The 72,089-nt window shown below is 37.3% G+C and overlaps 1 long non-coding RNA gene and 1 pseudogene across 2 annotated transcripts; one reads left to right on the top strand and one right to left on the bottom strand.

Annotated features, from left to right (window-relative positions):
* Positions 1-5,504: 5,504 nt before the first annotated feature.
* Positions 5,505-7,964, top strand: LOC308626259 (nucleolin-like; annotated as a pseudogene). The gene is made up of 2 exons: positions 5,505-6,429; positions 6,916-7,964. The product of its transcript is annotated as a nucleolin-like (transcript).
* A 29,511-nt stretch (positions 7,965-37,475) lies between these two features.
* On the bottom strand, positions 37,476-57,437 carry LOC308625932. The gene is made up of 3 exons (XR_014017171.1): positions 57,022-57,437; positions 41,689-41,808; positions 37,476-39,052 (listed from the first exon to the last, which is right to left on the bottom strand). It is a non-coding gene; the product is annotated as an uncharacterized lncRNA (long non-coding RNA).
* Positions 57,438-72,089: the final 14,652 nt, after the last annotated feature.

Genomic DNA, 72,089 nt, shown 5'->3' with positions numbered 1-72,089 from the left:
TACTATTCTATGTTGAGAGTAGAATGTATGAAGTGCCATTGTTCTACAGTAGTAAATTTAGTTCACGGGGTAGAGATGAGGTTGAACGAATGCTACAGAAACAAAAGGGGGCATTTCAGTCAGACTTTATTGGTTAGAATTTTCTATGTAGGAAAAGGAGGAATTGGGAAGAGGGTAAATACTGGCATCCAGATGAAGAAAGCAACACAGGTGTTTGTTTGATCCATTATAGTGAGGTAAGGGGGGAAGTTGACACTTAGACTAATCAGAGGGCTTACCAAAGACAGTATTTGCTGTCAGAGCCAATATTCCCCTCCTCCTTTAAAAAAAATCTTGTTTTAGTGGTCTTTTCACTGAACTATGTCACTAAGGACTGGGAACCATCCAAGTCTCAAGAACCTTTTCTCTACTTGCTAAATTTTCTAGCCTTTTAAAAAAAATGTATTTTAAGGAAATACAGAGAAATAGATGGCATTTTATGGAGATATATTGGTCTTGTTAAGACGTTCAGTTTAAACAACAATTCAATAATTAATAAATACTATTGTTATTTTGATAAAATAAAAGCTTATTTTTGGAAATAACTTGCAATTGGGAAGCTGTAGATTACTTCATGTTGTTTAAAATTGTGCTTATACTAGAAAATACATAATGTGCTTAAAATCTTCATGTAGGCAAATAACTCTTTAAATTCCCTTTTCTGTATTACTTTCTATTCAATGAAATAATTTTATTTAGGTCTCTGTATCAACTGTATGAAAAGTTGATCTAGAACTGATTTTAGCAACAGATTCTACAATGAACTTATTGACAAGGAATAATATTTTGAATTTATTTTTTGACTTTTAAAAATTTACCCAGTGCTTTTTTGAAGTAGATTTGTTCTTTGAAGAAACAAAGACATCCATATACATGAGGTGAGAAAGAGAATTATGCAATAGAAATAATTACTCTTACAGAATTAGTTGTGGAATATTTGAAATGAAATGTATGTACTTTGGATAAGTATATTGTGAAGAGTGAGTTTTGTAGCTGATCTTTCAAAGGTATTTGGGTTTAAATCTCAGATTTATCACTCTATGTGAACCTGGATTAGCATTTAAAATTTCTAAACCTATTTCCTCATCCTTAATAAGAATTACATATGGTTATTTTGAGGATTTAAATCCATGCCTGGCACATAGTTAGAGCTTAAGAAAGATTAACGATCTGTTTCTCTTCTCCTTTGTTTTGTCTTCTGAAAGAAGGATCTGATATCAGTTTCTCTTACAACTTGTGGTTATGAAGGGAAAGGTATAGTAACGACTTTCTTCTGTGACCCACCAAGTTGGTATTCACAATCAGCTGCCAAAACTATCACTGTGTTTGTTTGCACCATTGGAAGTATTGCTAATGCACCAGTTTTAAAGATCTGTCAGCTCTGGGCACCAACAGCATGGCTACAGTTGTTAAGTCTTGGTCAAGTTCAAACATGTATTTAAAGCAATGTCTGAATGAGTGATTTAATACATCTCTTTATAAATACAACAGAATACATTCATTAGAAATGGCTGACTGAGAAAGGCAGATATTGCATGGTATCACTTATATGTGGAAACTAAAAAAGCTTAACTAGTAGATATGAGACTGGAATGTTGGTTACCAGGGTATGAAAGGTGGGGGAAAAGGGGTAATTGTTAGTCAGAATACAAACTTCCAGCTATAAGCTGAATAAGTTCTGGGGATCTAATGTACAGCATAGTAATTATAATTAATAATACTGTACTATGTTCTTGAAAGTTGTTAAGAGAGCAATTATTAATATAATTTAATATTCTCACCACAAAAGGGAACGGTAGTTATATGATGTGATGTAAACATTAACTAAGGCTATGGTGGTAATTATTTTGCAACATATGTGTGTATCAAGTCAACACGTGTACATCTTAAACTCACAATACTGTATGTCAATTATATCTCAATAAAGCTGGAAAAGAAAAAAAAAGAAAAAAGAAATGGCTAATCTACTTTGTAGATGAATAACTATATGTTAATTGTCATAATGTTTTAAGCATAATTACAAATAGCAAAACACATTTTAAAAACCTGATGCTGCGGTTCTGATATGAATTTATAATTCATCCTCTCTAGAAATTGGTAAAACTTCAATTTCAATATAAAGTTGAGGTGTTATGTTTTGTTTTATTTCCTGAAATGACTGCAACTTTGCTGCTTCTTTACTCTTCTTAGTTTGCATGATTCCCTGCTCTGTGTCTCACCCTATTTTTCCTCTTCCCCAGACTGTGCTAAAGTCACTTTCTTATACTCATTTATTCACTAAATTTTTACCAAGCCCCTATTATGTATCAAGTGTTATTCTAGGCATTGGAATGCAATGCAAAATGAATGACAAAACCCCTGTAGCCACAGGAATTTCTAGAGCAGGAGACAGAAAACAAAATCCATACACAGTTGTTTCAGTCAGTTCTCCGTGCTACATAGAGAAACAAGTACTGTAAGGAGTTGCGCAGAGAGAGTGATGTTGCTGTGGTTTAGTGGGATATTTGGAAGTCTCTGTGAGAGGACACTCCTTGACTAGACCTGCTATAAAGTCTGAGTGTTAAAGGAAAACTACAGAGAACTTTTATTCTCTATCTGCAATTGCCTTAGATTTCAAAGAGTCTTTAGCAAATATCAGACCAAAAAATTGCTTTCTAAAATATATTATGGGGGACTTCCCTGATGGCGCAGTGGTTAAGAATCCACCTGCCAATGCAGGGGACACAGGTTCAAGCCCTGGTCCAGGAAGATCCCACATGCCGTGGAGCAACGAAGTCCATGCATCACAAATACTGAGCCTGTGCTCTAGAGCCTGCGAGTTAAAACTGCTGAGCCCACATGCCACAACTACTGAAGCCCGCGCACCTAGATCCCATGCTCCACAACAAGAGAAGCCACCACAATGAGAAGCCCGCGCACCGCAACAAAGAGTAGCCCCCACTCGCCACACCTAGAGAAAGCCCGCACGCAGCAATGAAGACCCAACGCAGCCAAAACTAACTAACTAAATTAATTAATTAAAAATAAAATAAAATATATGTTGTAAAGCTTGATAGCAAGTACTTACTACTTACTACTACTTCACACTCTGTATCAATTTATAATTCATCCTCACCCCCCACCCCTTTTCTCACTCTGTCTCTTCCTCATCCTCTCTCTTCCCCTCTCTCCCTCCTTTCCCTCCCTTTTTTCCTTCCCTTTCTTTCCCTTCCCCTCTCCTTATATTTTTCTGGCTCCTGTAGACTTGGAATTCATTGATTACCCATTTCATGACTCTTGTTTATAGGATTCGCCATCAGTAAAGGAAGGATTTTAAAGGTGTGGTGGAAAAGACTGAAACATTTATTTCAGAAGTGACCAATATAGAAATAAATATAATTGGCATGATTATCTAATTATAAATCTTTTAACTGGTCATTGTTTTGAAACATTTTGGATTAAACTCAAATAAAATTTTAGTTTTGAAATTATAGGAAAGATCAAGGGAAAAGAAAAATAAAAGCAAATTTCTGCACAAAGTATAGTATTTTTAAAGGTTATCTACAGAAACTCTAGATATGTGTTTTCCTACAACATAAATAAAATAGATTTATCTTTTTTACCCACCATGACTATTTAATAAATATAGTGAAGAAAAAGCTTATATGTTAAAAAAATTATTTTTCTATACTGACTCTATCAAACCTATCCCAACTGTGTTTATTTGGAGGAAAAATAACTACATGAAATATGAAAAGTTCAGTAGGTAATTTAATATTACCCAAGGTAGAGAAATGTTAACATTTATTGTATATCTGACACACACACCATAACATTTCTGTAATATTTATTTATTAAAACAAACCTAAGAGGTTATCCATGCCACTACTTTACAGATGAGGAGTTTCACAGGGGAACTTTCGCAAGGTGAGTTACATATCAGCCCCCTCAAAAGTTGGGATTTTTAAGGTCTTTCTAGATTGTAAAAAGCATGCTCTATTCCTTGTAATATGTATCCTCCCTAGAAAAACAATCAGACATGGATGGGATGCTCAGAGGAGATAGGAGTAGACATGAAATATTGAATCAGCCAACTGCTATTTTTCCTAGAATTGACCCCAGATGTAGATAACGATTCAGTTTCCATCAAAGTAGTATTTTACACTTAGATGGTGAAACTTCATGCAAAATCAAGTCAGTTATATTGATTCCCATTTTCTACAAATTAACATAAAGGCATTTTTGTTTTTTAATACTCCTTTCATGACCTACTAAAGACATTAATAACACAATATTGAAATTTACTGTAGATTATTCCATTTTCACAATTCTTTAGCCTAATATTTAAATGCCAGATCAGTACCTAGTAATGGAATTGTTGGCTGATATAAGAAATTGCTTAATTAATTTTACTCAAATTACTTTTATTTTCCATTGCAATATAAGTTAATAAAACAAAAAGGATGACACATTTAAACTCACTGTTCATTATGCAGTTGATAATGATCTTATATATAGAAAATTCTAAAGACTCAACCAAAAAACTGTTGGAAGTAATCTATGAATTCAGTAAAGCTTCAGGTTATAAAATCAACATACAGAAATCAGTTGTGCTTTTATACATCAACAACTAAATATCTGAAAAAGGAATAAAGAAAACAATTCCATTCACAACGGTACCAAAAGCCATAAAACACTTAGGAATAAATTTAACTAAGGAAGTGAAAGATTTGTACAATGAAAACTACAAGACATTGATGAAAGAAACTGAATAAGATACAAATGGAAAGATATCCCTTGTTTAGGGATCAGAAGAATTTATATTAATAAAATGTTCATACTACACAAAGCCATCTACAGATTCAATGTAATCCCTATCAAAATTTCAATGGCATTTTTCACAGAAATAGAAAAAAAAAACCTTAAATTTGTGTGAAGCCACAAAAGATTTCAAATAGCCAAAGCAATCCTGAGAAAGAAGAATGATGCTGAAGGCATCACATTTCCTGATTTTAAATGTGCTACCAAGTTATAGTGAGCAAAGAGTATGGTACTGGCATAATAACAGATACATAGATCAATGAGACAGAATAGAGAATCCATAAAAACCCCTGCATATAAGGTCAGTTAATATTTAATAAGGGAGCCAAGAATACTCAATGGGGAAAAGATCGTCTCTTCATAAATGGTGTTGGGAAAACTGGACAACCACATACAGAAAAATGAAACTGGATCCCTATCTTATACCACTCACAAAAATTAACTCAAAATATTTTAAACACTTAAAAATAAGACCAGAAACCATAAGAGTTTCAGAAGAAAACATATGGGGAAAGTCTATTAATCTTGGTAATATTTTTGGGAGTATGACACCAAAAGCACAAGCAACAAAAAACAAAAAGCAACAAGTGGGATTACATCAAACTAAAAAGTTTCTGCACAGCAATAAAACCCCCAAAACAATCAGCAGTGTGAAAAGGCAACCTATGGAATGGAAGAACATATTTGCACACCATATATTGGATAAAGAGTTAATTTCCAAAATATATAAAGACTCATCAGATGATGAGGATGAAGATGACGATGAGGACAATGAGGATGATGAGAATGACGAAGATGAATCTGAAGAAGAAGCTATGGAGACTGCACCAGCCAAAGGAAAGAAAGCTCCAGCAAAAGCTGCTCCTGTGAAGGCAAACAGCACTGCTGAAGATGAAGAGGATGATGAGGAGGATGACGAGGAGGAGGAAGAGGAGGAAGAACCTGTCAAAGAAGCACCTGGAAAACGAAAGAAGGAAATGGCCAAACAAAAACAGCTCTTGAAGCCAAGAAACAGAAAGTGGAAGCCACAGAACCAACTACATCTTTCAATCTCTTTGTTGGAAACCTGAACTTCAGTAAATTTTCTCCTGAATTGAAAACGGGTATCAGTGACCTTTTTGCTAAAAATGATCTTGCAGTTGTTGATGTCAGAATTGGTGTGTCTAGGAAGTTTGGCTATGTGGGTTTTGAATCTGCTGAAGACCTGGAAAAAGCCTTGGAACTCACTGGTTTGAAAGTCTTTGTCAATAAAATTAAACTTGAAAAACCAAAGGGAAAAGGCAATAAGAAAGATCGATATGCGAGAACACTTTTGGTTAAAATCTGCCTTATAAAATTACTCAGGAAGAATTAAAAGAAGTGTTTGAAGATGCTGTGGAGATCAGATTAGTCAGCAAGCATGGGAAGAGTAAAGGGATTACTTATATTGAATTTAAGACTGAAGCTGATTCAGAGAAAAACTTGGAAGAAAAGCAAGGAACAGAGATAGATGGGCGATCCATTTCCTTGTACTATAGCAGAGAGAAAGGTCAAAGTCAAGACTCTAGAGGTGGAGAGAATAGCACTTGGAGTGGTGAATCAAAAACCCTGGTTTTGGGCCTCCCTGGTGGCGCAGTGGTTGAGAGTCCGCCTGCCGATGCAGGGGATACGGGTTCGTGCCCCGGTCTGGGAGGATCCCATATGCCGCGGAGCGGCTGGGCCCGTGAGCCATGGCCGCTGGGCCTGCGCGTCCGGAGCCTGTGCTCCGCAACGGGAGAGGCCACAACAGTGAGAGGCCCGCATACCGCAAAAAGAAAAAAAAATAAATAAAAAAAAAAAAAAAAAAAAAAAAAACCCTGGTTTTGTGGGCTTCCCTGGTGGCACAGTGGTTGAGAGTCCACCTGCCGATGCAGGGGACACGGGTTCGTGCCCCGGTCTGGGAGGATCCCACATGCCGTGGAGCGGCTGGGCCCATGAGCCATGGCCGCTGAGCCTGCGCATCCAGATCCTGTGCTCCACAACGGGAGAGGCCACAACAGTGAGAGGCCCACGTACTACAAAAAAATATATATATAAAAAATTTTTTTAAAAACCCTGGTTTTGAGCAACCTCTCCTATAGTGCAACGGAAGAAACTCTTCAGGAAGCATTTGAGAAGGCAATGTTTATCAAAGTGCCCCAGAACCAAAATGGCAAATCTAAAGGCTATGCATTTATAGAATTTGCTTCATTTGAAGATGCTAAAGAAGCTTTAAATTCATGTAATAAAATGGAAAATGAGGGCAGAGAAATCAGGCTGGAGTTGCAAGAACCCAGGGAATCACCTAATGCAAGAATCCAGCCATCCAAAACTCTGTTTGTCAAAGGTCTGTCTGAGGATACTACAGAAGAGACATTAAAGGAGTCATTTGATGGCTCTATTTGTGCAAGGAGAGCCACTGACCGGGAGACTGGATCCTCCAAGGGGTTTGGTTTTGTAGACTTCAACAACGAGGAAGATGCCAAAGCTGCCAAGGAGGCCATGGGAGATGGTGAAATTGATGGAAACAAAGTTAATCTGGATTGGGCCAAGGCTAAGTGTGAAGGTGGCTTTGGAGGCCAAGGTGGTGGCACAGGTGGCCCAGGTGGATTTGGTGGCAGAGGCCGGGGAGGCTTTGCAGGGTGAGGAGGCTTCAGAGGAGGTGGAGGAGACCACAAGCCACAAGGAAAGAAGACGAAGTTTGAATAGTGTCTTCTATCCCTGTCTTTCCCTCTTCCAGTTGAAAGAAAGGACTCAGGTGTTTACTCTGTTGCCTGCTCAGTGACGGAGCCTTCTGAGTACATTCCAAGACAGTATACAGCCCTGTGGTCTACTTGGAAATCGGTATAGGTAACATTTCAAGGGAGATAACCCTGTTGGTGTTGACTGGATATTCGTATAAACTTTTGAAAGAGAAGAGTGATAGAACTAACCCTTATCTGTAAGTTTTGAATTTATATTGTTTCCTCCCATGTACAAAACTATTTTTTTCTCCTACGGAATTTTTTGGTTTTGGTTTTATTGTTTGTTTGTTTGTTTGTTTTGCATTGGGGGTTATAATGGAAAGCAGAAGGTTTTATCATGATTTTTGCTTTAGCAACTTTGGGACAAATTAAAAGTTCCAAAACTCATACAACTCATACAGTAACAGAAGACCAATCTAACTAAAAAGTGGGCAGAGGAACTGAATAGGAAGTTCTTCGGATAAAACATGCAAATGGTCAACATGTACTTGAAAAGATGCTTGACATTACTAATTATCAGGGAAATGCAAATCAAAACCATAATGAGATATCACCTCACACCTGTTAGAATGGCTATTATGAAGAAGAGAAGAGATTAAAAAGTGTTGGCAAGGATGTAAAAACAAAACAAAACAAAACAAAAAACATAAAACAAACCCTTTTGTACTGTTGGTGGGAATGTAAATTGTTTTGACCACTCTGGAAAACAGTATGAAATTTACTCAAAAATTTAAAATAGAACTACCATATGATCCAGCAATTCCACTTCTGGCATATATCCAAAAAAATGAAAACAGGAAATCAAAAAAGATATCTGCACCCCCATGTTTATTGCAGCATTATTCACTATAGTCAAAATATGAAAGCAACATAAGTCAACAGATGAATGAATAAAGAAAACATGGTATACACACATATATGTGTGTGTGTGTATATATATACACACACACACACATATATGTGTGTATATATATATATACACACACACACACACATATGTACAATGGAATATTTTTCAGCCAGGAGAAAGAAGAAAAGCCTGTTATTTTTGACAACATGGATGGACCTTGAGGGCATTACATTAGGTAAGATAAGTCAGACAGAGAAAGAGTTGTATGAGGTCACTTATATGTAGAATATAAAAAAGCTGAATTTACAGAAACAGAGAGTAGAATGGAGGATACCAGGAGCTGGGGGTAGGAGGGCAGGAATTGGGAAGATGTTGGTCAGAGGGTACCAACTATATATTTTCATAGTTTGTTGTAATTAATTAACTATTGAAAATATTAATCTGTACTATACATTTTCTTCTGTTGTTAATAAATAAAAATCCAAGAGCCAGCCATTATTTTATTTTCAGATGTTATATAATGCAGGAAAAAAATAAGGAAAAATAATCATCCCATTAGAGGTTTTCCTCAAGATTATTTTTTATTAATGCACCTAATAGACATCATTAACTATGATTTCTGGCATTTTAAGGTTAACTAAAGATATGTGAGACTCTGGATATGATGATAACGAAAAAATTTTTTAAATTTAACTTTTTAGATAAACTACAACCAAACAAAATATCCCATCATTTTAATTAAAGTTTTGCCTGGCACCATCATCTGTTAATAATGCCACTATAAACAAGGATAGTTGCCTGGGCACCAAAAATAGGAGACCTGGTTTGGTTAGGATGACAGTCACTCATGGAAAGCATATGGTCACTGTGAAGAAATATTCGTCCCCCAAATAAACAAACTGGGGCAAGAAAATGAAAGAATGCTTTTAGGAAAATGAAAGTAATCTGGTAGTAAAGAGGATAAAGCTTCATTAAGTACAAGACATAACTGAAGTGTTAATCTAAAACATTAATATTGAGCAGACAGATGTGTATCTTGTGAAAAAGTTAGCTACCAATTATAAATGTTTACCTGTGTAAGTACTATTTTAAATACTTTACCTTTAAGCCTCATTACAATTCTATGAGCTAGCTACTATTATCTCCCCACTTTACAGACAAGGAAACTGAGGCACAAACGGTGAGTATCTTCCTCAGGCTTCCATGGCTAATAGATGGTAGAGCTGGGAGTTGAACCCATGTAAAGAGGTTCTGGAATCCATGCACTTAAACATTGTGAGATACTGAGGTTTGAGGGGAAATTAAGATTCAGTGATAGCATACCATTTCAATGATATTTCACACTAAATTGTGCTTGGGTTATGCCACATTTGCTGTGAAGCTAGGCCTCATTTCAATTTATTTAGCACAAGTTGTGGCCATCCATAGGACCACTGATGCTACACAATAAATACTCATTACTATTATCATTAAGAAAAAAATGTATTGGAAAACTTTTGGTCTCCACATCTTCAATTAAAAGATAAAAGAAGGACACAAGTAAGTTCCAATCATACATCTCATCCAGAAAGGACTGGCAAGCTTTTACCACCAAAATTAGAGTCCACCCAGAATTTATAAGACTGGCATTTTGAAGAAAATGCAAATGTTCCACTGTTTTATCCCATTCCCTTTGGCAAAATGCAACTTTTATTCTTGAAAATAATTATCTTTGCCAACACTTCTTGCAAAAGGCATGTAGAAGTTAATAGAAATGACAGACAACATAGTTCACATAACTGAAGTGATTGCGGGATAATAACAAATTATTATTAACAAGTATATTTTTAAAAAATTAGACAACATTCAAAGCAGCTAGATTTTTTTGGTTTATCCTTTCATGCCTTTAAATTTAAACCTCATTTCACAAAAATCTACAAAGCAGTAAAACTGAATTAGAAGTAGTTTATTAAAGGGAATTTAGTATCATCAAACTATATATATACTCTTTATATGTATTATGAATATAGTAAAGAAAGATTATTTTTAAAAGCAAATTTAAAAGCCCACTGGGTAAGAATTTATTTTTATAATATTTTTATTGTCGAAAAGTATACCTTGTATAATATTGACCATTTTAACCATTTATAAGTGTATAATTCAGTGGCATTAAATACATTCTCAAACTTGTATAACCATCACCACTACCTACGCCTAAAACTTTTTCATCACCCCCACCAAAACCTCTGTACCCATTAAACAATAACTTTCCCTTCCTATTCCCCCCAGTCCCTGGGACCTCTATTGTACTTTGTGTCTCTACGAATTTTACTGTTCTAGGTACTTCATATAAATGGAATAATATAATACTTGTCCTTTGTGTCTGGCTTATTTCACTAAGCATAATTTTTTTTAATTTTTTAGTTTACTTTCAATGTTATATTAGTTTCAGGTGTACAAAATAGTGATTCAATAATTTTTAGATTATACTCCCTTTAAAGTTATTATAAAATATTGGTAATATTTCCTGTGCTATACTTTACACCCTTGGTTCTTATTTATTTTATACCTAGTAGTTTGTACCTCTAATCCCTTCCTCTATCTTTCCCTCCCCCCATGACTTTCCTGTCTGGTAACCACTAGTTTGTTCTCTGTATCTATAAGTCTGCTTTGGCTTTATTACATTCATTCATTTGCTGTATTTTTTAGATTCCACATATAAGTGAAAACACACAGTATTTGTCTTTCTGTCTGATTTACTTACTTAGCATAACACACTCCAGGTCCATTCATGCTGTCACAAATAGCAAAAGTTCATTCTTTTTTATGGATGAGTAATATTCCACTATGTGTATATATACTTCCATATCTTAGCTATTGTAAATAATGAGGCTATGAACATTGGAATGTTAAGGTGCATATATCTTTTTGAACTAGTGTTTTTATATTCTTCACTCATATACCCAGGAGTGGAATTGCTGGATATGATAGTTCTATTTTTAATTTTTTGAGGAATCTTTATACTGTTTTCCAAAGTGACTATACCAATTTACATTTCCACCAACAGTGAACTATGGTTCCCTTTTACCCTCATCCTTTCCAAATTTATTATTTGCTGTATTTTTGATGATAACCATTCTGTCAGGTGTTAGGTGATATCTCACTTCAATTTTGATTCACATTTCCTTAATGATTAGTGATGTTGAGGATCATTTCATGTGCCTGTGTTTTCTTTGGAAAAATGTCTATTCAGGTTTTCTGCCCATTTTTTAATTGGATTCCTTGTATTTTTCATACTGAGTTGTTCATATGAGCTCTTTATATATTTTGGATATTAACTCTTTATCAGACATATCATTTACAAATATCTTCTCCTATTTAGTAGGTTGTCTTTTCATTTTATTGATGGTTTTCTTTGCTGTTCAAAAGCTTTTATACACAACATTGTAAATCAACTATACTATGTAAACTCAGACTATCCTGAGTAAATTGGAATGTAAATTCTCATTAAATATAATATCATTGAAAAATTTAAATACACAAAACAATACTATAAAAACACATATTTCACAAATATGTTGAAAAACAGTAAAAAAAATATTCTAGGAGTGAAGAGGGAGAGAGAGATGAGGGAATTGGTGTTTACCATATCTGATAGACAGAGTAATGCTCTAACCCCCAACCACGATGTCCACATCCTAATCCCTGGATCCTGTGAATACATCAGGTTATGCGGCAAATGGGGATTAAGTTTGCAAGTGGAATTAAGGTTGCTAATCGGCTGACTTAATGATAGGGAGATCATCTTGGATTTCTGAGTAGACCCAGTGTAATCATAAGCGTCCTTAAAGGAGGAAGAAAGAGGCAGAAGAGGAGGGCACGATGCTGTGATGTGAGAAGGACTAGACCCTCTGATATGTCTTTGAAGATAGAGGAAGGAGACTGTGAACCAAGGATGCAGGCAGCCTCTAGAAACTGGAAAAGGGAAAGGGGGAATTCTCTCCTAAAAACCTATGAAAGTAATTCATCCCTGCCAGCACCTTGATTTTAGCCCAGGAAGACCCACGTCAGATTTCTAATCTGTAGAATAATAAACAATATGTGTTGTTTCAGTCACTGTTTGTGGTAACTTATGATGATAGTGGTAGAAACTAATTCATGTTTTATTTCATTACATAAGGTGGAAATATAAAGCCTGTGTGGTTGGCACGTAAGTATCTATACTTTTATATATATTCAAATAATCCATACTTTAAAATTCAATAAAATATATAATATACATTATACATTTTGCATACATATAATCTAAATGTAATAGATATAATACAATCTTGGCTTAGTCTTCATGCAGTGTTGATTCAAAGAAACAGCATTTAGAGAGAAAAAAATGTATGTCTATATTTTAAAATATATCCATATGTAATTGATATATTCATTTTTTACAAACATTTAAAGTTGGAAGGATGTTTGTATGCATAGGTTGGAGGTTTGGGGGGAGCACTTTTGGGGTACACAAACAGCTTAAAGTTCCTCTTCCTCAGTCACTGTCTGACTCACTGTCCTTTACAGTGGCCACTTGCTAACACCTTTCTCACACATACTCTTAACTCTCAACCAGGAAGTTTTCCTTTCATTCATCCTATATGGGTTCTTGTCCTTAATCCTTATCCCTTTTCTTTCTATCTCAGTTATTCTTTTTCTTGGTGATTTCTGCTCCTAATTACCCAGTGTTGCCAGCTGTACACCTTAAAACTACATACGTAGCTGGAATTCTCCTTAAATTCGTCATACTTGTGGGTGTTTTAGTTTGCTAGGGATGTGGGAACAAAGACCCCAAACTGAGTGGCTTCAACAACAGAAATATATTGTCTCTCAGTCTGGAGGCTAGAAGCCTGAGATCAAGGTGTCAGCAGGAATGTTTTCTTCCGAGGGCTGTGAGGCAGAATCGTTCCGTGAGTTTTGCCTAGCTTTCTGTGGTTTGCTGCCCATCTTTGGCATTCCTTGGTTTATAGAAACATCACTTTAATTTCTTCCTTTATTTCTAAGTTATGTTCTTCCTGTGTGTGTGTGTCTGTGCCCAGAGTTTCCTTTTTTATATAGGTTCCAGACATATTGTATTAGGGGCCCAACTTTCTCCATTATGATCTCATCTTAATTAATTAATAAAGTATCTGCAAATACTCTGTTTCAAATTAGGTTACCTTCTGAGGTACTGGAGGTTAAAGACCTTAATATACAAATTTGTTTTTGAAAGGGACAGAATTCAACCTGTAACAGTAGCGGAGAAATGAGGAAGCCTGTGGAACTCACTCTTTGCCATTACTTTTTGAATTTAAATTTTTAAACAGATTATTTAGCAGATATTTTTCCAGGGAAAAATGCTTATCAAAAATATATTTTAAAATACTTTTATTGCACTCATTATATATTTGCAAAGAAAATAAAATTGAGTTGAACAATGATAGCTCTTTTTCTGGAACTCTTTGTCTGGAACTCAATATGGTGACAGTGATAGATGAAAGACCATTTTTAGTCATCTCCCATCGTTGGATAAAGTCTTTTGACAAAAATCTCTGTGATAAAGAGATTTACAGCCCATCAGAGGATCTTTCAATGCATTGTATGATAAGTGATTTGACTTCTCATCAAGTAGACCTACTAACTGAAATTTTTATTGAGTCCTTAAGAAACAAGCACTATCCTGTTCCTTTTGGCGCACATTTCTCTGGCAGTTTTTTTTTTTTTTTTTGTGGGAGGCGCATATTTGTTGTTCCAGTTGAGGAACAGTCAGATTGGAAATAATATTTCATATTATTTGTAGAACTTTAAGCAATTTTCTTAAAAACTACAAACATCAGTTTCCTCATCTAAAATATTATGGCACCAATAATTTCTATTCTGAACTGCTAATAGGCTTACTGGGAAATTCTAATAAAACAATGCTTGTCAAAGCATATTGAAATTATATATATTATAAAAATATAAAGTTTTGTTATGAAAATAATTAATATCTACCTACTTAATAGCAAGTAAATATAAGTTGACATAGAGGATAAGGCTTAGGGAAAAAGGGTCTGGGGTTACTCAGAGTAGAGGAGGAGGAGAGTGAATAACAACAAAAAGATTCATATAAATTATATAATGATAAATATTTTCTATGTAAGAACTTTTGTTTCTGCTACTTGGACGTACTTCATGGTTTAAAAGTTAAAGATATTTGTTTTCGATAGTCTAAGTGATGTGGTTCCTTTCCCCACAATAGATGGAATGTCCCTGTTATTATCTGTCAACAATCACTGAAGATGTTGAAGCCACTGTGTAGAGATGGTAGTGCAGAGAATTTGTTTCTTTAAGGTCTTACTGTGCTCACCCCAACTTTATAAATATTAGAACTTTTCAAAGTGATCCCCAAAGTGTTAGAAAGCATTAAAGACAAGAAGAATCAAGAAGCAATCAGTCACAAACAGCATATAATTCTAACCAGATGGATAAATTGGCTGGATATGTCATGGATTTATGGCTCTAGAAGAGTGAACTGCAGTTCCTCCCTCTCAACCAGCAAATTAAGCTTTTAGAAGAAATTTCTGATTACAGTTCATTCTTTTGCTAATTAAAAGATGCTAGAACCTCACCTTAACCCCACTTTGCAGGAATATTCTTGGGTAAATCTTGTATTCGTCCTTTGAGTCCTGACTTGTATTTATTAACTTCTGGACACAGGTATTGCTCTTGACTCATGAAAGAAAAGTCTAACTTCTTTCTAGGAACTTTGTTCTCCTTGACTCCAACCACTCTAAATAAATGCTATTTCCTCATGTGTGGTTCACAAATATTCAATCAGCCAACAATATTTTACTTTTAATTTTTTTCTAATTGCTGCTGACAAGTATTCTCTTCCCACAACAAAATTTATGCAAACAGTGGAGATGTTTGCAACATTGCAATCGTCTCAGTAATATTTTTAAATGTTAGCACCAAATACTAACAGCTTAAAATCATTTGTGTTGTTTGGCTAGGTTTTATTTTTCTCTAGTGTGTTTATTTTTTCCCCATAAGCAGTGTTTCTCTTCTTCATCATATTCAGTATAAAGAATGCTTTTTAGGTGTATATTACCTTTTAAGATGATTATTTTAATAGATAATATATGCACATAATCCATATTCAAAACTAATAAAATGGAATTCAGTGAGAGGTAAGTCTCTTGCCCACTCTGTACACTAGTTGATATTTAATCCTATCTCACAGGCAAACCGTACTACCAATTTCTTATGTACGCTCCCAGAGATATTGTATTTATTTATCAGTGTATATATGCACTTATAACTGCAGGCAATTGTATATCTCACATACTTTTATAAAACCTAGTTTTTTTCTTTTGATAATGTATCTCAGTGGGTATTCTATATAGGTCAAATTGGAGCTGCCTTTTGCTTTTTAACTCTGAATAGCTTTCCATTGTACTGACCTACCTTCATTTATTAAATAACCTTATGTTGGTGGACATTTGGGTTGTTTTCAATCTTCTGCTCTTACAGAGCAATGTTGCAGTTAATGTCTTTGTACATAAATCTCTGCAAAATTTTTGAAATACAGTTGCAGGATAAATTCCTAAAAATGAATTTCTCAGTAGAAGAATAGGTATATTTGTAAGAGATAGATGATAAATAGATCAATATTGCCAAATTGTACTCTGTAGTGATTGATGACATCAATTTTTAAAGAAAAATATTTTCTTTTAGGAGCCAAAGAGCTAAAGATTAATAATATATTCTGCTCAAGTATATCAGTTACCTCAATGACAAAAATGGGACTACCATATACTTTTAAAGTGACTATGTAATTGTAACCAAAAGAGTTTAATTCCAGAATCTTACTTTGGGGAGGAGAAGGCAGGGAGTTCCTTGTGGTATTTGGCTTAGGGATTTTTGGTTGGGTCATTTAAAAATGAAATCAAAATAAAGTTTGTAACCCAGGCATGAGGGTTTGGTTTGGCTTAAAAAAAACTAATTTATATAGAAGAGGGAGGAAAAAGGAGCTTGTGGCTAGATTTTTTCCATAGTAGTTTGCTTATGTTTCATTATAACTTGAAAGATATAGAGAACATCATCACAGTCTGACTCATACAGCAATTTGAACTTTAAGTCTATAAGAAGGTTATGTTTATTTTATTCACTTTCTAATAGTGAAAAAGAGGGAGTGGAAGACACATTCTTTCTTTTGTTTGGAAATTTGGTATTTTCAAGCTTTATGCCTCATGCATTTTTCTTGTATAGCTTTCTGGAAAAACAAATGCTCATATATTTCCTCAAGCTTTCCTTAATACCCCAAATGCCTTAGAGCATATTTAAATATTCACTGGAGTGGAAACACTCCTTGAAGAATATATTTATGCATTAAATAAAAATCTTAAACTCTGATTGCCTACAGCATAATATGGGTATTAACCACACTTTTAAAAGGAAGAATTCCTTAAGAATTCTAATAAGGAGATTTCTATAAAAATCCACAGTAATTTTCCATCTCATAAATGCCTTTTTAAGTACTTTAGAAACCTTTTTTTTTTCTTTTAGCTGCTCCCAGGGCCCTAGTCCATCCAATATATTTTCATCATTTTCCAATTTTCAATCAACCACAAAATACTGCAAAATTCTTGTACATCTTCAGAAAATAACCAACTCTCAAGTATGTATGAGGAAGTTAATAAGTCTAAATTCCAGAAAGGAACTATCAGACCCATTAGACCAAGTCATAAGAACTAATCAATTCTTGTTTGTTACTCATGCCGTGAAATAGCCAAAATTACTAATTGCAAAGGAATACACACACATACACACAGTTTTTGATTAACTCACTTTTTTTTGTTTTGTTTTGTCAAACACCTGGTGAATTAAACATTGCACATAGTTAAATCTCCCTTTCGATCAGTTTTGTTTACTGTAACAAGTCTCACATCTACCTTACACTAAATTTTTTAAAGTTCTAATGCATGTAAACATATATAAATGTAGCATATTTAATGTTTATGTCCATAATAGATACAAATGTTAATTGTATTTGTAGAACATTATACATTTTTTAGTGAAAATAGGAGAGTAGAAAGTCTGTCCCTCATTTGACTGATGGTGATCTATGAGGTGACCTGCCCAAAGTCAAACACTGAATTCTTTCATCTACCTTATATATGCAGCATCTGTAGAATGGGTTAGTAACACTGAGTTTATAATACTGAGAAGAATGAGTCTGTAGTAGTAATACTGGTGTAATATGAGGGCTAAGGTTTTTTTTTTTGATGCATAGATATTATCACAGCATCATTTGTTGAAAAGACATCTTTTCCTCCCATTGAATCCATTGAATTGTGTTTGCTCTTTTATTGAATATCAATTGTTCGTATATGTGTGGAATATTTCTGGACTTTTAATTCTTCTCCATTGATCTATGTCTGATCCTACACCAATACCACATTGTCTTGTTTATTCCAGTTCTATAATATAAAGTCTTGATGTCAGGTAATGGAAGTCTTTTGACTTCATTCTGCTTTGCCAAAATTGTTCCTGTTATTCTAGGCCCTTTGCATTTTCATAAAAACTCTTAGAATCAGCTTGTGTATGTCACAACAACAACAAAAAAAAAACCTAGGGTTTTTTTCTTTTTTTAGGCTTTTGATAAGGCTATAAATCAACTTGGGGAAACCTGACATTTCATAATTCTGAGTCTTCCCATTCATGAGCCTGGGATGTCTCTCAATTTAGTTAGGTCTTTAATTTCTCTCAGCAGTGTTTTGTCATTTCTAGGGTATAGACTTCCCAAGTATTTTATTAAACTTGTCCATAATCATCTCATATTTTTATGCTATTATAAATTATGTTTTTATTTTTAAACATCAATTTCTAATTTTTCATTATAAGTATATAGAAAGTGTTGAATTTTTTACATTGAAATTTTTTTTTTTTAAAGAAGATGTTGGGGGTAGGAGTTTATTAATTTATTAATTTATTTTTGCTGTGTTGAGTCTTCGTTTCTGTGTGAGGGCTTTCTCTAGTTGTGGCAAGCAGGAACCACTCTTCATTGCAGTGCATGGGCCTCTCACTACCGCGACCTCTCTTGTTGTGGAGCACAGGTTCCAGATGCGCAGGCTCAGTTGTGGCTCATGGGCCTAGTTGCCCCACGGCATGTGGGATCCTCCCAGACCAGGGCTCGAACCCGTGTCCTTTGCATTAGCAGGCAGATTCTCAACCACTGCGCCACCAGGGAAGCCCTACATTGAATTTTTAATTATGACTTTGCTAAAAATAATTATTTATTCTAAGACTGCATAGATGGCCACTCACTTGCCTGTGTGCAGAGCCAATTCTGGCCACAACATGTAAGAACAACAGTAAAGTGGAAGTGGAAACCTGCTTCAGTAGCTTCTATCAGTTGCTCCAGGTCACTATTCACCTTTGTGAATTTTGGAAAGTTTGATCTGCTTCCCATCTTGATTAGATGTGGAGGCCTTGGGAGTGTCTTGGCATATCCACACAGGTCCGCTATCTAGGTCTTTCACTGACAAGCCCCAGTGGACTTCGTGTGTGACTAGAACTGTGCTCTTTTAAACACAAGGCAAAGAGAAATGAACCACAAAGAGTGGAAGGCTCTAAAACAGTAAAATAAACATTTGTGAATACACAAAATAAATATACTATACATCTTTATAAGTTAGATACACACCCCGGGATGTAACACTGTTGTTTGGAAGGGGGTGTGAGGACATCTTTAAACATACAAATAACAAGCTGTAAAATTTCTGCCCACCACCATTACAAAAAAAAATGTGTTTCTATATACATATGTATATGTATGCATATCCTTCAGTAAAATCTATATAATGGACATTTTGGATATCAAGTATCTAGAAGTGGCACAAAAGCTGTTGAATGTGGGAAAGAGTGAAGAGTATTTTAAGTGTGTATGTTTCATATTTTGATCCCCAAAGATTTAAAGTTTGTTTTTCCCCACTGTGAAATCAAGTGGTAAGAGCCACACATTTGGGTTTTCCTTGTAGCTGAACAATACATTGGCTGGATCTGGGTTCGTTTGGGGATTCCCGGGGGCCTGAACAGCATCCCACATTCTCAAGCCCCCTGGAATTCAGTCTCTGTGAACACTGGCTGTGTAAATAGGAGGCTCAGCCAGAGTGGCATTTGTGGCCTTCTACCCACAGAGGGTCAGTGTTTAGCAAAAGTCTATAATTTCAGCTTTCAAAGCCCCAAGGCCCCAATTTTGTAAACTTTCTTAGCTTTTTACTGAAATTTCTTCCCTAAGGGAGGGAAGGAGAGAGAAGAGAGTTTGCTACTTCATTCTCAGGTTTTCAAGCATGTTATTAGCGTGACCAGCAAATCTCTGAAGGCCGCACAGAAGCCACGCGCTGCTGATTCAGAGAACTATGGGGGAATTCTTTTGGGGGATTTATTGTTTCTGAGAGGAACTTTTTTTGGATCTTAGTTCCCTGACCAGGGATGGAATCTGTGCCCCCATAGTGGTAGCCTGGAGTCTTAACCACCAGACCATTAGGGAAGTCCCAGAAGGAATTTTAATTTGTAAACACTTTGCATTTTGGGGCCCATTTTCCAGGATACCCTTTACAATCATATTTTCTAAGTGATTTGAGGGTATCTGGACTGAATTCTGTCTTGTCTCCTTCATTTCCTTTGGAATAAGCTTGCTGAGTGATTGCAGCATCCTGCAGTCTCAGTAGCTTTGTACTTATAACCGGAATTGGATAAGTCTGTCGCATATTATGTGCTTAATAAATGTTGGATGAACTTAATTACATTAAGAAATAGAATTGAATATTACCAGAGAAGGTTTTAACCTGATATAACCTTGGTTAAGATTCTTTATTCCTTTGGACCACCTTCTATCTCATAAATGATATGAGGAGTTTGAAACAAACAGTCTCTAAAATTCCTTCCATTTTTAAAACTATTTTATTATGCATTGGTAAATTGCAAAAGGTAATTTAAAAATACATAGACGTTACCTATAAGAAACATATTGCAATGCATCCTAAATTTTGACTGATTGTTAGCTTTTATTTATGCTATATAAATATAGCCTAGGATTTACGGGTTTTTTTCTTACATGATGCAAAAATTCATAGTTAAAAATGAAGACTCTATTACAACCATTTGTTTAGTCTACTTTTCCCAACTAGCTTGTTGTGCATTTTGCTATATTTAGAAATTGACTAGTTGCACTGAGGTCACATATATGAAGCAATATCCAAAGATTTAAAAAAGGAAGAATTCAAATAAAATATGATAACATAAAATGCCATGTTTTATTGAAAAATAGGTAATAAAATGAAAAAAGAAAGCTAAAACATGTACCCCTCTTAAGAAGGCACAACTTGCTGAGTATCTTTATTTTAATTTGTCTGAACAATTACACTCTTTTAAAAATCTTTGAGACCACTCCTTCTATTTTGTTTGTGAAGTTGTTTTCTTGATGAAAAACCATTTCCCCATAAAGTTATATTTTCAAATTTGTCTACCCAGTGTTTTCCAGAGCATGTTCCTTGTGGGATAATAGATGTTTTAAAATTTTTAAATGGAGTCTCTTGTGAAATAAGTTTGAGAAACACTGAATTAAATAAAATTGAACAGATCATGGCAGGTCTGTCTAAAGACTATGTAGTAATGTACATTATGAATATCCAATGGGGGTAAATAGCAAGTGGTGATTTACAGACTTCACCATGAGCCTCTTATTGGAGAGAATATACACAATGGAAAATGCTACTGAGAAAATGTTAAAAAAAACTTTTAATTTACAGAATTGTAAATGGTTAGGAAATCTCACTACTTAAAAATACACTATTTTCCCTTCCATAGCATGTGTATATTTGTGTAATATACACAGTGAACAGAATAATGGGTTTCTTGGTATCAGTGAAAATTAAGATGTTTCTCCCTTTTGATAGAAATTAGTTTTCAGGGAAATCTAAAATCTTCAGTATTTTGAAAAAAGCTATCTATCTATTGTATAAAACTTTTCCTTCTTTATATCTCCTACAATCATGTCATGAAGTTTGTTCCAGCTGTTAGATTTATGATTTTGGCACTTAAATAATTTCTGCCCAATAAATGTTGACTTAAAACCAGTTCTGAGTCTCCTTTTAAAGTTTGCTTTGACTGTAGTCTTGACATGTTTCTGTATGTGTGACTTCACACATCTGGACACCAACATATTTCAATTTACGTTATTCTGTTTCTGGTCCAAGCCTAAGTTAAATGAAAACATTTATGTTGCCTCCTTCATTAACAATTCTTCCAGGAAACTGTTTGGATTAAAAAAAAATTTTTTTTTACTCTTCTTTAAGGCCCCTTCCAAACTTTGATGTATGCAGTGTCAGACACCCCAGGTTAGTCTAGGTCTAGTACATGATTTTTGGTTTGCAAACCTAAGAGTCATATGAATTACCTAAAGAGGTGGTTAAAAATTTAAATTTCTGGAACCCTTCTTCTAGACATTTTGACTTACTTCATCTTGAATGTTATACACTCCCAGCCTGATTTTGATGCACTGCCAGACTTGAAAACCACTGTACTGTATATTATATGATAAATATTTTAAATGATGCTAAGTTAGTGATCCAGTGGAATGTGTAAGAAGAAATGAAGATTAGATGTGGAATTTAAAATTGTTATAAACTCATCTGTATTGTCTCACCAGAAGTTATAATATCTAGAATTAATTGCTGGCATATCTGCATCTTTTAATCAGATTCTCTCATATATATAACTTATAGCAATTACATGAATATAGAAGGATAGAAATTCTGTCTGATCCAGAATGCCAAGTCACCACTGCAATTGATTCATCTTAACCAGGTGTCAATATATAAAAGTACAAATAATTTTAAACATTTTCCCTAACCATTATAGGAAAGTAGAGGCTAAACTTCTTTGGAAAGAAACTTCCCTTGATTCATAGACTAGATTAGGACATTCTCTTTTTCATTTTTCTATAACCATTCTGTGTCTTAGTATCTTCTTCTATAAACTAAGAGAAGGCTAATAATAATATTTAACTCATAGGGTTGTTACTTAAATGAGTCATATGTAACATTTAGAACAGTGTCTGGCACTTAGTAAGAATTCATAAAAATCGCTATTATTTTATTGTCATTCCAGCAATCTCCTTTTCTCTAGTCAGAAGTAAGCCTAAATAAATTGCCATTCTGTTAGGGGTACTTCTTTCTGGCTTTTCCTACTCTGGGAACCAGACTCCTAAGTACAACTGTCAGAGGTGATATTCTCCTTCTTGTATCTACCTAGAAAAACACTGTGACTATTTAACCTGGAAATCTATAAGAATTATAATTAATAGAAATGATCGGATATTTTTGAGGAAAAAATGTTTATAGTTTACTATGAAATGATAATAAAATTGAGCATCCAGGGCTTCCCTGGTGGCACAGTGGTTGAGAGTCCGCCTGCCGATGCAGGGGACACGGGTTTGTGCCCCGGTCCGGGAGGATCCCACATGCCGTGGAGCGGCTGGGCCCGTGAGCCATGGCCGCTGAGTCTGCGCGTCCGGAGCCTGTGCTCCACAACAGGAGAGGCCACAACAGTGAGAGGCCCACGTACCGAAAAAAAAAAAAAAAAATGAGCATTCATACTTATTTTCAAGGTTTTCACACAAGAAATTCATGCAAATCTCTTAATTTGTCAAGCCATTGTTTCTTCTTGAGCACTATATGGATTTGTCTTCTTGTGTTATTCTTATCCTATTGATCTTCTTTATGTGGACCACTCATCATGGCTTCAAACAAGTGTTCATGGCACATTTTGTTATGTGAAATATATTTACATGCTCTTATGTGGTCAGCAGTGAAAGACAATGTTTATTTTATGTAGCTTCTTAGAAACTTGCTCCAAGTTCATTGTCAATAGAGTCTTAATAATTGGGTCCTCCTGATCAAGAATTTACTTGTCACACCAGGAAATACTTTACTTTCTATCTGAAGCATTCTGAAGACATCAGTGGAAGCCATGTCAACATACTGGGATCTTAAAATTGTGTGTGTGTGGGGGGGTGTTGGTGTATGTGTGAGCATTTATGTGTGTGGAGAGGTGTTGGTTTGTTCCTTATTTCAGTCAGACTCCAATTAGCAGGAACACAGATATCACAAAACTTCTTTATGCTTAACAACATCCAAATTTTGTCTGGGGTACATGTAGGCTATATTTGCACACATTGCTGATTTGTCTTTTTTATTACATTTGTAAGTAGGTAAGATTTTAGCTCACAGATCTGCATTTATTTGTTTTATCTTGTACATCTCATGCTCTTATATTTATTTATTCAAAATATTTGTTTCACTATTGAATAAGACACACAAGGCACTCTTCTCACTGATCTTTTAGTTTATTTTTATTGTTTTTTCTTTTTTTTTCTTTTTTTAACATCTTTATTGGAGTATAATTGCTTTATAATAGTGTGTTAGTTTCTGCTTTATAACAAAGTGAATTAGTTTTACACACACATATGTCCCCATATCTCTTCCCTCTTGCATCTCCCTCCCTCCCACCCTCCCTATCCCACTCGTCTAGGTGGTCACAAAGCACCGAGCTGATCTCCCTGTGCTATGTGGCTGCTTCCCACTAGCTATCTAATTTACTTTTGGTAGTGTATATATGCCCATGTCACTCTCTCACTTTGCCCCAGCTTACCCTTCCTCCTCCCCATATCCTCAAGTCCATTCTCTAGTAGCTCTGCATCTTTATTCCCATCTTGCCCCTAGGTTCTTCTGACCATTTTTTTTCTTTCTTTTTTTTTTTAAATTCCATATATATGTGTTAGCGTACGGTATTTGTTTTTCTCTTTCTGACTTACTTCACTCTGTATGACAGTCTCTAGGCCTATCCACCTCACTACAAATAACTCAGTTTTGTTTCTTTTTATGGTTGAGTAATATTCCATTGTATATATGTGCCACATCTTTATCCATTCATCTGTTGATGGACACTTAGGTTGCTTCCATGTCCTGGCTATTGTAAATAGAGCTGCAATGAACATTTTGGTATATGACTCTAAGTTTAGACATGAAGTTTCTAGTATGGTATTGTAATATGGGTTTGATTTCATTCTTGACATTGCTTGGGCTTAATATGAGTGTGGTTCTAGGATAATTTGAAAATGCTTAATTAGCTATACAGGGATATGCTCTATTCTGTTCCACAGATTTATTTGTAAATTTTCATTCAAAAGTTGAAGTATTATACTATTATCATCCAGATTTCTAGCTACCTAGTACCTTGTCTTCAGTAAGGTGCAGACTCTAGAATATAGAATTTTATTTATTGAAATCTGCCTCTTTAGGGGAGAGTCTTAAACATTTTTAAACTTATGTATTCTTTTCTCCTTTAAAGAGAGCTCACAGAATTAATTAAATATAAGTATTAGGTGATAACCTACTTAAAATACAAACTATGTGTTCAGAGAGGATTGTGCTTTTTCACTCTTCTTTCTAAGAAAGACATTGCTTTATGCAAGTTAATGGGCCAACTTCATTCATTTGGAATGTTGAGGTTGAATACATTTTTAGCCTTTTTACCTAATAAGGTAAACCATTCATATTGGGTTTATTTAAACTAAACTTGGAGAATGATCGCAGATGATGTTCATGGTACCCGAGAAACTCTCAAACCACAAGAAAAGGCTTGTAATCATCAATAATATGTTACAAAATCCAAGATGAAATGTAATCAGGATATGTTTATCACTCCATACGAAAAAATATGTAATACAGACTTCTAAATTGCAGTGTTTCATCAGATCTATCAATTGCCAAAGACTGCATAAAGTGTTTCTGTGAAAAGACTGTGACTTAATTGCTCTTATGGTCAATTATTTATGTAATCAATTACTTTGCGGGGCTGAAGGTGAAATTTGAACACAATTTTAAGACTATGCTCTGAACTAACTTTTCCTCAGTAGAAAGGCCCACTGTCAGTGATGTCTGTCTTTTGACACTTTCTGGGACTCACCACATTTCAACAACTATTATTCCAAAATTTATTTTAAACAGGTGTGTCTAAGGTACATATTTCGGTGAATTACATCTTCTGACTAGGTAATCTTATATTGATGATGAGTTCCCATGACAAGATGTATGAACTAGCTCAGATGGTCTTCTTTATATATATTGATCAAATAATACTTATAATTTAATATTTAAAAATATCTGAGGCTTATTTTCAAATGAAGAGAGGAATGTTATTTCTATAAATAGGAGACTTTGGGAAGAAAGCTTAGGAAATAATATCTAGAAATAAAATATGGAAATAATTATTTTCAATAGGTTCATCAATTATGAGATTTCATTCACAGGCAGACACACAAGCACACCTCAACACTGAGGATTTATAGCTACAGTTAATTATGCACAGTGGATATCTCTGGTCGTGGTGAAGTAGGAGGCAGATTTCCTTTGAAAAGAAGTAGAGATAATATGCCATTACTCCCCCTTCAATGTCCATTCTCAAGGTCTTTTATACAAGTTCACACCTCTCACCTTGTCCATGTCTCCCTGATCAATGGATCTATGGAGATTATGATATCTAGTAAGGCTGGAACATGTTGATATTGGAATGGGAGTTCTTTAATCAATAAAATATCCCCAAAAGTCCATTTTTGTTTTGACAAGTAGAAAAAATTTTTTGGTTCAAATAAGACTTTTAAATTCTTCAGTCAATTTTTGTGCCAAAGATTCTGAAGATGAGATTGTCCTATTAAACTCGTGAGGTGACTTTGTATTTATGAAGTGAAATATTCATAAGATATATTCTTTAGATCCACTTTGATATTGGTGAGATGTTGCTACCCATATATTAATTCTTTTTTTTTTTTTTTTTTTGCGGTACGTGGGCCTCTCACTATTGTGGCCTCTCCCGTTGCGGGGCACAGGCTCCAGACGCGCAGGCCCAGCAACCATGGCTCACGGGCCTAGCCGCTCTGTGGCATGTGGGATCTTCCCGGACCGGGGCACAAACCTGTGTCCCCTGCATCGGCAGGCGGACTCTCAACCACTGCGCCACCAAGGAAGCCCCCCATATATTAATTCTTAAGCAAGTTATCCTCAGACAACCATTCAAATAGGCAAACGAGACCCAAATCTCTTTTTCTGAAGTCACCTTTTTCTTCATTTAAGGAAAAATTTAATTCTATTGTCTGACTGACCAGAAGCCTCCGTTACCAATAGTCCATTGACAACATGAGACTTTACTTACTGAAAAGCTGTTGCTTGACCAGCTTCTGCAACTGCTCTTTCAATTTGTCCACATATATCATTTTTAAAAATTTTTTTATTAGTTTCTGCTTTATAACAAAGTGAATCAGTCATACATATACATCTGTTCCCACATCCCTTCCCTCATGCATCTCCCTCCCTCCCACCCTCCCCATCCCACCCCTCCAGGCGGTCACAAAGCACCGAGCTGATCTCCCTGTGCTCTGCGGCTGCTTCCCACTATCTATCTACCTTACGTTTGGTAGTGTATATATGTCCATGCCTCTCTTTCGCTTTGTCACAGCTTACCCTTCGCCCTCCCCATATCCTCAAGTCCATTCTCAAGTAGATCTGTGTCTTTATTCCCGTTTTACCCACATATATCATTTAAATTCTTGATTTAAATAGCCCCTGTTATATATTTTTAATAACAGCTTTACTTAGATATAATTCACATAGCGTACAATTCATCTATTTAATGTGTACAGAGTGTGGCCAAAATGATAGAGTAGGAAGTCTCTGAGCTCACCTCCACCCACAGACACACCAAATTTACTGACTAGCTTCTTCCAAGGTTCACCAGTGTTTTAGCATGTAATAGTAGTTCGTTTCTTTTCACTCCTAAATAATATTACAGTATATGAATATACCACATTTTATTTATCCATTTATGAGTTGATAGACATTTGGGTTGTTTCTATATTTTGGCTATTATGAATAACATTGCTATCAATATTTGTGTGCAAGTTTTTGTGTGGACATGTTTTCATTTCTCTTAAAGACATAGGCAGAAGTGAAATTGCTGGGTCATATGACAACTCTACCCTTAACATTTTGAGAAATAGCCAGTCTAATATTCCAAATAAGCTGCATCATTGTGCATTTTTACCAGTACTAGATAAGGATTTAATTTCTGTACATCCTCATCGACACTGGTTTTTATCTTTTTGATTATAGTCATTCTAGTCGATACAAAGTGCTATCTCATTATGTTTTTGATTTGCATTTCCCTGATGTATGAGGATGTTGATCATCCTTTCTTTGACTTGCTGGTCCTTTGTCATCTTCTTTGGAGAAATATCTATTCAGATTCTTTTAATAGAGTTATTTCTATTATTAGTATTGAGTTATAGGAGGTTTCATATACTCTAAATATGAGTCCTTATCAGATATATTCTGTGTGCTGTCTTTAGTCTGAGTCTTGGAATAGAAAGACATGTGGGCCAGAGGAATAACAGTTGACACACAGACATTGATAGCTAAAACCATTAAAATTACCACTATAACCATTTCGGTGGGTAAAATGATCAGCATGCTTTACGACTGTTTTTGAGATGAAGGAACTCTAGCTGAAGGGTAGAAGCTAAAAACAGAAGATTGACATCTTCTCTAAGTCAAAGGATAGCTATAAAGTTCATGTGAGAGCAAAGAATAAGATATGACTTCTAGGAATCATGTTTATATTCACCATGAAATCACAAATATGATCAGCTTTATATTGTGAATTTGGCAGTTTTTCTCACAAGAGAACTCATTATCTCTTTATGGCCCCCCGTTTTCATATATACAATACCCCTCTACTTTTCAGCTGTTGCTAAAAACCCTAGATCTTATTGCCTTTAAGTCTATCTCTCCCAGGTCATTTCCTGTTCATTATCACCATTTCTCTATCAAAACTATTTGGACATACCTCTCATTAACTTAGGAAGTCAGTCACTTCTTTCTTTCTAAGAGTGTTAAAAGTCCAACAGGTATAGATATAGATATCTAATTTATGATACTGGACTAATGGGATAGTGTTACCGAGCCCAAGCTCATTCTGTTCTCCACACAGCAGGCCAATAAATCGGGACACAAGTTGTTGGAACAAGGAATAACGATTTTAATTGGAAAGCTAGCAGACTGAGAAGATGGTAAACTAGCATTTCCAAAATAGGCATTTCTCCAAAGAAGATATACAGACTGCCAACAAGCACATGAAAGAATGTTCAACATCATTAATCATTAGAGAAATGCAAATCAAAACTACAATGAGATATCATCTCACAGCAGTCAGAATGGCCATCATCAAGAAATCTAGAAACAATAAATGCTGGAGAAGGTGTGGAGAAAAGGGAACACTCTTGCACTGCTGGTGGGAATGTGAATTGGTACAGCCACTATGGAGAACAGTATGGAGGTTCCTTAAAAAACTAAAAATAGAACTACCATATGACCCAGCAATCCCACTACTAGGCATATACCCTGAGAAAACCATAATTCAAAAAGAGTCATGTACCAAAATGTTCATTGCAGCTCTATTCACAATAGCCCGGAGCTGGAATCAACCTAAGTGTCCATCATCGGATGAATGGATAAAGAAGATGTGGTACATATATACAATGGAATATTACTCAGCCATAAAAAGAAACAAATCTGAGCTATTTGTAATGAGGTGGATAGACCTAGAGTCTGTCATACAGAGTGAAGTAAGTCAGAAAGAGAAAGACAAATACCGTATGCTAACACATATATATGGAATTAAAAAAAAATGTCATGAAGAACCTAGGGGTAAAACGGGAATAAAGACACAGACCTACTTGAGAATGGACTTGAGGATATGGGGAGGGGGAAGGGTAAGCTGTGACAAAGCGACAGAGAGGAATGGACATATATACACTACCAAACGTAAGGTAGATAGATAGTGGGAAGCAGCCGCATAGCACAGGGAGATCAGCTCGGTGCTTTGTGACCGCCTGGAGGGGTGGGATGGGGAGGGTGGGAGGGAGGGAGATGCATGAGGGAAGGGATGTGGGAACAGATGTATATGTATGACTGATTCACTTTGTTATAAAGCAGAAACTAATAAAAAAAAGTTGCCTAGAAGAATGTAGAACTGTATACTTTGTATAAAGCTGTATACCTTGTATACCTTCTGTATACCTCAGATTGGAGCTAACAAAAATTTATTTTGGACCAAAGATGTTTAGTCTCTCTAGTGTTTTGGCTCTCTTACCGTTCCTTGAGTATGTTTTAAAATACTTGAAAGTTAAGGTATATATGTATATAACTACATATATATTGTATAAGCACAGAAAACAAAAAGAATATATATTAACATTCCAGAAATGGGGTAGGGGATGAGTGTGTTTTTTTTTTAATGTATGCATTTATGTTTTCTGAATTGATTACAATAAATATATATTAGTTTAAAAAAAAAAAAAAAAAAAAAAAAAAAAACCTTACCTCCGACCGACTTCGGGCTCCTCTTACGTACAAGAGGGGAAGGGGGCGGGGCCCACTGTGATGCCAGCCAATGGCTGAGCAGGGCTGCTGTAGCCCTCGCCTGCCTCGCAGGAGCAGAAAGATGTGACACCAGAAAGAGGCCGGGTCTGAAGAAGTACCCGGCCATTCCAGCAACACTGTCCTCCGGCTCGTGGTGGGGCGAGGCTCGCAAGTGACGGAGACCGTGGTGGCCACCTGGAGGCGGTCGACGTGCCCGCCCCTGGGATCGCTCTCAGGGGTGGGGTGGGTGTGGAGAGGTGCGCCGTGGGCTCAGCCCGCTTCTGGCTTCACCGGTCAGCCAGTGAATGAATGAATGAATGAGGTGGCCCGGGGCGCTGGTGCCCCCGGAGCAGAGCTCCCCCTTGTCCGCTTGCGCAGTGAGTGGGCGGGTGGGCGCGGGGACAGTCTGGTGGGCTAGACGCAGCCCCCACGAGCAAAGGAGTGGCGGAGCGGCCCCTGCTGCAACCGCGCTCGGGCCACGCGCCAAGGAGGGAGGAGGGAAGGGCCCGCCAGGCTTCGGGTTCCGGCTGCTACAAGAGGACTAGAGTCTTAAACCTTTATTCTCTGTCAAATAATATTTGCACACTAAAATTATGCTGCATAGTTGGCCATCATTTGCCTATGTGCAAAATTAATCCTGGCTAAGAAAGTAAAAGCAGTACTAAATAAATATAATGTAAAAGACATAACCCAGATTCGGCAACTGCAGCAATTCCCCAATCATTTATTAATCAACAAATATGTATTCTACTTTTAATAAGGTAAGGCACTGCGTTAGATGAATACGAAGTTAATTTAGAATTAAATTCCGTTTAATTTCATTCCATTTCATCCTATTGCAAGAATATAGGCAGCGCCCATTTTGGCTGTGCCTACTTTGCAGCCACACCAGTCAGAACATGAATGATTGTATGCCTACGTGTAGGCACACCACCCTACAGTGTGGAGTTGTTTAAAATCACTTTACTTTTCAGTTTTGTATACCATGAAATAGTTCTCTGGGGTAATTATGTGTGACCCTCTAGAGTCCAACTATGAATAGGGCAAGAAATAGAAGTAACAAATAGAAGAAATCTCACCTAAGCAGTGGGGAAAAAATGTCCCCAAAGGACAGAAAAGATAACATAGGAATAATGAGGTGATGACTCAGCTGTGTTCGACAGTTTGAAAAATAAATTTTATGAGAAAGCACAAAACAATGGGCATATTTAGCTATGCAGAGAAGTTTGACATACATTAATCAACTGTCTTGGCATTGGAAATTTGTGTACTAAAGGTTGTTTATCAAGTTCTGTTCCAGAGTTCTCCATATCCTATGGCTGGGTCCAGTTTTAGGGTAGCAGCACGATCCAGAAGTCTTTATGTCAGTTTTTTTCTTTTTTTTTTTTTTTTTTGCAGTACACGGGCCTCTCACTGTTGTGGCCTCTCCCGTTGCGGAGCACAGGCTCCGGGCACGCAGGCTCAGTGGCCATGGCTCACGGGCCCAGCCGCTCTGCGGCATGTGGGATCTTCCCGGACCAGGGCATGAACCCGTGTCCCCTGCATCGGCAGGCGGACTCTCAACCACTGCGCCACCAGGGAAGCCCTATGTCAGTTTTTGAGACTCTTTTCAGTAGCTTTCATTTGAAAGATACATTGGCAGAGACCTACTTCGGGTAAATTACTCTTATCAGCATAGTTTAAAGAAGTCCTTAAGTATTATTTTCATCATTAAGATATAAAAATACCTTTCCTTCAACATCATATAAGTGTACATTGCATTACAACTTACCATTCTGCTGCTTTTAATAATTGTTTTCATGAAAAAGTGTCTTTGGGAGAGTCCTTTAAAGAACAGCCAGTATCACTAGAATTTATAACTAAATCCTTTTTATTTGTTATAAACATCAGAACTAGTTGGATGTTTGAAACATTATGAATATCATGAACATCAAACAAGTTTGAATTTTGGCAGAGAGGTACTTTCTGGGTACCTTCTGGGTACTTTCTGGGTAGACAGAATGTTTACTGCATGTCTGTGAACACAGGGTTGCTAAAAAACCTTCCCACAAAACCCATATCCTGCCCAAAAGGTTTACAATTCCTTCTCTTTTGAAATTCTGGTGGAGTCAGCAGCTAATCGGGTTTAAATAATACTTTTTAATAAAGTTACTCGTCAGTGGCTGAGAATTCAGACACACAGGTATGTTCTTCAGTAAGAATTTGACTTTAATTAAAAGGGTTGGACCTAATATATTTTGGTTACACATCAGTTTTATAAGTAATAATATTTTTTTGAAAATGTTCAGAACAACTTTATAATCGCTTGTTAAATTCCTGAGGTAAATCTCCCACAGTTTACCTCCATACGGAGAAGAGATATGCTTTTCATTCAGTAACTGATTTAGCCCCTTTAAGTTCACAATCACGGGCTAAATCCCATCTTTTCATATGGATAAGAATATTCCCAGCCCCAGATCCTATCAGGATATGTAACTTCACACCACTACTATCCAGATACAACCTCAGCAAAGAGATGTTTCCCAGATCTAACAATCTAAGGAAATTGTTAGTTGTGCTTGCTTGTGATTATTTGTGAGATGCTGTAGAAATAGAAAAGTACAAGCTTTAAATACTTTGAATCAATCTTAGTTGAAATGAAAAGAAGCCACAAATGACAATGGTATTATTTTAAAGTACTTTACCAGTCACTACTGTTTTATGTAAAGGGGTGGGAGAAAATGGGGGAATATTTTCACACTAGTGTCCATAAGAACATTAACCACCTGGTGCAAAAGTATTCTTTTTTTAAATAAACTTTTTGTGTTATAATAGTTTTTTATTTACAGAAAAGTTGGAAAGACAGTGCAGAGAGTTCCCCTATATCCTTCACACACCCAGTGTCCCTGTTATTAATGTGTTACATTACTACGGTACATTTGTCACACTAAGAAGCCAACACTGGTACATTACTTTTAACTGAACTCATCTTATTCACATTTGATCTTAGCCAAGAGTCTGCGGAGCTCTCCACATTTTATTCAGAGTTCACTAGATTTTTCCTATGTCTTTTATGTTCCAGGATACAATCCAGGACATTATATTTAGTTGTCATGTCTCCTTAGCCTTCTCTGCTCTGTGACAGGGTCTCTGTCTTTGCTTATTTTTGATGACTTTCTTTAGACAAAAGCTCTTCAGGTATTTTGTCTATTGCTGGATGCTTTTCTCATGATTAAACGGGGGTTGTGCATTTTGGAGTGGGTGACCACAGAGATGAACTCCCATTCTCATGACATCACATTGGTGCATGTTGGGGGTACATGACTTATCACTGGGGTGAGGCAGTGTTTGCCAGGATTCTTTACTGCCAAATAGAAAAATAACATCTTATTCATAATGTTAATCTATACATGTGCTGTGTAGCAGATATTTGTCACTCTTTTTGGCCGCCTTGTTCTTTGAACCTCTTTCCTATAATAAGAAATTTCTCACCTTGTAAGTTCTTGCTTTGCCAGGGCACAAGGCTGAAATGCACAGCCTTCTTGCAGTAAAAGTGAGGAACTCTTTCTGTAGCAATCACAGGCATTACATCTCTAGTGAGGTAGATGCCATGTGGAACCCACTCTAGTGAGGACATGGCAGAGACACCTAGTTTTAGAGGCAGCATGACACCTTGCTTATTTGTCAAAAAGGGGTAGAATACTGGTCTTGGCTTTGTCTGAAAAACCAAGAAACTCATTCTAATGGATCCTTTCTAACCACAGCAAAGAGTTCTTCCACAGTGTATTACTACTTATTTTTTAACAATAGGAAAGTCCTGAAGTTGACAAATAATTTATTGTATAATAAAAAGTAAGTCAGAGCAAAGTCAAGGCTGGTCTCATGATTGTGTTGTTCTTATGCCCTTGATTCCATTATCTTCCTTGAGTGATAGAGGGAAGTTGTATCTGATACACATGGGTGTGTGTTGTGCAAGCATTATCTGGTATGAATCAAAGTGAGAAATATTTGAACATTTCTGGGCTGTTACACCCTCCTTTATTTGTTTAAAATCTAGTTTTTCAAATAGGCATTTATACTTTGGGACCATATCATATTCGATCACTATCAAATCATCTTTACCAAATAATGCTTCAACTTCTATTGTCTTCCAGTTTTTATGAAAAGTTACTATAAGAATTAGACATATAATTTCCACTTTGACATTTTCTATGTTCTACAACTTTTTTAATGATATAAATACCTCGTTTGTACCTACATAATAAACAATTAAGAATAATCAAATTTGGTTTTCCCTAAATATTTGATATAGTTTTTTGCCTCTAATCAAGGGAAATTTTTAAATTCTTTTGACATAATTATAGATATACAGGAAGTTGCAAATAAATGTACAGGATGGTCTCTGCACTTTTCCCCTTAGATTCCCCCAAAGTTAACATATTGTATAACTATGCTATGATGAGGATACCAAGAAATTGACATTGGTACAACCCACAGAGCTTGTTCAGATTTCTCCAATTATGTATGCTATCATTTGTATTTATGTGTATGTATGTGTGTATTGAAGTAAAATTATTAACATTTTAAAGTTTCTCTTTGCTTTACTGAATTGATTATGCTAAGTGATAAACTCCAAACTATCAGCAGCTTAATGCAATAAGAATTATTTCTCATTCATACAAATGTTGATGTGTGTGTTTCTGGTTGTAGGTCACCTTCTATGTGGTCATTTGAAAACCCAGGCTCCTTCTAGCTTGTTGGTCCATCCTCTCTTAAGTCCTACAGTAGGGTCCATTCATCTTGCAGATGGGGAAAGGCCAGGCATGGAAGCGTTGCACATCTCTGTGGCCCAAACTTCACTGGTCAGGACTCAGTCACCTGACTACTCTCAGGGCAAGGGTGGGTGGGAAACACTGTAGCTCTAAGTCCAGCAGGAAAAGGAAAAAGGTGATGGTTTCCACTACATTTGGTTCCTTGAGGTTAAGAACCAGGTTTTATGTGTTATCATGTCTTGTTGAAAGTATTGGTTACTGTTTTCAGTATCATTTTCTCTTAATCTGTTTTCAAATTTTCTTTATAAATTTAGTTATCTTAAATTCTCTGTATCTACTCTATCATTTTTTTTTGCAAAGGAATGGGAAATGAATAAACTCAGTAAGCTCTAAAGGAGTTAAATGTTTTGCATCATTTCAATTGCAAAAGTCAATTTTTTTAAATTTTTCAAATTCTTTTCTTCTTTGTTCTCTGATATGCTAAAAATTAATAATAAAAATTTATACTGTGACTACATGATAAAAATATTTGGATTAAAAATAAAAACTTTGATCAATGATCCATATATTAGACTATGTAAAAGCCAAATAAAACATTAGAAATATAAAAATAATTTTACTTCTTTTCATAGAAGAAGATTTTATCACAGTAGTTTACATGTGGAATATGGATCATAATAAGAAAAAAGTCATTTTCTATTAATTTTTATGAGGGATATTTTATTTACATAGATTATCTGAAAGTTTCTTTCTAGCTTTGCTGTTAACAGTAATATTGAAAATAGAAGTCTTACAGTATTTCGGTGTTAGCAATAGTAGTTCTATAACCTAATTCCACTGAACTCTGCAACTCTATGAGTTCAATGAGTCTATCTTTTATCTTTAGGTACATAAACTCTGATGGAGATAATGTAATTTAGCCTCCTTGCAAATCTGCAAAAGGGATTTTACAAGCCCTAATGATTGCAGCATGCTGCAGTGAACGACTGAGGTTAATCATAAGAGTGGCCACTTTCCCAGCTGTAATTCTTCCAGGAAACTCTCATAATAAAGGAGATAAGAACTTAATTTAAAAATCATTGTTCCATGGAAAGTCCTTAAATAAACTTGAAAGTCAGTTCTGCTCTTCAGCAATTTTTGATTCTCAAATCATTATTTCCCCTGTATGGTATTGTGGTCTTTGTTGTTTGAGTTATTAAGAGATTAAGGCACAAGTCTAAGTATCTAGAAATCAGAGAGTAGATGGAAAACGTGGCATGTTTATAGAACATTTCCATCTGAAATTTTATATCAGTTGTGGATTTGTCAAATATATTGAAGGAATACTGAAAAGAAATCCTAAGTTTAATTGTGAAAATCTTTCCACAATAGTGTATCTATGTAAATAAGAGGAAGACTCGATGATCTATCTCTGGTAAGAGTAACATCTTGACTATGTATGGTGACTGTGCATGGTGACTATGTATGGTGACTATGCATGGTGTAAAACCTGAATCCCTGAAGCACATCAGGCTTTCCTGTTCCTTCCCAGACACTTAATATTCCTTTTCTTTCTCCCTTTCATCCTTTTCTGGCATGACAAATACAGATGTGAATATGGAAATCATCTATGGAGTTTTAAGGGACAAGCAATTCAAGCTGTTTTTCAGAGCAAAAAAATTTCCCACCCAATTTTTCTATACTTTAGTACTTTACAAGTTTTATTAACATTTATTAATATTATTCAACCTATTTTCCATTTTCATGCCAGAAGCTTGTCCTCAAGGATGCTTTAAAGAAAACTTAAGCAGTTTTCTTCCAGATATATGACATGAATTTGCCATGAGTTAATTTTTAACTAGTAGCTGACAATGGGTATTATGCTGTGAAACTGTCATCTGGTCATTTGTCTATCTTGAGCTATGGGATATATAAATCTTGAAGTATGAGAATTTGCATCCTGCTATTGGAGTAAAACACTAAAGTTGCAGAACTAGAAGATGGTATTTTCTTTCGTGTGGACCTTTTTGATTTTGTGAACTAACTGGGGTTAATTTTACCTTCCCGTTTTGATTTCTCTCCTGGGCCAGATGTCTGCTTTCCATGTTGGCTGATGTTTGTTCAGTGGTTCCAGACTGCTGTTCATTTGAGCCGAGAACAAAATAATTAAGTTGAGAAATCTTGTTTAAAAATAGCATATACAATAAAACCAAATACTAAAAATGTTTGGAATGTTTTCAGTATCTAAGACCATGACAACCCTTTTTTGGGCAGGTAATAATTCATTAGTTATGGTTCTGTTATTTAGTTCATTCACCAGTTTGTCACAACCAAAGAATGAAAAATTGTCATATCTTTCCCCAAACCTATCTTACTTGCTATAATTCCTCTAACAGAAAAGGGGAGTATAAAAAGAAATTCACAGTTCTCCATAAAAATTACAGTGTTGAATAAATATATGAAAACATGTTCAATATTACCAACAATTACATAATGAAAATTAAAGCAGAGCGATAGCATTTACCTCTTACTACATCAGTAATTTTTTTTTTTTTTTTTTGGTACGCGGGTCTCTCACTGTTGTGGCCTCTCCCGTTGCGGAGCACAGGCTCTGGACGTGCAGGCTCAGTGGCCATGGCTCATGGGCCCAGCCACTCCGCGGCATGTGGGATCTTCCCGGACCAGGGCATGAACCGGTGTCCCCTGCATCGGCAGGCGGACTCTCAACCACTGTGCCACCAGGGAAGCCCCACATCCTAATTTTTTAAAAATACACCAATATCTAGTATGGGAGATACATTCAAATGAGTGCTGGCATATTCAGGGGTGATAATCAAAATATTTTACAAGTAGTACAGTATGGCACTGACCAAAGAATAGCCATTCAACCAATCAGCTCTCTGTTCTGATTGAAGCATAAAGCCTTACAAATTTTCTGATGGATAATGTCAAAATAGATCATATTCTTTGACTCAGAAGTTCTTCCATGCATGTGTTAAATCTTTTTGATAAATTTCCACATTACTTTCCAGACACGTTTTATCAATTTGCACTTTTATTAGCAGTTAATGAGAATCTGTTTCCTCATATCCGAAACAACACTAGATATTTTAAATTATTTAAAATTTTTGCCAGTACAAAAGGTGAAAATACTATTGGTTTGTTTAGTATTTCTTTGGCTATTAATACAGTTGGCTGTTTGTATTTTTTCCTTTGTGTACTGACTGTTCTTGTCTGTTACTTTTTTTATGCTACTTGTTGAAACCTTGTTAATTTATGAGTAGAAGAAAAGAGATTTAAATGATTTTTCTTTCATTCACATGGCCATACCCAATTATTTTTCACTGTGGAAACTAGTCTCCTTTAGGACACAGTGTTCTGAATGGAAAACTCAAGAAGGGAAGAACATATTTTGTGACATTTTGGCCAGGAACAAATCACTACATTTAAAAGAGCATGCATTACAACAGAAAGGGGTGGATATTGGCTGATGTGTTGGTGTCATAGTTGCATTTATTTCTGTAGGCCTGTCTTCTCTGCCTCATGCATTGCTTCACTTTTCCCCTAGCCCCTGCCAATGTGGGACCACCCAAGCTCCTGAATGCAGCTCTTTCTGTAGGACCTTAAGTAAAGCCCAAATTGCAGGGTACGAGGTCTTTAGCTTGCTGTTTGAGGCATGAATAATTTCTCTGCCATCTCTTTCACTCCACTCAAGTTACCATGTGGAATGCCATTTTGGGTAGGTTGGAAATGGTTCTGGGCTCGTATCATAAAAAGACCCAGACATTTTTTGTGTACTTTGTGATGGCAGAGAGAAAATAAGGAAAGGATTCAGGGTTTGACCTAGAAATCCCATTCAAATTGGTTGGGGTTTCAGGTTTCCTGAGTTGTCATGTCTGGGGGAACCTTGCAAATGGGTTGGTAATGAGGCATTTTGAGGGCTGTTCATTTGGGAAATGGATCAAGTTGTCTTGGGTACGTGGCATCCCATCTGCTTTTGCATTCTATCTTGCATTTAAAACATAAACCTAGTATTGTGGGGTTATTGACATTTAGCTATATTATTAATTCTCATAGAAGAGTGTCTAGGAGAAATTTTAAAACCATGTCTTAATCATGAAAAATATGCTAATTATTATATTTTCCTGAGGAATATCCACTTTTTTGACTGAACTGTGTCCACAAGGTTTTCAATATTTGTCTGATTCCTTGTTTGCCAGTGACTGGTCTGTAGAGGGCTTTAAAACTGTATTCATAACAATAGAAGGCAGCTATTATGTTGCAGTAGAAAGAGTTGTCAAAGAGGCATTAGAAACTTGCTTGCTTCTTGTGCGGCCTCAGGGCAGTTGCTTGTCTTCTCCAAATCAGTGTCTTCCTATATAAAAAGGAGATGCATTATCCATAATATCTAACTCACAAGGCTATGATCAGAATCAAATAAAAGACTGAATGTTAAAATGCTAGGTAAAATTTCATATGAATACAAGTTACTATTATCAACTGATAAATAACATGCTCTGAGTTAGAAACTTCTATAAATATCTCCTAATAGAATGACCATTTTGACAAAAGTTATGGGAGACACCAAAAGATCATGTGGTGTGTGTTTGTTTTTGATGTGTGTTTGCATGTGTGAAGTACGTATTTTCCCTCTTGGATTATTTTATCTATCATTTACTCTTATAATAAAAAAATCATTTCATATTTCTGTTTCCTGAAAACGTTTTTACTTTTTTGAGATAACAAACCCACTGATTTAAATTCTTTTAAAGCTTGAATTGATCAATGCTATTTTCCTAAAATAAAAAAAAAGTTGGAAATAAAATATATCTATGCATATATATATCTACCTATCTATATGCATATACGCACATGTACAGAAGTTGAATTACCAAATATGGCAGGTAATCTAAATGGCTAGAATAAAAAGGACATTTTTCAGTCTTGGTTCATGCACTGTGGCCACAAAACATTCAGTCTTAATGTCAGTATCTTATTCAGCATTCCATTTGAAGGAAATGACTTTATGTTTTGGTCTGGCACATCTGGGTCAGATTCCAAATGACTGAAGGATTAGACTAAAATTAGGAGGAAATATCTAAGTTTCAATTTTTCTATAAAGGTGTCAGATGGCTTAATATTAGTTTTACAATTCTGTTTCAGTTTGTTTTACCTATGTTTTCTTTATAGAAAATGTTTCACAATATACTAAGACTGAAACATAGAATATGAAATTTCTCCTTCAAGAATCTCAAAGTTGGCTGTTGTACCAACTAATTTACCACATGTAGCTGAGAAACACAGTGTTTCATATTTTACAGATTGAGAAACCAGTGCACAGGCAAGCATTAAAATAAGTGAGTAGGAGGTTAATGTTACTGATTTTACAAACTCAGAGATGAGATCACCAGTGAACTAAAAAAGAAAAGAAAAGGTTAATGTACCCAGCTGATGCTAAAATAGTCAGATGATCAGGTCACTTGGGCCAAAAAACCGGATCAGTTCAGTAAATAAAAAAGTTTAACCCTTTTGACTGCATTTCCATCAAGAGGGTCCCAAATCTTCATAAACTTAATTTCCTACTGTTTGTAACAGCTCTGAATTCCTAAATGTGAGAATTTGTCTTTGAATAAAGTGGGTAATTGATTATCCTTTTAAAACCTCACATATTAATTAAGCTGCTTCTTCCAGTTGAAATACCCCTCCTTTCTCACAACTTCCAGTTGAAAATTGGCTCACTCTTCAAGCATCACCCCACATGCCCCAGAACCCCCAACACGATATTATCTTACTGTCTTTGAAATCTACCTCTTCATAGCCCATAACGTGTAACTTCATCATACCTTCATCATAATAATTTAAATATTGCTTTCCCAATTACTCTTCCCTCTATACTAAGTTCTTGTTGGCAAAGACTCTATATTCATCACTCCTGTATCCTTCAATACAATATATGCTCCAGGCTGATATTGCATATATTGTTTGGTAGATATATTTTAACTTGTACTGAAATATGAAGAATTTATATCTCAGATATATCCCCAAAGTTCCAGGTTTATATTCACATGTATACCATTTAATTTATGATGTAAATGGATAAGAAAGAGGAAGGGGCAAAATCCCAAAGTACGGTTGCCAGCTAGGACCAGAGTTATAAGGAACTTTTCTGAATTCCAGAAGCTTCTTCTCACATCTCATTGGTCACCTCAAGCTGCAGTTGATGTTAGGAAATTTATATCTCTAACCAGGTACGTTGGTCACCTTGACAATATAGGGGAGAGTAAAGCAACTAGCAGACTCTAACAGAAACACAAAAGTAAAAGAACCTACAGGAGAGCCTATGTGTAAAGTCTAAGATCAATTCAAGCTCAACATGTCCCAAATCCAGCTTCCTCTCCTCCTATACCCACTCCTTTTGCTGTGGATCCATCTCTATGAATAATATAGTCAATAATCCTGTCAGTCACCCAAGCCAGAAATGCTAGAAACATCCCAGATCCCAATCTCTCGCACAAACTCTGAGTTAATTCATTTACTGCAGCTTCAGTTTCTCTGCTCTCTCTCCTATCTGTCCCTACTCACAGTTTCTATTGTCAGTATCCTAGAGAGATTTCTTGATGTTCAGGTAGTAGTCATTTTTATCACCTTCTCAGCTTTTATATCTGCCCTATCTCCCCTTACCCCACTACAACCACCATCACCACCACTCACCCTCTCCCACCCAGTCTTTGGTGGTTCTGGCCCAGTGACTCTCATTTTTATCTGAATTCCAGAGAATCTGGCTCCACCCTTTATTTTAAAGGTAAAGCACATGACCAATCAGCACCTACTATCCTGAATGCAGAGACTGGTTCCCAGACGGTCACTTAACCTTAGCCAGTATAAACACTGAAAATCTATGGACTTTCTCTGTGAATTCTGAGACAGTGACACTCTTTTCTGTGTGATACTAATACAGAAGCATGTGGAACTGAGACATGACGGAAGCCATTGGGGATCATAAATACTTGCCTGTGATGAAGTCTACACTAGAAAGTGTAGAAGGAAGAGGCAGAACAAAATCAGGTCCTGATGTCACTGTTGGGCCACTGGATTCACCTCTACCTGGGCCAGATTAGTCTTTGAATCTTTTAGGAATGGAAGATATTAAGTTCTATTTATTGAATAAGCAAGTTTGAATTGGATTTTCTGTTTCTGGCAACCAAAAGCTTCTTATTGATTTAGTCCAGTGATTTCTTGCTTAATTGGAAGAGGAAAGTGTGTAGTATATTCAGAAGTCTGTAAACTCTGGTTATCTATTTGGTGCCTTTGAAAATGAAGGCCAGATTTTGAAATAATTGTTGTTCTGGAACATTTTTTTTTTTTTTTTTTTTTTTTTTTTAAATTATTTATTTATTTATTTATTTATTCATTCATTTATGGCTGTGTTGGCTCTTCGTTTCCGTGTGAGGGCTTTCTCTAGTTGCGGCAAGCGGGGGCCACTCCTCATCGCGGTGCGCGGGCCTCTCACCATCGCGGCCTCTCGTTGCGGAGCACAGGCTCCAGACGCGCAGGCTCAGTACCTGTGGCTCACGGGGCTAGTCGCTCCGCGGCATGTGGGATCCTCCCAGACCAGGGCCCGAACCCGCGTCCCCTGCATTGGCAGGCAGACTCTCAACCACTGCGCCACCAGGGAAGCCCCGTGGAACATTTAAAATAGGAAGGGTGGGATACTCTAGTGTTCTGCTTATCAAGGGACTGCCACATAAGAAGTGTGGTCGTTAGTCCTAGTTGACCTAGGATAGTCCCCAGTTTGTGCCTCTTGAAAAAGCATAATTATTAGTAGCTCCACATTTCATAATCAAGTGTCCCAGTTTGGACAACAAATTAAGTGATCACTGTACTAATAAGGTATCCAAGGCTCAAATAATCGTTTAGTTTGGGTACCCATTACCAAACACATAACAATAATTATCTCTGATTAAAAAGATTGAGAAGATCTTTACCTGGAAGAAGTGTATATGAACCTCTAAATAGTGTTTCTGGCTGCCCCAGCTGTCTCAGCATTCAGCAGTCTTCACACCATTGACCCAGTAGATCACCCCAGCAATATGAAGGAGGAACACGTGATTTGAAAGCATCACCACCCCCCTAGTAAAGTAGTTCAGAGGGTTGAAAGTAAATTATCTTCCTACCAATCGGTGTTACTAGAGTGGTTTTCAAGCGTTTTAAGACTTTTTGTTTGTTTTTAATGCCTTATAACCTTTTTTTCTCTTTTTAAAAATTTTACAGTTATTTACTGTTGCTATTTGCAATAACTTGGATGGACCTAGAGGGTATTATGCTTAGTGAAATAAGTCAGACAGAGAAAGACAAATAGAATCTTAGTTTCTGATGTAACATTGGGCTGTACCTAGATATTTAGAGTAGAGTAAAATGCCCATCATCATTATGCTTTTCTTTTCTTTTTTTTTAAATCAATTTTCTTTGCCCATGTGGTCTAGTTGATAAAGCAGTAGAATAAGAGTTAAGGGACATAGGTTCACTGCCATGTCCCCATTGTTTAGAAGAGTGACAGGAACCTAATGACAACACACAATGACTGTTTGTTGAATGGATGAATAGTGCCTGTGGGCATAATTTATAACACCTTAATCCAAGGCCATATAGCCTCTCTGACTTTAGTTTCCTCATCTACAAAATGGAATTAAAAATACCTACCCTATCTACCTCACAAATTTGTTGAGGATCAAATGAGTTGTGTGAAAAGCTAACAAAGATATAAAATTATATACAAATGCAAAATTTTATTAAATACTAAAAAATGTAAATGTTACAAAACATTTAAAATTCTATCCAACGTATAGATACACCTAAATTTGAATTACCTTACAGCACTGTGTTGCTTCCATTTATCTTATCATAACTATTCTTTATTTCTTCCAATTTTAAAGCACGTTGAAACAGATCAAATCATTCATCAGAAAAATCAGAATATATATATCAGAAAATTCCATGGAACAATAAATTGAAAAACTCATGATCATTACTGTAACTAAAGTTAACATCTTATGAATTCTCAAACTTGGCAACAATTAGCAGAGTTCTATTTTCCTTAGGTGTCATAAACAGAAATCTTGATTTGTCACTAACTCAAGCATTTAATAAGATGTTAGAAAAAGAACTTATAAAGTCTTTTAGAAAAAATACTTCAGCATATAGGAAGCACAAACACATTAACAAACCACAATCATTCTGCTTATACTTTTGGATTAAAACCAAACACAAGGTTTCTAGTGGTCAGATACTTCACTTCAAATTCCCTTTCTGAGGTCCTAAATTTTATAGAAAATTTCAAACAAAAATAACATAGTATATTTATAGAACCAGAACACATGTTAACATTAAATTAAAAAATTAGTAGTAGTAGTCCAGCTTTGCTAAATTTCACCAGCCTCATAGGCAAATGCCAACCTCTCACATGGTGACTTATTTCTGGTTACCTCTTACTCTATGCCTAACCAAGCTCTTAGAGCCATGTTTGAATCTCTTGCTACCAAACACCCTTGAGGAATTGGTTTAACAACAAGCAAAGAATTTCTCTAGACCACCCAGGTCCCAGTCAGAGCAATATAGGCAGTTGGCCAATACAGGCACTTTCCTCAGGCTGGGAAAAGAAACAGCCCATAGGATTAAGCTGGGCAGGGGGCACGAGTAGCTAGGACTCATGGAATTTGAATGAACCAAAAAGCACGAGCAAAGACTCCCTGAGAGAGTGAAGCACCTGGGGAAGGGCTGAGGACAAGATGTCTCTGTTCGTCCACTGTCCCCAGCCCTTGGTCATTTTACATTAGTGAGAATGGGAAAATGAAAGAAGGTGTGAAAAGTAAGAGTGGTTCAGTGACTGTCAGGGCTTGAATAGAAGCAGAAATAAATGGCCCTGGTTGTAGAAAGATTAGTCAAGATGGAAATGTAAAGACATATTTATCAAGTGCTTAAGCTGAGTACCTGACTGGAAACCAACAACTAAATTCTTAGTAATTAGAAGATTTATTCATTTGATCCAATAATCAATGTGCATAATTTTGATAAAAATAATTTCACCTCTGCTTAAAATGGGAACGACTACTCTCACATGCCATTACAATGGTAGACTGTATTAAAGCCCTGTACAAATCCTCCACATCCAAGAGTGGCTCTGCTCAGTTACTGGATAGGTGTTAACTTAAGAGGGCCAGAGGCTAGACTGAGGTTGGACCCCACACATTGGGGCTGGAGCCTGGGTTGTGGTTTAAATTTCCAGGGGAACCATCAACACCACTTTCTGTGGCCAGAAATGTAATTAACCATTACAAACACATTTGACCCATCTACAATATTAAAGAAAATAATTTGCATTTCTCTACCTTACAAGAGAATGATTCTATTTATGTTCCATTGTATGCAGGAGCATATTTTGCTGGTTTGAAAGAGTATGATGCAGACAATTTTCTAGCAATTTTCTTTGTTTCTTTTTACAGCATTGTTAAAATGTCCAACTCCAGAAATACCACCCAAAGAAGAATCCATGAGTTCTCACAGAGAGGCTGTGTAGCAAGAAGTGAAGAGTAACAAACAACCTACTCATCAGAAACAGGAAGGGAGATGGGTTGTGGTACCAAAAGAAAGTACAGCTGGTCAGGCCTCTGAGGGCCAGTGGGTGATCTGGAGGAAGATGGAGCAGGCAGGCAGTTAGCAGGACCTAGGTGGGTGGGGTTCACTATTTAATATTGGCTTTGTGGACATTATATGTGCAGACTGGTGGAAGAGTTGTGCTCTGTGGGAATCTGGTTATCTTATTGATCAAGAAAATGTGTTCCATGAACAAATAGTTCTTGTATTATTTGAATTAAAAATAAAATTGTTAGGTGCCAAGATAGGAATTCTGTGGATCTTTACTGACTATTTTATGTATCAAGTTTGATTATGTTTTATAGGATCAGAGTATGTAATTTTATTGACATAAGTTAAGAAAAGGAGCTAAACAGGTTTGCCCATTTTGTCCCCCCAAAAGCAAAAGATGTGGAGAACCTAGAGGAATCTGTTATTTCCCTCAATCTCCTAAAAGTAGGGTTTTAAAAGTCTTTTAGTCATTATCAGAACCATGTGGTAAGCGATTGGAGTCTTAGCTCGCTGCCCCAATTCGCTGTCACATACACAGTGGAGGATGTGAGTGCTGAAGCCTCTTAAGGGGTCCATTGTCAGTTTCTCTAAAGGAAATTACACATGTGTATCAATGGGAGAACAATTAGGCCTTTAATTCCATAAAGGATCCATTCCACACAGAATCAATAATGTAGGCATTGTTCAAGATCTCTCTTCTATTGAGCAGGATTTTTATTTTCCCATTCTGTGAAGCATATCATTATACAGCATTTGATATTTTAATTAGTTCTTCAGACGATGATTCAGGGAGTTTCTGATGTTTCATTTAGAAATACCAGATATTTGCTATAAGTGACTATGGAAGACTGTGGATGACTATTGACGTGGAAACAGTAGAATTCTTTTTTCAGGGAAAAGAATAAGCATTTTCTCAAAAAAATGTAGTAATCAAAAGCAGAATTTAAAGCCTTAGTTGAATAGAAATAATTTCATACAAGACAAATTGTTTACTTGGATTATATAAATTCCAAATAAAATAGGTTAACTATAATCTTTTCATATCCATTTTAGACCTTTTTTGGTGAGTGCAAATGGTCACTAGATGATTTTTGACCAAATAAAAATAGATTTGTTTCACTTTTTTTAGCAAAATATAACTGAAGCAAGGTAAATATATATTATTTTAAGCAACTTTTAATATTGAATTCTGTAGGGTCATAGCTCTTTTTTCCTAAGTGTATATTTTATTATATTCTTTGAACTTCCCCTGACATGCACATATAATTCAGTCACTCCTGCTATGCAACATTTTGCATGAGCAGAAAGCAGAGTAATGGAAATGTCTTGTTGCCAGTGTACAAGGACTTTCTAATCATATACTGCCAGGTTACAGGGAGTGCTATATACAGGTCTCAAAATCCACAGGGAAATTGATTTAAGAGGGACTGACATACTGAATACCTGTCAGGTAGCATCACTCTGGCTAGCACATTCAGTTTGATACATGGGATCTGAAGGAGGCAGAGCAGTACATGTACTAGAACCTGGACTTGAAGTCAAAGAGTTCAGAGAAGATTACTCAGGAATACACACTTAGTTGCTCACCAGCTGTCTTCATTGGATTAGTTGCTTAACCTCTTGGTCTTATTTTCTTAATTTGCAATGGGGATAATAATGTTTCCTGAATGATTTTTGTAAGCCTTAAATAAAATAAGCTGTTTAAGACATATAGGCTAAACAATAAATCTTATTTCCTTACACATTTTCTATACCATTTAGCTACAAAAATAGCATAAAATAATGCTCTTTTTTTGGATGTATAGTTGATGGACAATGTTATATAAGTTACAGGTGTACAATATAGGGATTCACTGTTTTAAAAGTTATATTCCATTTATAGCTATTCTAAAATATTAGCTATATTTCTCTTATTGTACAATATATCCTTGTAGCTTATTTTATACCTAATAGTTTTTACTTCCTTATTCCCTAACCGCTCTATTACCCCTTCCCCCTTCCCTCTCCCCACTGGTAACCTCTAGTTTGCTCTCTGTATCTGTTAGTCTGCTTATTTTTTGTTATATTCACTAGTTTGCTGTATTTTTTAGAGTCCACATATAAGTGATATCTTTCAGTATTTGTCTGTCTCTGTCTGGATTTCACTTAGCATAATACCCTCCCAGTCTGTCCATGTTGCTGCAAATGGCAAAATTTCATTCTTTTTTATGGTTGAGTAGTATTTCATTGTGTGTGTGTATATATATATATATATATATATATATATATATATATATATATATATATATATATATATATATATATCACAGCTTCTTTATCAATTCATCTACTGATGGACACTTAGGTTGCTTCCATATCTTGACAATTGTAAATAATGCTGCTATGAACATTGGGGTGCATGTATATTTTCAAGTTATTTATTTATTAAAAAATAAAATGATGTTCTTTTGTTTCAATCCAGTTGCGAGGAACAGAAGAACATGAAATCATAAAACCATTTGGTGAGGCTACTGGAAGTACCATAAGCAATGTTAATATTAGTTTTTCATCATCTTTCAGATGAGTTCATTTAGTTCAAATTACAATAGAAATGCAAGCAAAGGAATAAATTCTCATTAAAAGGTAGAAAAAACACAGATATACCATCTTCTTAGAATTACTATGTGAATTTAATTCAGTTGTTTAAAATGAGGTATTAAAGAAGCCAAGGCTGATTATAAGAACTCAAATGACCTCTCCCCTGATAGTTCTTGAGTCTAAAACTTTAAACCATGGCAGAGAGAGACTCAGAGGAGAACCCTTTAATTATTTGAGACCTCCCTAGTTTTTTATTCCTACATTTTATAACCACCTTTGACACAGGAATTCTGTGGAAATATTGCCTAGGATATGGATTTTGTGTTAAAGCTCTAAAGAACGAAGTCAGAATATATAGAAATATTTCTGTCTATCAGTGTAGATATTAATCATTATTTGGGGGCTAAGAGAATGTCAGAGGGTCCGAGGGTACCAAGAAAATGGGTGAAGTCCAATATTCCAAATTCTATCACTTTATACATCCAACTGCACCAAATGAGGAGACACAAGCCACCTCAAGGCAGAGCAGTCTTAGGCATCGTGTCCATGCTGCTCTTGTCCATGGAACATGCTCACTGATCTGTTCATCTTTCTCAAAGTCTAGGAAAATAATTTGCATTCACACTATCAGACATGGAAGACTTCATTCATCCACCCTGAAAAATAATACGAGCACCATATTAAAATTAGAAAACGCATTCTGGCCTGCTCCCCATCTCCTTTTCTGTGTTCTCCAGTTCAATAATGTTAGGCGAGGGCTTCCCTGGTGGCGCAGTGGTTGAGAGTCCGCCTGCCAATGCAGGGGACACGGGTTCGTGCCCTGGTCCGGGAAGATCCCACATGCCGCGGAGCGGCTGGGCCCGTGAGCCATGGCCACTGAGCCTGCGAGTCTGGAGCCTGTGCTCCGCAACGGGAGAGGCCACAACAGTGAGAGGCCCGCGTACTGCAAAAAAAATTAATAAATAAAATAAATAAATAATAATAATAATAATAATAATAATGTTAGGCGAGAAATAAAGAGCCTTTTAAATAAGTCAGGCACCTATGCCTTTTTTTCCCCTGGTAACTGTGACCTTGCCCCTTTCTTACAAACATCCTTGTAAGAGCTTTAAGTGCTGTCTCATTTTATCATCCCAACAACTCTATAAAAGATAGACCTTTTACCATGCCCATTTTACAGAGGAAGAAATTGAAACCTAGGACTAAGTGATTTACCAGAAACCATAGAGCCAGTAAATGGTGGTGCTAGTGTGTGAACCCAGGTTCTATTATTTCAGGGCCATGCTTTTAACCACTAAGTAAATGATGATGTATCCAAATTAGGGCTTTTGTATTTAAAAAAAATAGTACATATTCTAGCTCTCCAGCAAATTTATGGTCTTGTTCTTTAGGCCTTACATCTTCAGATGTAAGGATGACTCAGGGCTGATCAACTCTTCTATAGGAAAATTCAATTCAGTTTACTTAATTTTGTGTATAATTTGATCCTTACGTTTGGCAGAATACTGGTCTCCCAAAGATGGCCAAATCCGAATTCCTGGAACTTGTGATTATGTTAGGCTATATGACAAAGGGGAATAAAGTTCACAGATGGAATTAAGGTTGCTCATCAGCTAACATTAAGATAGGGAGATTATTTTGAATTATCCAGGTGAGCTTAAAGTAATCACAAGGGTCCTTACAAGTGAAAGAAGGAGGCAGAAGAGAAGGTCAGATTGATGTGACGTGAGAACACGTCCCTCTATTGTTGGCTTTGAAGATGGAGGAAGGTGGCCACAAGCCAAGGAATGCAAGTGACGTCTGGAAGCTAGAAAAGGCAAAGAAACAGGATTTCTCCTGGAGCCAACAGAAGGAGCTTTGCCAACACCTTCATTTCAGCCCAGTGAGACATCTCAGACTTCTGACCTCCAGAACTGTAAGAAAATAAATTTGTGTTGTTTTAAGCCACCAAGTTTCTGATAATATGTTACACAGCAATTGTAAACTAACACAATCCTGAAAACAAATGGGCAAACAAAAATCCCTGAGGTATGTTCATTTATGGAATTGGTGTAAAAGAATTTACCAAGGTCTTCCCTGGTGGCACAGTGGTTGAGAGTCTGCCTGCTGATGCAGGGGACACGGGTTCGTGCCCCGGTCCGGAAAGATCTCACGTGCTGTGCAGCGGCTGGGCCCGTGAGCCATGGCTGCTGGGCCTGTGCGTCCAGAGACTGTGCTCTGCAACGGGAGAGGCCACAACGGTGAGAGGCCCGTGTACTGCAAAATAAATAAATAAATAATAATAATAATAATAATAATTTACCAAGTGGGCAAGGGAATGTTTTCAGAGGCCTGACGCAGACTCCAGTGTTACAGCATCTTATCTTACTCTTGCCTTCACAGCTCTCCTCGAGCCTCAAAACACATTTAACCAAACAGGGAGTACATGTTTGGATTGCTTGTGACTTAATTTGATCTTAATCTAACCTTTCTTCTTATTAATTAGCAAAAGTACAGAAGATCTCACTTACCAATGGGCTTCCTCAAGCCAAGATTCATTCCCTTGAGAATAAGAATTCATTGAGTATAGTAATTAAGGAAAATTGGCTACTCTCACCAATCATATATTCCATAGGAAACTTATCATATGCCTATCAGTATTTCAGTAAAAAACTATGAATTAATGCATTGTAGCTGAGCTATTTATACTGAAAACAAAGGTTATAATCACTTTATGGTCTTCAGACTATACACATGACTAAAATCTGAAAATTTTATTAAATTGTGAATTATTATAAATATTCCAATGCCTCACATCAGCCACAGAAACTTAATGACAAACTGTTTCACAGAATAATCTCATTAAAATCACAATATTGTAATTGTATACAGGAAGGGTCTGCAAAAAACCTGCTCTTGGAACAAAATCTGGCATACCACCTGATGTTGAAAATAAAGTTTTATAGGAACACAGCTACATCTGCTTGTTTACATATTCTCTATAGCTGCTTTCACAGAGCAGTAGCAGAGTTGAGTCATGGTGACAGTGATTGTATGTCCCACAAAGCCTAAAATACTTACAATCTGACCCTTCGTAGAAAAGGTTTTCAGACCCTTACAATACAGACAAAACAATCGCACAGATACTGTCTTATTTTTAACCTTAAACATTTAGTTATAATATAGAGTGTGATTGAGGCTAATTCCTCTAACTTCCCATGTTTAAAACTCACTTAAAAATTCACAAATATTCCCCGGTGGTGCAGTGGTTGAGAGTCCGCCTGCCGACACAGGGGATACGGGTTCGTGCCCCAGTCTGGGAAGATACCACATGCCGCGGAGCGGCTGGGCCCATGAACCATGGCCACTGAACCTGTGCGTCCAGAGCTTGTGCTCCGCAACGGGAGAGGCCACAACAGTGAGAGGCCCGCGTACCACAAAAAAAAAAAAAAAAAAAAAAAAAATCACAAATATCGGGCTTCCCTGGTGGCACAGTGGTTGAGGGTCCGCCTGCCGATGCAGGGGACACGGGTTCGTGCCCCGGTCCGGGAAGATCCCACGTGCCGCGGAGCGGCTGGGTCCGTGAGCCATGGCTGCTGAGCCTGCGCGTCTGGAGCCTCTGCTCCGCAACAGGAGAGGCCACAACAGTGAGAGGCCCGTGTACCATTAAAAAAAAAAGGAAAAAAGGAATTCAGCTTAAATGTCACTTCCTCAGAGGGGCCTTCCTGGCCACTTTTTCTAATGTTCTCCACACTCACATGACAATAACTTTTAATTTTCTTCCCCTGATTAATTTTCTTCATAGGATTCCTCAGTTCTGAAATGCTCTTGTGCGTTTATAATTTAAGCTCTACATTAGCAGAGACATCTGTTAATCACTGTCTATCTGGAGACTGTAATGGTTACTGGCCCATTGCAACCACAAAAAAATATTTGTTAAATGTAGTATCAAGTGCTCTTGAGAGCATTTTTGATCATTGCTCATCAGGATATAAATTGGTACCATCTTTGTGAAAAGCAATTTCCCATTATGTCTGAAAAGCTTAATGATGCTCATATCTGTTTAATCTAGTAATATCCTCCTAGGAAAATAATTTAAAAAATCATAGAAGGGAGTAAAGATGCTATAGAATTATATATAGTGCTAATACATATTATATATGTACACATATATAATATGTATTAGTATTATATATATATATATAATATGGTATACTGTGTTATATACAATAACAAAAATTAGAAACATCTTAATTGTCCAACAATGGGGAATAATTAAATGAATCATTATATCACATAAATGACAATATTCATTCCATCTTGTTTTGGTAATTATACTTCCCCAAATCTCTCCCCATAAGAGATTAGGTGCCCTGTATTCTCTTAGCCACAGGATAGACATTTGACTCAAGCAAGGCCAATGGAGTCTTTCCATCAAATTTGAATATTTTCAGATCGATGGTAAAAGAATGAGATAGTCATAGTTTATTAATTTCATTGCAGGTCCCTAGACAGAACCTTGAGCAGTTTCTGCTCATAAGGTTCCCCTAGATTGCCTGGCTCCTGCCGTGTATGAGACCATGCTGGGTCTACTGTTCTGCCTTCTGGTTGTCAAAATATTTAATTACTTCTGTTGGAGCTTAGGGCAGGCCAGCCCAAAACATGCAAAAGCAGTATATTGATTATTTTGAATTAAGATTACTCAAGAAACAGCCAATGCAAGAGGGACACTTGGACCCTCCTTGCTGTGTCCCTGAAAGCAGGAAATAAATCTCCCATACCCTTGTTGCCAGAGATAGGGAATTTGGGGCCAAGAAGCCTACATAAACATACTTTGTTACTTCTTTACTAATTTACTATTTCAAGCTCAAACTCTTGTTTAGAGTCTTTATTAATTAAGGACCCTAAGTTTCTTTGTCCAGTCAATTCCTCACAAATTTTTTGTTTTTGTTTCTAAAAAGTATAAAAGCTGCCTGCTTTGGCCACTTTTGGGGTCTTATTTCTCTGAGACCTCCATGTGAGCAAATTAAATTTTTTTCACCTTTTGATCTGTCTTTTGTCAATTTAATTATTACACCAGCCAAAAGAACTCAAGAAAGGTGGGGGGAAATTTCCCCTTCCCTGACGCTTCCGTACTTGGTTGTGGACAGCCATTGCCCCGAGAGCCCTTCTTTTCCCCCCTAACTCAGCCTTTCCTCCAGGACTCCGTGGATGGCCCCCAAATTGAGCAAATAACGGCGTAATACCTAGCCCAGCAGCTCCATGGCTGACGTGGATTCTGAAAGATACAGTGCCCCATGCCATTCAGGTTTTTAAATATTTTGAATATTATTTTTTCTTCCTGTCCTGAGTCCCTCTGATCTTGTATGTTCATGCATATTTTTCCTTTAATTTTATATTTGCTATGTTAATTCAGTATTTGTGGCTGACAAAAGAACTTTATTTGATGTGCTCTAAGTTTTGTTTTCAACTAAATCATGTTTGAAAAGTTGGAAAATTCTTAATGTTAAGTTAAAAAATAAGCATACAGAACTATATGATGCCCACATTTATTTAAAATATATTTTGAAATATTGCTACTTATAAAATATTGAGATGCATACATACATGCAATATATGCCAAATACAACAAAATCTTATAATGGTAATTCTTTGGTATTGGAGTTCATAGGAGATATTTATTTTTCCTTCAATAATGTCTGCGTTTGTGTACGTGTGTGTATGTGTGTATGCTTTGATTCACTTTGTTGTATAGCAGAAGCTAACACAACATTATAAAACAATTATACTCCAATAAAAATGTATAAAAATAAATAAATAAATAAAATTAGTTATGATGGACTATAGCTCCTTCAAGAGGCTTCCCTGTATCAGGTACTGTTGCAGGTTAATTTACATCCTTATAATTAATGATTATAGTACGTGTTTTAAACCTCTGTCTAGATGAGAATTAATTAAATGATTTCCTTAGGATCACAAGTTATAAACAGTTGAATGGAATGGAAAGGTATGTACTCTCACACCTATTTCTTCCATTAAACCACCTTGCCTAATGAATGTGTGAGGTTTCCTGGATTAGAGCTACAAATGATTCTCTGTTACTATTTTAATTGCACACGTTGATCTTCTCCACCTCACGTCTGTTCCATATTTATCAAATTCACAATGTGTAATTCCTGCTGACTGTGCTGATAAGCTGACTGGATGTTAATTTACATAGTCTTACAAGATGATAAATAATATGGTTACCCACTGTTTAGAGGTTATGTCCATTCTCAATTTACACAGTTGTTTAGGAAAAAATAGTCCTTCAGCTGTCACTGGCCTTCTCTGTATTACTAGAATGTACCCGGAGACAGTTTCTACCTAGGGGGCATGGTAACACAAATGCACTTGATTTTAAAGGCAAAAGCTGGGAGACATGGTGGTATTATCATAGGTAGTTTTTAGCTAGGTTTCTTTTGGATGAATGCTTTGAAAAATATCACATGCCATAAAATTCTGGAAAAAAATCTCACTTCACAATGCTGAATTCGGTTTACAAACCAGCAGACAGAAAGAGTTGTGTTCAACAGGCAAGCCTTCTGGCGACCCATAGCTAGCGCTGGGCCTGGCTGCATATTTAACCCAAGGAAGAAATATCTCTTGGATGCCTCACTCCCCAGCATGGAAGGTACTGAAGATCATCTGCCAGGTGTGTAGATTAAATGGTGCACAGGTACATTACTGAAAAGTATATTATGAAACTTTCTGAACTTCTTTTCCAGAGGAAAAAATGCTCAAGTTATTGTAAATAAATGTATTTTGAAGTGTATTGCAGTTACATTATATATTAGTAGCCTTAGCAAGTTCACAGTTTGATAATAGCTACAAATTACTTAGGGCCACGTGCCTACCTCTCGCCAATTGAATGTATGTAGTATTGCACGTGGCCTCTGAACTTGTCCCTGAGGTTCTCTGCTGGTGACCTCTCTCCCCTCATCTCCAGGCCAGACTCAGAGTAGCCAACGGAGTATTTGGAGCAGCCAATATGTGGAAGGGGCCTGGGTCCCTGAATCACCTTTTTGGCCATCTGACAAATAATTAATTGACATGAATGAGAAACAAACTCGATTGTAACAATAAATACACACACATATAAAAATAGAAGGATATTTTATACATCTGTAATATATAAAAATGCCCATAATGTCTATAATGAAATAAGGAACTCTACAAATGCCATAAGAAAAAGAAACATCCTACTGGACCTGAATGAAGAGGAAATCCATCTAGCGTGACTGTAACTCAGAAGAGGCACTCTTTTCTAGGAAGCATTCTCTGACAACTCATTCTTGACCAGAGCCTCACATTTGACCCTGAGTGAAGTCCACTAGGCTTGCTGGTCTGACCCCCCAGCTACACAGTCAGCTCCGCATGGCAGGGCTGTATCTTATTTATCTATGAGTACCTAGTACTTGCTTAGTACCAGGGACGCAGCAGTCTCAGCAAATGTCTCTTTAAGGAGTGATATATGAAAATGAGAAACACTTCATGGTTAGAGAGAGCAGTAGAGATGAAATTAGTTGGATAATAGAATTTTGATGAGTGGAGACTGCGACGAGGAGGATGTTTCAAAGCAAACAGCATGAGAAAGGGCGAAGCAAACAGCATGAGCAAAGGGCATTGAAGCAACACTCTATGATATAAGACAGGCTTGAGGACTGTAGATATAACAAGAGAGGAGTCTTTGGTATTTTATTTCTATATAGAAATTTATACTCCCTCGTGATTATTAGCAGGATGAGTCCAAACTTTTGTCTACTGGTATTTGCTTCCATCTTTAATACATGTATGGCTGTTAGTGTGTGTATGTAAATTTAGATGAAAAGCAGAGAGAACATAGATAACATTCTCGAATATAAAACCACGTAAAATTACAGTTTCCAAATGACAATGACATCTTTGTGTAGAAAACAAAGTTGATGAACATTTTAGTAACACTAACTTCCTACTCTGATAATTGACAAATAAGAAAAATGCAAAATGAAGTATCATAATGGTATTGTAGATATCAAAATAATTTACCAATAAGATTAGCATTTCATTAAATAGCTTGCTTTTTACTAATAAATCATGTAAAATCACTTATTTGTTCAAAGTATATTTTTATTAAGTGTGTAGTATGAGTCAGGCACCATTCAGACTGCTAGTTATGCCCTGGGAGTACAATAAACAAGGTCCCGTCTTGTTTGGGAATTATAGTATGGTGGGGTAAATTGGGAAGGAAATAAATTGTGGAAAATGATAGATCACAATGAGAACTATGAAAAAAAGCAACAGAGTGCAGAGTTATGAAATAACTGTGGGGACTGCTTGGATAGAATCAGTAGAAAGGCCTTTCTATCAAGGCACCATTTAAGATAAGACATGTGAGGCAAAGAGCCAGGCAGGTAGAATGGGGATGTGTGGTCTAAGCCGAGTGGTTCACAGATGTCGTTTATCTCAGCTATTGATCAGAGTATCTGCCCTTTCGTCTTTCCTTCCCCAAAAATTTGGTGTGTGGCTCTATTAGATAAATCAATGTGTTTAGTGCTTAGAGAGATAGAAAGTGGACCAGACACATTTCTTATCTTCAGGAAGCTTAGAGTCATGGAGGGATTGTAAATTTGAAGTTGTGACTGACGGTGGAATGCTACAGCCAGCTTCTACTGACTTGTCAGAGCTGCTTGTGAAATATTTCGGAATGTTGCAAGCTGGTTGTTGTATAGTTAGTAACTTGAAATTGACCATGGCAAGAGTATTGACACTACAATAATCGGCAATTACTACAAATTAGGGTGTTTTTCCCTCCAGAGGGTTGGTGGTTAAATATTTATCAATACTCCACTGGTCGTGAGAAAAACTGACTTAGAGGAGGAACAGGGACTGTTCCCTGTCTTTGGTCTTTTGTGGGATGCTACTATCAGCTGTTTAAATGGGGTATGACTTTAAAAGAGCCAAGAAAGTATTAGGTTATAGCTCCATCGCGATTTAATGCAAAGTGCTTTCAGCAGCAATTAGGGTTGGAAACTTGAGACTGTAAACTTGATAAGATCACGGACAATATGGCTCTTATTCTCCGCTCACCCTCAGCATCCACCGTACCTGTGACCACGGCTCACCTGTGTTTGCTCTCCCAGTCACTCTGCCCGTCACACTCTCCATCTGTCCCATCCGTCTGTCTGTCTTGAAAGTATGGTATAATATCTCCCATCCTGGGAAAAAAATTCTTCCTTTACTGCATGTGCTCATCCTTCCGTAGCTCCGTTTCTTCATCTCTCGCTCTCCTGAGAGTATTTTGTTCTCTGTCCCAAAGTCCTCATTTCGTATTCTCTTTCGAATCAGCTACAGGCAGCTTCTGTCTCCACCGCTTCACTAAACTGTTCCCCGTGAAGGGCGTGAGTACAAAGGGTGGTTTCAGCCCTCGTCTTCCTCGGCCTTGCAGGGGAATTGGGCACAGACGGTGACTCATCCTTCTTCAAATACTTGCTGTGTGAGAGGCACGTTCTCCCCATTCTTCCCCAGCTCAACGCCCACTCCTGAGTCTCCGCGGCTGTGTGCTCATCTGGATCCCAAATCCCCAATTCAGCTGTTCTCCAGGGTTCAGTCATCGAAAATCGTTCTTCGCTGTTTACTTTCGCTGGTCTATGGGTTGATGACTCTAAAAAAGCCCTTCCATAGTCTGGCCTCTGCCTCGCTCGCTATCATCCTCTCCTGCTCTTCTCCTGACTCTCCACCCTCAATCACACAGGACTTCTTATTTTTTTCCTGAAGAAATAAACCTCAGTTATTCCTCAGGATCTTTTATTTGAGATTGGCTCTGCTTGGAGTACTCCAGACCTATTTCTTCCGTGACTTCCTCTCCTGCCTCATACAATGTTCTCCTCAAGTGTCATCTCCCTGAAAACCTCCTCTAAAATGGCAGCACCATTGCCTGACGATTATTTATTTTTCTTCATACTGCTTATTATAATATTGCACTATTTAACATATTTTCTAAGATATCGATCAATACAATATTATCTAATATACTGCATACTACGTAGCATGAAGTAGAAAAATATAACATCTAACGTATGACATAATAGATCACTACAGTGTAAGCTCCATGAGAATGAAACTTTCCTTCCATCACCTATAAACAACAGTGCCTGACATATAGTAAGAACTTAATTTTTCTGGTTTTTTATTATTTTTTTAAATTAAAAAAATTGTTTTAATTAAAAAAATTTTTTTTGAATGAAAAAAATTACCTAAAAATCAATGATCCTCTTCTAATTTTTTAACCCTTCCTCACCTCTCCCCACCCCACTTTTTTCCACTGAAGACACAATGTTCACCTCTAGGCCATACAGCAGTAATTTATGGGGACCTGAACTTGAATCCAGCTCTTTTCATTATTTTTTACTTCAAATCCATTTTCCCCCATTATAGTGCCACCTCGAATTATAATATTTTTTAGATGACATCCATTCACCTACCATATGGTCCCTCACTGGCAGTTTCTGGTCACAGGATTTATTTATCAAGAAGATCTATTAAACGTCTACTAGGTAGCCTCTATATTGGTGCTTGAGATCCAAAGACAAATGAACACTGTTCTGGCATTCAAGGAACTCTCTGCCTTACACAAGCACACATGCACAAAAATATTGCAAAAATTTCTGGGAAAATGTTTCATAATCTGCACAGCAAAAGCTTCATGTTTCAACTTTAAAAATTCTGTTTGCAGAATTAATTGCACACACATCCACACAATCATAACATACACATATGTACTTCATAACAACCTTAATTGTATGGATGGTTGATATTAATTTTTCTATTCTTTAAGTAAACATCAGAACCAGATATAACCACAGAAACCTCTGGCCTCAGCAGAAAAAATTATCTCATCTTCTTATTTGTCAAAGCGTGAGCAACAAAATCAGATGCTAGACTAGGAAACAGCAGCTTCACTTATATCTCCACACAGTTCTTGCCCTTAAAAGAGAGTTAATGGAAAGTAAAGGCTTTTTTAATTATTCACTTTTTCCAACTTGGAAAACTTTTTAATACTTGTTCTTCACTCTGGATATCAGCTATTTCTTTCACTGACTTGCATTATCTTTCCATATACACATTTTTTCCAGGATCATATTTGTCTGCAAATAACCTCAAAGGTAATTTATTTTGCAAGTTCGTGTTTGATCTATGTGGCATGACAAATAGCTTTCATATTATTTAGCTGGCTAAGATGGAAATTTGAAAAGGAAATTCTATTCGACAGTCTGTCAGCAGGCTGCTAGTGTGTTTAATGGGTCAGAGTGCTAAGAGCAGAACTGTCTGCAGAAGCAATACCACTGGCATTCTCAACTTTTTAAAGGCTACCAAATTCTTTCATCCTATGATGATGCTAACTCTACCTTAATGAGCATGGTTTTGGCAAAGTCTGTCCTTAAATATACAAAATTTGTGTAAGTGTTGATTAAATAACCTCAAGCATTCAGTACTGTTCTTTGTAAGAATTTACCTCAAAAGAAGTAAGGATTTAAAATTGGCTTGTCTTCACCCAAAAAGCACTAAAAGTTTTTATTATAAAATTTAATATTTAATCTTGACAGTCCATGTTATAGTGATTTTTCTTTTGTTAACATTCTGAATACAAGAATTACATTGAGGACTGAAGGTTTACAAACACTCTGTTCTTTTAAAAATGCAGAATAATGCTAAAATAGTAATGACAATAATAAATATATTTATACCATGTACCAGGTACTCTTTTGCAATGTAAATTGTTTGTGGCCCTTAAGAAATCCTTTGATCAGAGATGGATGAGGTAATGTAAAATTGAACAGAAGTACCCAATATTTCTCAAGTTACATCAAACTATAAATTAAAAAAAGAATCATAATGAGTAGTTCCTTGTGGGGATTTGTGGAGTTCTCGTTAGAAACAAAAACCACTCTCAATGGTTTGTGGAACTGCAGGTGTATCCCACCGAAGAATGTGCTATACAGTAGTGTCTTTGGCCACTAATGAGCACCCACATTTCCCTGCCCCGATTCCTGCTTACTGCAGTGGAATCTCTTGTCACCTCAGATGCCAAAGCAACAAGTGTGCCGTCAAATCTCATGTCTGCAGGAGAAGAGAGAACCCCAGTCCCTCGCTGCAAAAGAAAACTGATGACAGCAAGACATCACAAAGTCCCACAGAGATTCTACTCAAAGACTGCCACTTTTTTTTTTTTTGCAGTACAAGTTGAGCACAAAAACTAGACCATCCCCAGAACCAAAGGCCTCCCCCTGCCCCCCAGCACTGAAACAAACCTGTGTCCTTAAAAACCACAAGAAGGAAGGCCATCCCAACATTCTTGACATCGTAATTTTCTAAGACAGCAATAAATCAGGATATTTATGTACAATTTACTGATGTTTAAGTCTTCGTTTAATTTTTTTCCATTAAAATTTTTTATTGAAATATAGTTTACAATTTACAATGTAATTTTAAAAATTACAATTTTGTGTTATTTTCAGTTGTACAGCAAAATGATTCAGTTATATTATACATACATATATATGTGTGTCTATATATATATTCTTTTTTAGCAGTCTCTTTCATTATAGGTTATCATAAGATATTGAGTACAGCTCCCTGGGCTATACAGCAGGTCCCTTGTTGGTTTCCTGTTTTGTATATAGTAGTGTGTATATTTTAATCCCAAACTCCTAATTTATCTCCTGATGTTTAAGTCTTGTTAGCTGATTTAAAGTCAGTGAGTAATATTTTTACTATAATATAGAAAAATACCTGAGATATCTTGATTTATAATAAGACATGTATACTGTGGTCTTTGTCCATGGCTCCTGATACACAGCTCCTACATTCCCTGTAATTCACCAAGCGACAAAAGCCAGAGAACCATCTTTTGTTATAACATTTAAACTTTGTTTCCAGTTCCTGAAATAGATCCAGAGTAATAAAAGTGAAATGCATGTCTCTTGTTTTCAACCACACCTGAGTTTATATTAATGAGGTGATTTTTGGAAAGCTCCTCGATAACCGGAGGATGGGGACTGGTTGCCAGGGGAACAAACCCTGTAACGAAGAGGGTTACAACTTTCACCCCCACCCTCTGACCTCTGAGGACGGGAAAGGAGAAGGAGGTTGAATCAATTACCATTGGTCAATGATTTAATCAATCATGTCTATGTAATGAATCGTATACAAAAATCCTAAACAACGGGGTCTGGAGAGCTTTCTTGTTGTGAACACGTGGAGATGCTGGGAAGGCGGCACCCAGGGAGAGCATGGAAGCTCTGTGCTCCTTTCCGTCTACCTACCCACACACCTATCTTCTTTCTGGCTGCTTCTGGGTTATATCTTTTTATAATAAACTTTTAATCTAGGAAGTAAGCTGTTTTCCTGAGTTCTGTGAGGTGCTCTAGCAAATTAATGGAACCTAAGTGGGGCGGCGCGAGGTGGGAATCTTTGATTTTATCACCATTGGGTCTTAGCAACCTGGACCTGTGATTGGCATCTGAAGTGAAATTGGGGGCAGTCTTGTGGGACTGAGATCTTAATGTGTGGGATGTGAAGTAACTCCAGGTAGCCAGTGTCAGAAGTGAGATGAATTGAGGTACCATAGGGTGATAACAAAGAAAAACTAATGAAACTTTTGGATTATGATGTAAAGCAGAAAAAGGGAGATTTTATAAGCAAACTAACATTCCAAAGTGAGCAATTTAGCTTATGGCTGATCGTAGGGAATATTTTATTTTTCTGGATGTGAGAATGCCTTTCTGGCAAGAAAACTCAGCATTTCAGGGGCAATCACATTTCACTCTGGAGCAGAGAAGCCAAGTAGTTTCCCCCAAGTACAGAAACCCCTGAGAACTCAGTGCCATAGTTACCATTCCATGAGGATGAGATTTGAGTATGAGACACCAATTTAATAAAACTGTTCATTTAAATTGGTTAATGACAAATCATAGTTATTTTTAGATATTCCTTCGTTCTTTTAAGTTGTTTGTACATATAAAATTGATTGTGTTGTGTTTCAATTCAACTTTTTCCCTCCACAGTTGAAACAGAATTCAGTTTGATCACATCAAATTATAATCGATAGCCCAAAAACTTCCCATAGGAACAGAAGATAAAGTGATCAGAAAAAAATAGAACTGAGTTATTAAAAGCTTTGGACAAAACTCAGAAAGCTTAATAGAACTTTATTAATTGCACTGCATCACTTACATATCTCAGGCTTTCATGGTTTCAAACAAGGCAGGGTCTGCCAAATTGTACATTCAGCCAGAAAAGCTTCAAATTCCAAAAGACTCCCTTAACTGGAAAATTTATGTGGCATTTCAGTAATGAATTTGTTTTGAAATGCCATGTAAACTGATCTTCTGAATCCCAGATTTTCCTGGTATACCCAAGCATGTGATTTGAACAGCTGAGTCCATTTACAGTTAGTCAACAAAAATGATTAACAGACATAAAATGGTAAATGCCATCCCACACAAAGGACGACTCATGAGGGAAGTGATGTACAGTTCACGAGGCTTGCCTTCCAGCCCAGACCCTTGGGCCTCACCTGTGGAGGTCAAGTTACATGCACTTTAACTCTGGATATATTTCATTTAGAGACTGTTAGACACAGTTCAACAATTATATTGAGACATTTATGTTCTTACAATTAACCTATTTACCACTTAACCTCAGGGGTGGGCAAACTATACCCATGGGTCAAATCTGGTGTACCTCCCAGTTTTTAAATAAGGTTTTACTGGCACGCAGCCACACACATTCATTTCTTTGTTTTCTGGCTACTTTCGTGCTACAGCAAGAAAGTTTGAGTAGTTATTGCAGAAACCATTTGGTCTGAAAAATCTAAAATATTTACTATTTTGCCCTTTATAGGAAAAGTTTGTCAAACCCAGTTTTTGTCTCTAATTTCGTAGGTAATCAGATTTAGCATTTATCACAACGAGAGTTACCTACTGTTTATTATCTGCCAGAAATTGTGCTACATCTTTCCTATACTTCTTTAACCATACTACAGCCCTATAGTGTATTATTATTTCCATTAAATGTGTGAGAAAGGAGAGGTTTTGGAAGTTTAAATGTCTCACCCATGTGAACAGTGGAGTCAAGATTCAGCCTCAAGGCTGATTCAAAACCTGTGTTATTCTTCTTTAACTCATCTCTTCTCCAGTAAGTCCATGGCCTTCCTCTTCCAGGCAATTTGCATGATTTGAACCGATGAGAAATAGTGTCAATAGATTTAAGGTAAGACACTTAGCCACCTGGATGTGAAGTTAAGTTTAATATAGAGCAGAGGGGAAAAAGAGCTTTAAAAGTGTCCTTGAAGTGTAAAGAGTTCCATCTAAGTACTTAGATGAGCCCTGCCACCATCTGTATTAAAGCTTTCAAACAAGCCTCTGCCTGCGAGTCACAATTTGGTCATTAATTAGTAAACATCTTTTGGTAAACCAGTTATATGACTTCTCTGAGCTTCTGTTTCTTCACCTTTTAATAAGGAATGAGAGCTAAGGGATGCAGGGTCATCAGAAGAACAGCAGCACACACGCTCCATCCTGTGCTCTTAGCTGGGCCTCCCTGTGGGGTCCTCTATGTCCAAAGAGCTTGAAGGCTCTGACTTCCCCTAGTGAGTGAGCTACATGCCTAGACCTGAAGGCCCATCTTATCTTCCTGGTGATAGCACATTTCATTGACGACAACCAGTTTGACTCCCTGTCTACCTGTTCCAAAAAAAGAACATTTTTACCAAAAGCCATCCATTCATTGAACCACCTGGTAAGGCTGGACCCCTGTGGGCTGTTTATTATTTTCTCTTGACACAGGTATTCCTCACCTGTTTTCCAAGGAATTTCATATATTCCTTGGGAACTGTCAGTCAAGGACGTCGACATGTTCTTACCCTTCCAGTCAAGGATTATGGCTTTAATTGTGGCTTTTTATCCTCACTGGAAACTGGTGAAGTAGGTATCTCGATTGTTTCTTATTTTTTTTCCCTCCAGATTTACCCATGAAGAATTTGAGATAGTTACAACAAGAATATACACATCTACAAGAATATACTGAAGTATTAACAGGCTGTTCTACCTGAGGACAGCAACTTAATTGTGTTCTGGCAACTTCCAGAAGCTGGATATTTCCACACAGAAGGATACCTGTCTTGGTATGGAAGGTGAGAGACGTGTCTTTACAGTGTCACCAAACCACAGAATTTCAAAGGAAAATACTCTTGGAAGATATCTAGTCCAGCCCCCTGATTTTGTGAATCAGTAAATGGAGAACTTCATCCTCAAGTAGAATGTAAGAAAGGAAGTTCCTCACTTCAGCTTCACTCACATGGAACACAGTACATCAACGTCTCTTGGAAGGAATCAGGTTATCCTACAGATCTGCTCATTATTCCAGGATTCTCCCTTCAGGATTTTGACATTATGCAAATTAAGAAAATATTTCTGGTTTACAAAGGATAAAGTAAGATTGTCGATAATAAGATTACTTTGAGAAGTTAAAATCATCATATAACCTGAAGCGATATTATTAGTAATAATTTCTTCCTTCCTTCTCCCCAAAATATAATCTTAGAAGTCATGACAAAAGGAAATTAAAGTGTGAAATTTTGACATAACTAACCATTAACTTATTTTTCTCTAGCCATGAAGTCAACTTCAATATACAGTAAAAGTAAAGTAAAATAGAATAAAAGTCACTTCCTAGTGATTTTTCACTTCCTAGTGAAAAGCCTGGCAAAAACAAGGCCTATTTATGGAGACTTGTTTTCCTCATCTTTCATCTTTCTTCACCCCGTCCCTCCAACCCCATCCCTCCCTGTCCCTCCCTGTTCCTGGTCCTCTTTGTGTCTCCACCCAAGAAGGAAATGTTTCTGAAGCGTGAAAACGGGGAGATCAAGGGATTTCTGGAATTGTTGAGTTTCCATCCTTGAGGATTCTTGGAAACAGAGGCAAAACTTCAAATACTAAATGGGACACGTCAAATTACACTGAGAGAACTCAAGGGCATGTTTGCACTAAATGAAAAGCACACGTCTCTGAAGTCTGTAGCTCCTCATTTGGTCTCATTCCTTAGACCAAGTTCACATTATTTTTTGTGTCTAAATGTGCACAGAGCTTCCAGCCAGCCTGTGACACCTCATGTCCACCTTTCTTCCATGAGTTCAGCCATCAGGGACTTTTCACACTCACATTCATCATTTACGTGTCCTCGTGGTATTGCACCTGATAGTGGAAAATATTATCAGCATCTTATTCTAGTTACTTTGGCAAAGTGAATTCTCCTAAATAGTATTCTATTACATATGCGATGTGAGACCAAGGGACTCATAGGCTTTTTTTCCCTGTTCTCCCTGAGTCATCTTGTCTGGCATTTCATAAAACATTCCAGAAGGCAAGGCGAAGTGAGGAACCGCAACAGTAGCAGAGGCAGTTCTCCGGGAGGAAATGTCTTTGTTTAAGGGAGGGGAAGAAAAAGAACAAGAAAAAGGGAAGGGGGCTGAGAGAAGGGGAATCACACTGTAAGCAACTAAGAAAATAAAGAATATAGGTTACTCGTTACTGTGTTCACCTTCTTGTAAGTGACACAGGAAGAAGGATAAAGAGATTCAAGGAAAAAATTAAAAACAAAAACTTAGCTTTTGATCTTGATCTTGGCCTGGTATACTGGGATTCTACTTAGGGACAGGCCAAGAAGATTTAGGACACATCAGACTGGTCGTGTGTTTGTGTGTGTGTGTGTGTGTGTGTGTGTGTGTGTGAGCTTCCAACTTTAAGTTTTAGTCTTTGAGGTTGGAATAATATTCAGTCTTTAGTCTAAGAACTTTCCTACTGTTTTTAAGGGCATTTTATATGAATGTCATTTTCCTTTCCAAAACAATCTCCAAGTAAGTATGGTAGCCTCAACATTTCTGTTAATCCAGGAGATATTAACCTAGTTTTTAAAGAAAGATCAAGAATGACTTTCTTCTCACCTACCAAGCAAAACTGCCATTACTTAAATAGCAGAAACCCTAACAAAAAGACCTGTCATAACAGAAACCAAGGTACACATGTTGCAAATATATTTAAGCTAAGTTACTGAGTTATTTCTATGGTAGCTGGGTATATGACAGCACAGACAGGAGAGGTAAAGTGTGGTGTGAGAAGTGTGAAACAGATACATATTCTCCAGCTGTTCCACACTCCCCAAAAGATGCCCAAGAATTGCACATACTGGCCACAATGTTTAAAGGCTATTATTCTGACATCTTTCTGACCTTAAATTTCTACATTTTGAGTTTCACAAAGACAGCAGAGTTAGACGTTACCTATTTTATATTACATACTCTTTGTATAAAAATAATATTACTTTTTAGCAAAGGAGACCAAAGGCTGGCACTAGCACCAGGGCAGCTCCTGAGATAGTCGCGTTGCCTGGAACGCGTTAGATGAGGGTCAGGAAGTGCAGGTAATTTCATCCACTGACTTCACTGCCTCTCACAGTGGAACATTCTGTGATTGAGGCTATCCTGCACCAGCCATAAGAAAAGAATTTTGTTAGCCTCTAATAATTTCCCAGACATACATGGGCAAAAGGACCCAGCAGCAATTGAAAGCTCTCATGTGGGTAGAGGCCAGAACTGCAGACATGCTCCCAGGCTTTCTAGGGTTTATTCATTTGTTTATATTGCAGAGTATAGGGGGCTAAAGAGAGGCCGGTTAGTGATGTTTCCACAGGGGGATGTGTGCCAATCTCTGCCATTCTTAGTACTAAAAGAGAGTCGTCAAAACATTGAAATTGAGATTTTAAGTCTAACACCCAATCATCATAGAACTGGGAGAGGTAAAAATGTATGATCTGCAAAAGACCATTAAGCTGAGTTAATTCTCCCACCCAACCCTCAAAGGGGGAGGGGGAGAGAAGAGGGAGAACGCTGCAGCATCAGGGGCTGTTAAGCCAGGATGGGGCCCCAAGAACATGCCTCAATCTTTCTGAGTAAAGTCCGGCTTCCATTTATGGCAGAACAGAGCCAGAAGTTTTCAATGGAAAAATTGTAACAAATTCAGCTTCACCGGAACCCTGTTGGCTGTTGATAAAATGTTCAAATTGGACAGAGTTCATCAGTTATTTGTCGCCAAACTAGTGTTGGTTAACAGACCCCTCCAAAACTCTGTGGCTTTAAATATGAAGCATTTAGTTAGCTTATGGGTCTGTAGGTTAGCAATTTAGATGGATGGGACAGTGGGGCACCTTGGGTGACCCAGCTCTCCTCCATGTGTCTCTCATTCCTTGGCAGGCTGGCCCATGTATATTCTTACACTGGTGGCAGAGAGGCACAAGAGGGCAAAAGTGATAACAAAACCTCATTTCTTAATCCTCATCTATTATTGAGTTTGCCAGCATCTCATTAGCCAAAGGCAATTGCATGGCCAGCCATGGCAAAGGGCACAGACACAAAGTGGGTGAAAAATTGGAGCCATGAATGCAGCCTGTCATTTGGGTCAGACATCATTAGGCAGCTAGTGGGCCCTCAGCTTTCCCAGAGTGATAAGATGCTGGTATGAAAGAGATAGCACTGAGAGGTGAAGAATCTGAACATAAAAAGGAATGCTTTTAGTAGAATTAGAAGAGCTCGTGGCCAAGTAGGAGCAAACCATGACAACCTCTGTGAAATCAGCGGGTGTTGTGATTGGCAGGGCACCAGCCCCTTGGCTGGCTGTGCGGGGAAGGAAGGAAATGCATATTTTTTCTTTGCAGCTACTGTATAGCTAGAGCTATGTTAGGAACGTTGTATTTATTGTTCAGTTAACCCTTGCAACATTTCTATTGTTTCATTGTAATTATCTCCATTTTATACATGAAGAACATGAATAAGGGTTAATTTCTTGAAATAACAGTACAAGCAAGTGGTGGAGGTGCCTTTTTCTGATTTCAAAGCTCATACTCTCTGCACGGCATCTTGTACCCTTCGACCCTACCTTCTTCTTTAGCTAACATTTTCTGTTTCTGTTTTCCTTCATTTCCAATATTTCGAAGAAACCCCTGTACCTATTGCCTCCGTTTCCTTGTTTTTCATTCATCAGAGAACAGTGGAGCATGGTGATTGAGATGGGCTCTGAGCATAAACAGCCCAGTTCAAATCCTAATTCTGCTACCTTTCTTAATCTGTGTGATGTTCGTAAATCACTATCTCTGTGCTTCATTTCCTCATCAGAAAAATGGGGATGATGCTGAGAGCACGACTGACCTCACAGAGCAGTTGTGGGGATTAAATGCACTTATCCTCAAAGAGGATGGAGGAAAGTGCCTGGCACTCAATACATAAGTAGAAAACGTTAGCTATTACTGTTCCTATTCTTCAACCAAGTGGAATCTGGCTTCTGTCCTTGTAAGTCTATTGAAATGTTTCCATCAAATATCATCAGGGTTCTTAAGGTTGTCAAATACAGTGATATCTTTTTGGTATTCATCATGCTTTGTTTCTGTGCAGCACTTTGCCCACTTTCATCTTCATTTTAGGAAGCTCTCCTCTTAGCCTCACAGCAATTCTTTTTCCTCTGCGCACCCATTAGATATCAGTGGTTGATTCTTTGTGAGTTGTAGACTGATGTATCCAGCTGCCTGAGAATATCTCTGCAGATACCTCAGACTCAGTGTGTCTGAAATCAAGCTCACTGTGTCACTTCCTGGAACTCCACTTCTGCTTGCCACCTGCCCATCTTGATGAACTGTCAGCTAGGTCCCCAGGACCCAAAGCTGGGGGCATTTCAGATTTTGCCCTGTATTTCATACCCTCTCATCTAATCTTACACTAAATCCTTTATCATTTCCCTCACCATCAGGTCTCAGTCAACATCCTTTTCTCAATTCCAGATGCCCCTTCTTTAGTTAAGACCCTAATAATTTCTCACTTGTATTATTGCAATAGGTTTCTCATGGGTCTCCTTTCCTACACTTGTATCCACTCCAAATTTATTCTCTACACTGAAGGAAAGGTTACCTTTCAAAAATGTAAATTGATAAACATCACTCTCTTGCTATAAAACCTTTCAGTATAAAACCGGAGCTCCTTTATGCAACCATAGTATATGCTGTGATCTGCCTGCTTCTCTATCCTCATGCCCACAAGCTCCCTACAATCCTCTCAGAAGAAAAGGATTAAAGAAGAGTTGGTTAAGTTTGGAAATGCATAGGATAGGGGCAAGTTAAGGTAGTTAATGTGTCTTTACCGTAGCATGCAAAAACCTAGAGGATTTGGTTTATCCTTATTCATTCACGCATTTTATCAATAAATATTTGCTGTGAGCCTCTGATAAGGGCTGGAGGGCTAGGGATGCAGCAATGAAACAGTTTATCTGGGTTCTAGAGATATACTGCAAAACAAAACAGACAAATTCCTGCTCACACAGGGGAAGAATGATGATAAATAAATGTGTAAACTTATGTAGGATAGGATAACGACACACGCTTTAGAGGAAAAGTTAACAAGATAAAGGGGATCTGGAGTGCTGGGAGAGGTAACTGGGGGTTGCTACTGTACATAGAGTGGTCAGAGGCAGGTCCCTGGAAAGGTGATGCTTCAGCAGAGAACTGAAGAAAGCAAGAGAGAGCAAGCCACGCATATATGTGTGGACAGAGCATTCCTGGTGGAGGGAAGAGCAGGTGCAAAGGCCTTGAAGCAGGATCAAGCTAAGGATGTTTGAGGGAGAGAAATTAGGTCCTTGTGGCTTAAGAAGAAAGAGTGAGGGGAGAATAGTAGGAGGTGAAGCCCGAGCAGTGTCTAGAGCCAGACCATGAGATTTGCAGTACGCGGGCCTCTCACTGCTGTGGCCTCTCCCGTTGTGGAGCACAGGCTCCGGATGCGCAGCCTCAGTGGCCATGGCTCACGGGCCCAGCCACTCTGTGGCACGTGGGATCCTCCTGGACCGGGACACGAACCCACGTCCCCTGCATCGGCAGGTGGACTCTCAACCACTGTGCCACCAGGGAAGCCCTGGACCATGAGATCTTAAAACTCATTCCAAGGGTTCTGGCTTCTGCTAAGAGGGAACTGGGGAGAGCTTGCAGAGATTTGAAGAGAAGAGTGACAAGATCACTCTGGAAGGCTCCCATCATGTTCTTTTTTTTTTTTTTTTTTTTTTTTTTTTTTTTTTTTTTTTGCGGTAGGCGGGCCTCTCACTGTTGTGGCCTCTCCCCTTGCAGAGCACAGGCTCCGGATGCGCAGGCTCAGTAGCCATGGCTCACGGGCCTAGCCGCTCTGCGGCATGTGGGATCTTCCCAGACCGGGGCACGAACCCGTGTCCCCTGCATCGGCAGGCGGACTCTCAACCACTGCGCCACCAGGGAAGCCCCCATCATGTTCTTTTTTCCTTTCACACTAATTACTTGAAGTTCCTCACCCTTACTCTCCCTCTGAGCCCCTCTGTGTGCTGCTACCTCTGCCTGGCACCTCCTTCCCCTTCAGACCTGGCCCTCCTTGGAATACCAATCTCCTAGTAGATTCTCACATTCCATCAGAGATACTACTTCTCTAAGAAGGTTGAAGTAGGCATCCTTCCTAAGCTCCCCCATGAGATTTTGTCAGTCAAGATGCTTCTGGATGCAAGTAACAGAAAACCTAACTATCACTGGCTTAAATCATAAGAACATTAAATGCCTGTCCTTGGGATGCCTAGAGGTAGACTGATCATTGTTAGTTCAGGAACTCAATATATTCACATAGAGCCAGGTTCTTCCATCCTTCTGGCTTACCACAATAAGTGTATTGACTTTCATCCTCCATATTTTCTCTACTGGTTTCAAAATGGACCCCATCTTATCCTCAGAGACATCTGACTTCAAACAATAGAATCAAAAGCAGGGACAAGGGGAAGGGATTCCAAGAACTTTTCTTTTGCAGTGTCCTTGCCCTTTGGCAGGGGAGATCATCTCTCCCAGAAGCCTTTTAGAGGTTTCTTTATGTCTAATTAGTCAGGACTGGGTCATATTTATTACAGGTGCCTATTTACCTGTGTCCTCCAGCCACTGTATGCTCGCATGTAACACAGATCGTGACATATAGTTGGTGTTCAATAAATATTTGTTGAATAAAATAAGTGTTTAATGGTTTTTATCCTCTTTGTAAAATAGAACATGAGGTTGAGGGGTGAGAGTTTTATGAAAATGACATACTTCTCATAAAAGACCTCCTGACTAGAAAGGAGTAGAAGAATTGTTAAATCGTGTTGTGGCCTCACCTCTGTCAGAGAACAGTGAAGCAATAGAGTTCCAATCTGTACTTTAGAGTTTCCAAATAAAAATTCACAAATCCTCAAAGGGTTGAAACTAAGTTCTCACTATCTACAACCATGAAATCTAACATGCCTTGAATATTTCCTCCACCCTGGTTTTGGTTCATTGATAATGATCTTTAAAAATTCTTTCTCAGTTCTCTACTGAACTATATCTGAACCTCACTGGCCCACGAGCAGACCACGGGCCCTGAGATATAGGACAAGCACAAACACAACATAACACCCAGGGAGAGAGCCCTGGAGAGTCAGGCGTTGATGGTACAGTGGGGAATTTCTACATCGGCGCAGGAATGAAGGATGTTTGGTAGTTCAACGTAGAAAGTGTCTTGTTGTCACTGACTAGCTCAATGGAAACACGTTTTTGCAGGCATCCCTCACTTAAAGCTGGTGTCCAGGGAGTCTCAGTCCCCTCAATGGCTCCCTTCCATCTCTGAGCAAGCCTGCAGGTATCCTATGGAAAGGCCTAGTGGCTACAGCCCCTTAGAGGCAGTCTCCAGGCTCTGCTCTCCACTTTCTATTCCAAGTCAGCTTGTTGTGTCCTAGTGTCCGCCTTTCCTGTCCTGCTCTGTTTTACTTCCCAGGCCCTTCAAACCTCAGCAGAAAAGGCCAGTTGGCCTGATCCAGGCTTTAGCCCTCCATCTCCCATAGTTCCCTACTCTGGAGCCTCTGGCCAGAGCAGCTCTACTCTGAGGCCAACCCAGGCTCTAAGAACTGAAGCCCAGGTATAATACTGATTTGTCTTTTTAGAGCTTTAGAAGCAGCCTCTTTATCTTTTAGAAGGACACTTAGTGCCCTACAGAAAGGGCCAACTGAGAGCCTTAGACCAAGAAAGAGAAAGAGCAGAGACAGAGAAGAGATGCTGGGCTGGGCAGGACAACTAAGGTGGT

Source organism: Mesoplodon bidens, assembly GCF_964165515.1.
Source record: "Mesoplodon bidens genome assembly, chromosome: 12".
In the NCBI taxonomy this organism is placed as follows: domain Eukaryota; kingdom Metazoa; phylum Chordata; class Mammalia; order Artiodactyla; family Ziphiidae; genus Mesoplodon; species Mesoplodon bidens.
Note: the sequence above shows the minus strand (reverse complement) of the source record. Positions and strands in the feature narration are given on the sequence as shown.